The 66340-nt window shown below is 43.0% G+C and overlaps 1 protein-coding gene across 1 annotated transcript; it reads left to right on the plus strand.

Moving 5' to 3' along the window:
- The first annotated feature begins 772 nt into the window (after positions 1-772).
- TCAIM (T cell activation inhibitor, mitochondrial) lies at positions 773-22560 on the plus strand. Its single transcript, XM_082045179.1, has 11 exons — positions 773-920; positions 3511-3578; positions 6830-6965; positions 7526-7679; positions 8882-9128; positions 10817-10939; positions 13641-13738; positions 15349-15440; positions 17726-17958; positions 18469-18600; positions 22028-22560. The coding sequence occupies exons 2-11, from the start codon at positions 3550-3552 to the stop codon at positions 22251-22253; spliced, it is 1470 nt and encodes a 489-aa protein (XP_081901305.1). The 5' UTR covers positions 773-920; positions 3511-3549; the 3' UTR covers positions 22254-22560.
- Positions 22561-66340: the final 43780 nt, after the last annotated feature.

Here is a 66340-nt window from a genome sequence, read left to right on the forward strand (position 1 = left end):
GCTGGAGAGAGTCCAGCGCAGGGCAACAAAGATGACTGAGTGGAGCATCTCCCTTTTGAGGAAAGGCTGAGGGAGCTGGGGCTCTTTAGCTTGGAGGAGACTGAGGGGTAACCTCATTAACATTTACAGATATGTAAAGGGTGAGTGTCACGAGGATGGATCCAGGCTCTTCTCGGTGACAACCAATGATAGGACAAGGGACAATGGGTATAAACTGGAACACAGGAGGTTCCACTTATATATTATAAAAAACTTATTCACAGTGAGGGTGACAAAGCACTGGAACAGGCTGCCCGGGGAGGTTGTGGAGTCTCCTTCTCTGGAGACATTCAAAACCCGCCTGGACACATTCCTGTGTAACCTCATCCAGGTGTTCCTGCTCTGGCAGGGGGATTGGACTAGATGATCTTTCGAGGTCCCTTCCAATCCCGAACATTCTGTGATTCTGTGATGAGGTGCAGTCTGTAACCAAGGACAGCAGCAACACCTAAAGCGTGCCATCAACGTGTTTGTTTCGCCTGACCCTCCGCCCCCCGACGCGTAACACTTTGCAAAAGCGCTGGTCAGGGCCGGGGGTCCCCACCGCGGCCCGGGGCGCCCCTGCACTCCGGAGCCCCCGGCGGCCCTGAAGGACGGGCTGCGCGCGGCTGACGGCGGCCGCCTGCGCCTGCGCGGGGGAGGGCACGCGGACGCCACGTGAGCGCGAAGGGGCGGGGTGTAGGGCGAGGCCGGTGAGAGCGGCCGCTCACGGAGAAGCTGCGGGGCAGGGTGCGCAGGCGCGCGCTGGCCCCACCCTCCCCGGCCACGCCCCCGGCGGGAATCCCCTCGCCCGCTGCCGTGCTGCCCCGCCCCCTCCCACCGGGGCCGTCTGCGCCGGGCGATGGGGGCTGAACCCCGGCGGGCGCTGTCCGGCCCTGGCGGTAAGCGGGGGCTGGGCTAGGGACCTGCGGTTCCTCTGCGAGGGGGGACACCGCGAAAAGGGGAGGGAAGGAGGGGAGCGGGGAGAGGCAGCGCGACCCCGCGGGCGGCTGGCTCGGCCGTTCTCGGTGCGAGGCCGGACCCGGGCGGGGGAGGAGCGGGGGACTGCGCTGCGTTGAAAGCGGGCCGGGCTGTGTCGCTGCCCCCCGCCGGCGGGGTGGGTGCCGGGGGTTAGAGGGGGCAGCTCCCCGCCGCCGCCCTGGCGGAGCCTGCCCGCCGCGGGGCTCTGTGCGCCAGGCGGCCGTTGGCGGTGCGGGCCCGGCAGGTGAGCGGGGGGGTCGCCTCGCCGGGCTCCTCCGGTGGGGGAGTCTCCGTGGGCTGCCTTGGAAAAGCGGTGTGGCAGGCACCGCCCCCTCCCTCGGTGCCGCTGTTCTCCGGTAGCAGGGTCCCGGGGCACCTGTCCGGGCGCAGCGTGTGGCCCGGGACGGGGCAGGGGGGTCAACATCGAGGTGCCCGAGAGCTGCCGCCGTCAGGAGGGCGGGCGAGATCGCTGGGTGTTCGGTGCCTTTTTTAACGGCGGGGGGAGGGGCCCGTGACAGACATCCCGAACATATGTACCGTTAAATAGCTATAGGGAAGACCGACGGCCTTACCTTTCGTGAACTTTAAACAACATTCCATCAAGGATCTTTTTTAAATAGTTAAAACTTTTCAGGGTTGCGTCCAACTGCACTCAGCACTGATGAGGCTGCACCTTGAATCCTGTGTTCAGTTTTGGGTCCCTCACAAGAAGAAAGATATTGAGGTGCTGGAGAGAGTTCAGAGGAGGGTGACAAGCCTGGTGAGGGGTCTGGAGCACGAGTCTGATGAGGAGCAGCTGAGGGAACTGGGGCTGTGTAGCCTGAAGAAAAGGAGGCTGAGGGGAGACCTTATCGCTGTCTACAACTACCTGAAAGGAGGTTGTAGCATGGGGGGTGTTGGTCTCTTCTCCCAAGTAACAAGTGAGAGGACAAGAGGAAATGGACTCAAGTTGCACCAGGGAAGGTTCAGATTGGATATGAGGAAGAATTTCTCCACCAAAAGAAAGGGTTGTCAGGCATTGGAACAGGCTGCCCAGAGAAGTGGTGGAGTCACCATCCCTGGAGCTGTTTAAAAGGCGTTTAGATGAGGTTCTTAGGGACATCGTTTACTGCCGGTGTTGGGTTAATAGTTGGGCTCGATGATCTTGAGGGTCTCTTCCAACCAAAATGATTCTGTGATTACAGTCTATTTTCTTTCAAGCAGTGAGTCAATTAGTTTCACCAGCGCATATTTTCTAAACGCTGTCATCTTATTTTCATACTGTTTTTCCTCATACTGCCTTAAGGGTCAAGCACAGGTGAACAGCTGAACCAGACAGCATGCGGTGTCGTGTTTCCAAAGGCTTTTTGCAAAATGACTGCAACATCATTAATGCTTCAGTTTGTGATAGCAAGCTGATCTTTGAGGTGACGTGCAGGTGAAACTTGAAACCAGGAGTTTTTATTTTTTAACTAAGCAGTGTCACAATTTCTCAGCAGTTAACAGAGCGTTTGAAACAAGAAACAATGATGCTTTTGTCTGGTTATATAAAGTGTCACTACAGATTAGTGAGATTCTTGTTTTTTTCCATCCAGTGTCCAAATCCCTGAAGCTAAAATTACAGAGAGAGAAAACTGTTTTATTACCAGAGAGCTGGTCAGTGTATTTAAGTTAATTTATGATTAGGACTGTTTTTAGGGACATGAGAAATGAAATTATTATTCTTTTGCCTACCTGGTTGAAAATCAGAAGACAAAAATTATGCAGTATTCAGGAGGTATCTTAGCTCACATACTTTTTTTTTCTCAGTCTGGTCACCTCAAGGGAGCTTCCCTTATAATCCCTTATAATTAGCATGTCAGAGTGCAAACATATACCCAAGTGGTTTATCTCGTGTTGGAAAATGCACAATTACAGTTGCATTGTGCAGAAGTTACTGGTAAAAATTGCCGATTAATTTTTACGAATGCCAGCAAATTTTTGATAAAGATTTCCAGGTGGTGTTGTATGACAGTCTTTCCCTTTGGTTTTATGTTGTGCTCCCATAAAATAGTTGGCGTATACATTTTAAAGTATTATCATTTGTTTGGAAGTTTTGGACAGAATAAAAATGTATGTGGAATTCTACAAGGTGGTATGTATTAGTGCTTAAAGCTTCTGGGTTTGTTGTTTTTATACTTAAGACAAAAATTGAACATAAGGAAGGGTGGGAAACATTTTCAATAAGATTTGTTTCGTTTTTGGGGGTTTTTCTAAATTATTTTCCTGAGTGGAACATCTTTAAATATTCCTCCTCGAATCACAATATGGTAACACCTCTTAATATTTGTAAGACTCCCTGTTAGTACAGGAAACTGAAAACATTCTTACGCAAAACTTCAGGTTTTATGTGTGATTTCTCAATTTGATATTACTATTGTGACTTTAAAAGTTGTCACCTGGGATTTAGAGAATGGTCTGATAAGTAACAGGGGAAAATACTCATGTCTGTTACTAAACAAGATTTTTTTCTCCCCTTTTTTTTTGAGTTAGTGGGTGGCTGAAAGTTGGCTTGACCATTGAGTTGCTGAAATGTTTTGCTGCTTGAGAGCCGTGAGAAGGTATGTTATGGTGCTGACCTAATTTACTTTTAGCATATGTTTAAATGTTTGCTTAAGACCTACATATATGTAAAGCTGGTTTGGTATTTTTGTTTAATGCTTATTTCTTTGGCTTTCTCTTCTTTACAGCTTGCAGCAGAGAATCCACAGTTGAAAATACCCAAAAGCCATATGCTTGTGCTCGAGTGAGATATTAGAAAGGCTCTTGACAAAACAAGGGTTTTAAAATAGCTTAATTATGAGAAAGTGGTAGTCTAAATCTGAATACGATATCCAATATATTACTGCATTCTTGAGTTATTAAAGCTCAGTGTTTCAAAATGAGTGAATATATCTGTAATAATGAGCTTAATTTAACAAAGCTTTTCAGTGCCAAAGCTATAAGCCAAAAAGTTAAACTTCAGAGAGATGTGAAGAAAAAGGAAAAAGGAAGCTGAAGGGAATTATTTAATCAGTAAATTAAATCTGTCCTCGAGTACTATTGCATAACGTGTTCTAGTGGAGATTGTGTTTCATATCTTTCATGAAGTGCAGGCGACTGTCCTCGAAGTGGTTGTGACCTTGATTTTAACATGAAGCCTTTCTCTGCTCTTCAAATCTGAATGAAGCTCTTGGAACAATCTTTGTTCCTTGTGAGTGAAACCATAAGTATCTTTCTTGCATTTTTCTCTCTCTAAATTCATTTCGAGTCATGTATTTTGTCACTTGAAGGATGCCTCAGAGTTCTGTCTTTCACCTTCAGTGAATTAATTCTTCCTTCTGTCATGCAGACTAATTTTGGCCCTAGAGCGTTTCTCTTTTAAGCAAGTTCAAAATAGACTTTTGGCTGGAATCCTGAGCCTTCCTACTAGCATGACAGTGTTGTTTAGATACAAAACAAGGGAACTAAAGTTAACCATACTTGGCCGTTTTTCTTGTAGAATACCAGATGGAAGTTTATGCTTAATAAACTTGGAAGTATGATTAATAGTTTCCAGGTATGTTGGAACTTTCTTTCCTAACTACTGGAAAATGGCATGCGATATAGCTCAGGAGTGGATGTGGGAAACGGTGTACGAATAAAGTGAAGAGAGAACTGAGCTCCTTATTTCCTTCTAGCAGCTCAGTCTAGGAGAATGTGGGTTTCTTGCATGGCTGATAGTCAAAACTTCTATCATATAGGTAACTGGTTAATTTACTTTTTTTTTTTTCTTTTTTTTGTAAATAACTTATTTTTTACTGCTTTGTGTCCACTTGATACAGGAAAAAAAATATCGATTTCTGCTGTTTTTTTTCTCAGACAATTATTTTGGTGTTTCTAGATCCAAAAATGCTAAAGCATATGACCAAGTGGACTTTTATCCCGTGTGCTTTGCCTTCCTTTCTTGACAGGTCAGGTAGAGGGGTTTTTTTGCTGTGTTACTGAGCAACTCTGGCATGTTCTTGTCATTGAGAGCTTTTGTTCTCCATAAAAATACAATATTGCTGTGGTACTTCACCATCTCCTGCTATTGTGAGTAGGTTCATGGGCTGTAGTGATGACTAGTCTTAGAGTCTTCCTCAGATGTAGCCAGCAAGGAGGTGGAAGTGTTTGCCAGTAATACATTTTATCTTTTTATTTTTTTAATCTGTCATTTAGTCCATGCACATAAAAGTTGGTTTTAGGCATAACAGTTTGAAAATTCATCAGTCACATTACAGGTTTTCCATCCCACTTTTCTACAAAAGCTTCCGTTTTCAGCAAGCTGGCTTTTAAGACGTACAAATTAAATATTTGCTCACCTCTTAGACAGAAAACATTAGCTTTAACTGCTTTCATGTTTCTAATTGAAGAGCTGGAAAGGTTGACAGAAAAAAGGTAAAGTAAGGGTCAGTACATCTGCTTGACAACTCAACTGTTGTCATTTACTCTGCCATTTTTGAGAGGGTTGTTGGTTTGGATTTATTTGTTTGTTTTCGGTAATGAAAGCAGTCAGGAAATAGTCTTAAATGTTTCTGTGTCCAGGACAATTATTTGGTCTGGGATGCTGAACAAATAGCTCTTTGTAAAATAGTCTTGCTTACTATTATTCATAAAATTATTAGTTTTATGTGAATTGGAAGCAGCTTTGCCTCCTGTCTGCCACGTATTTTCCTATTTGGGGCTTGCAGTTTGAATGATACTGTGAGGAGTGAAACAGCATTGTATTGCTTAAGAGAGCACAATCCCTACCATTCTGAGTTGCAAACTAATATGAACATTAATTACACAGAAAATTGTTGGTCTGTTGACTTTGTTAACCTATAAAATCAGCTGAAGGAGAAGTCCAATATTAAATATTTACCAATTCACATTTTCTTGCTGCTTTTTTATAAACTCTCTCTTAGTAATTGGTTTACTAACCTGAATATCCGCTTTGAGCGATGCCAGGAAATGTTGGTGCTCTTTAATTCAGAACTTGTCTCTCTTGCATTTTCAGTCTTCTGTTACAGACGTGTGCTTGTTGCAGAACTGTTGTTTAATTTATGCCTAATTGGAGGTATTCAATCTTTTGCACTTTCTGAACTTCTACAACTTCTTCAGCTTAACTTTTGCTTCTGATCTTAGGTGGAACAATCTTCTTTTCCTACCACTGAAATGTCTTTTAGCCCTTGTTTTCTTCTATTACAGTGAAGATCAAAGGGCAAAGAAGTACTGTCTTTTTACTCAATGTCTTCTATAAAAGAATATGTTTGGGAAAGTAGATTATTTTTTTAAGTGGACACAAGAGTGTGGACCTCAGAAACTAATGCATAACTTCTTTTGATTGAATTGTGATTATTATTCCTGGGTAAAATTTAATATTATTTTGGCACTGCTTGAAAAATATGGGATTTGGCTTTTTAACTTGGAGGTTCAAAAGTATGTAAAGGTTGGCTTTTAAGAGCAGTTTCAGCAATAGCTACAAAAATACCACTCTAGCCGCTCTTCATCATTCAAAATGCTTGACTGGGGAATTTTTATTTGAGCCTGCTTTGAGAAAGTAGATGGAAAAGGGACTGTACTTACTTACATGTCTTTAATCAGACATTAATATCCACCACCTCTCGAAACTGTTAGATTTGCTCTGTATAAATACAGCTTTGTGAGTCCCATGTGGAAAAATCCAGAACTCAGACTTCTAATACCAGTTTTAAATTATTATACTTGCAACCGTGAATGTTTGCTCCATTCTGTCACATCCTAATGTAATTTATATCAGTTTGTCACTTGATTGGTTGCATCATATATAAATATTTTATTACTTTATTAGGTTATGTCTGGAGAAGATATTGCTGCAGTGCATTCTTCAGTCAAGAAGTTTGTCAGGAGCTGATGCCATCAATGCTCTCAGACCTTTCTATTTTGCTGTCCATCCAGATTTTTTTGGCCAACATCCCAAAGAGAGGGTAAAAATCTTTAGTATGCTTTCTTTGTCAATGTGTCATGTATCAAGGATGGAAATTTTCTAGTTTTCCTGCTGTCAGAGAAACAAAAGTAGTGTTAGAATTTAATACAGTTGTTACCAGAGAACAAAAAGGTGCGCTTTCTTTATTTTTAACAAGGATAAGTCCGTTAAGCATCCATTAGTCGTATTTTCTGTTTAATTGTTATAAAGAAAATACTCAGTCCTTCCAGATTAATTTATAATACATATTACTTGCTTTATCACTTTGAAATGCTGTGTATTATATTTGAATCAATGGATCTCTTTAATCTTGAAAGCCTTTAGAGTGGTGTTTTGGAATGTACAAGAATATACAAGAGTGTACATCATACAGTTTGTTCATGCAAAATAATTATTCATTTATGCAGAGAATATGATCTGTAACACTACTTGTTAAGAGCAGCTGGCATTTTGTAAAAACTAATTCTGCCTGTATGATTTTAAAAGTTTAGATCAAAAATGGCGAAATTCATAAATTCATCATCTATGATTTTTTTTTTTTTCTTTATTTTTTTTGGACAGGAAGTAAATGAAAACTCACTGAAGAGGTTAAATGGCTACTTGGAGAATCTACAGAAACCAGGATTTCGCTCCTTTAAGCCAACTCAGCTTACTTTTTATGTAAGAGAAAGAGATCCAAACTCTTCTAGTGTTCAAGAGTCCTTCAGTGCTTCAGGTGCTTTTATATTGTGCAGAATGAATCTTGCTGTATTTAAATTCTTCCAGACCATTACTGTAGCGTTGTACAGTCATAATGACTTTTTGACTGAATAAAATCCTGTCAAACCATGGAAATATGTATTAGATCAGCCAGCAAGGACCATCCCAATTAAGTAAACATCTTACACTTTAAAAAGCATAGAAAGAATGAGAAATTATGAAGTTGAGGTCAAGTTACAGTATGAGGAGATAAAATACATAGGTTAATGTAAATAATAATTTTTCTGCTTTTAATAACATTGTCATGTTGAACTGAAAGAACAGTTGTGTCCTTGTTTTTGTTACAGATAATGTGTAGAACACAATGTTAAGGTGCTTGCAGAATCAGTAGGGACTTATTCTGTAAACAGAAGTTGTGTAATATCTGAAGCTTTAATTCACCACATTGTCTCTTTCCTTTGAGACTACAGAATATATTGTTGAGTTTGGAATATTGGTTTTGATTAATTTTATTCTGCCTGCTTGTCTGTGATACACCAATATGCCTTATCTAACAGATGAGTTTTATGTTCTATACGCTGCTAGACAAAATACTTGAGCAAATTGTGAGGGACCCTTGTGCTAGAAAACAAAATCATGCTGTTTTCCAAGAAAATAGTAGTGTTATTTCCAGTCTACTTAAAATGATAGTTGAACTGGCAGCAGTGTTCTTGAGTCTAACGCTTGCTTTCTAATGGGGCTATTAGGTCCAATAGCTAAAGTGATGGGACTTGATTTTAGCCAGTGTGCAAGTGTAATATTTTGTTCTGAAGCTTCTGTTCGTAGCCTGTGAAGAGCTGTTGTAGTACTATGCTTCTACAGTAAGTTATATCCAGGGCAATGATCAGTAATGATGTGAATTGTGTAGACCTGTTAGATGAAACTGCCAGTACTAAAGCAAAAGCATCCTTTTTTGGGTTATGCTGCATCTGTAGCTAGGTTTTCATTTTGCCTGATCATCCAGATAGTTAAAACAGCTCTATTTATATTTTTTGACACATAACAGTTTTAAAGGTTAAACTGCACATGAATTTTGCAATGAGTATTGCATTAACAATATCATAATATTTTTCAGCTACGTACACCTTGTTCGGGTTTTTGTAAGATGAGAGAAATATGAGTGCATTTTAAATAATCTTCATTAAATAATACTAATTTTGTGGGACTTGTATTTTACAGGATTTCGGGCAGTCAGTTTTACATTACATACTAGGGATCTCCTGAGCACAGTATTGGATATTCTCAACTCCTGCAGTTTATCTACAGAGCATATTCAAAGATTGAATGTGAACTCTCAGCCCCACAAGGAAGCAAAAAGCACACTGAACAGACCTATCAAATGGGACAAGACTTACTATTCATTTACTGGATTCAAGGATCCTGAGGAGGAACTAGAACAAGCCCAGAGAGTGGAAACAACTTTAATGTATGTAAGGTTTTTATTTAACTGATGTTTTCTAATCTAAATTGATCTTATTCTAATGCTGAGTTTTTTAAAAGGCAATCAATAAACATTCTGAACCATACAAAAATTTGTTGTCCACCATGGAATTCTGTCATGCTTTTTATAAATAAAAAGAGTTCGAATGAGCTCCTGGGATAACTGTAATGCCAGCTAAGCCGAGGCATTCTTGTCTCTTTGCCCAGCATTCATGCTTGGCCAATCTAGTTTTGGTTGATCTACTTTTTCAGTTTTGTGGAATATTGGTGGCAATACAGAAGGAGGCAGATGTACCACTTGGCTCCAAATATCTCCTTACCTCTCACAGGACTTCCGTAGCATAAAACTATAAGGCCATTGACTTTATTAGTAGTAATTCGTTATCACATTCTGTGTGGAGGCTGTGTGAAGAACAAGGTAAAATGTTTTAGTTTTCCAGATATCTTAGTGTTGTGCTTCTGATTTGTTGTTCAGCATACCAACCATAATATTTAAATTGAGGCAATTGTAAATACTGAACTTTCATGAAATGCAGGGTGTAGTCTATTAGAAGCTGGTTTTTTATAAACTCTGGGTGTGCTCATTTTGGGGAAGGGTGAAACATACTACCTTGAAAAACTTTTTGTAACTAGGAGACTTAGGTGCCATTTGAAATAAATGCAGAACTGTGGTGGTTGTATCTTCAGAGCAAAGGGTACTCCTCATCCTGCCTGGCATCTCACAAATAAAACCACTATAATATATGGTACTGTAGAAAACTTAACTGAGATTTAACATTATGGAGAATATTTTAACTAATTTTTATACATTTACAAGAAATGCCACAAACAGTTACATATTAACAGTCTGGTTTTAATACCTAGCCATTTGGCATCGGGCATCTCTTTTTTCTTCTGAGTTTGAAGTTTTTCGCTTAGAATACAGTATAAGAATGGAAGTATCAGTTTGTAAAAAATAGTATGAAAATAATTTTATGCTATGAACAAAGGCTAAACCTCTTAAAGAATAGCTTTTCCCTAGAAATAGAATGGTGTAATTATTGAAAGTTTTAGATGTACTCCATGAGTCATGTTTGCCTAGTTGTGATTATTGACGAAAGAACTGTAAAACTTTGACCTGTTTAATCTATGTTCATCTCAGCTCTGCAAGAGTTACCTAACTTGGTCCTTTAGTACCATCTCCCTTATTTGATAGTCTGTTATTATCACTTCATTTGGTTTTCGGTTTTGTTCTTTGGGGGTTTTTGTTTGGTTGTTTTGGTTGTGTGGTTGTTTGTGTTGGCTGTTGTTTGTTTGTTTTAAGACAGACATGTGGGAATTTCTTGCATTGAAGCACTAAGTTCTGAAGTTCCCCCCCTAAATCACACTAATCTGCTCCTCTACACTTTTCACACCTTTCAAAATCTTACAATTGCGTAATAACACTGTCAGTGTCTTTTAGTTCAATTTGATTCCCTAGTCCCCCTGAAGACATACAAGTGCCAGGTTTTCCTTTTTCAATATCTTAAGGTGAAGCATTTAGCAAGTTCAGTTTCTATCTTCTACTTTTAAAGAAACCCTTTGTCTGGTAACTTAAAATAAAACAGGAATGTTAACAGTAAGAACTGAGTTAGTTGTACTGTTTGCATGAAAGATAATACAGTGTGCCTCTACTTTTGTTCTTTTTCCTCTCAGATCCTGGTTAGATGATAATGAAGCAAGTGCTGTAAAAAAGCTGAAAAAGAGTTTGCCACTTAGAAAAGAACTAGAACGTTTAAAATTTGAACTCTCTCATCAACTCCAGCTCTCAGATATCAGGTAATAAAGTAGATTCAGTTGGACTTGAATTAAGACGGTCAAAGCAGGGAAGTGTTGTGTTCTACTATGCCGTGAGCTTTAAAGGCTTATTCCAATACAGCTATATTTCATATATGTAAATGTGTTATTGCACTGAATAATATTTTTCCAGAAGAATTCTGTTGGGACAAAAATTCCCTGTTAAAATCTGCTCCAAAAACCTGGTGTTTGTAACTAATAATGTAGACTCCAGTTGAGGCAAGCACATAAGCAGTTGAATTAGGACGTCTGCATATGTATTTGTTTGGGTGTTTTGCTTCCTGAATTCACGTGAATATCTACAAAGGTAACTAGATTGGCAGTGAAATGCAACTTTGCACGTGGTACATATTGACATCCTGTGAAGGCTTTCTGAAAATGTTATTCTTTCTAGTGTCTTGTTTCCCACACTCCAAAAGAGGAGGCAGTGTACCGTTGGTGACCTTGATTCCTCAGAATATTTTTCAGAAAATAACTTACAGTCCTTTTTTAAGTTTTGTCCCTTCAAATGAGAATGTTCTGGAGTAGGATATTCAGGATGGAAGGATGGCAGTGAGGGTATTCAACAACAGGAAAATAAACTTTGGGGGATTATTTCAAGGGCTAAGTCTGTTAAATTCTCCTTTTAACCACAAAAGGGAGAGCTAGAGCTTCTGAAATCATGCTTTTGTTCCATTCATCCTGTAAAAGACCCTGGCTTCCTTTAAGCTGAAGCCAGTTTTTGTGAACAGTTTCTAATCCTTTGTAACTGCTGTAGTGGGTTTTTTTTAAGTTTCTGGAACAGTCTTCACTATTAAATGCATAGATTTCGTTTTATTGATGCCTTTATTTTTTTTATAGTTTGTGTTTTTAAAATACACTGAAGCTATTTTGTTCCATGAAGAGTTATTAACCTTCCAAGAATTATATTACCATAATTCAGAAAAGAATGTGTTAGGAATCTGACAACAGGTGTCTTAATAGGAAACTGCTGCTTGTGATACTGCAGCCTAACACTAGTGTTCAGAGGTTTGCAAAATAATGAAGTCATTTGCTTTATTCCCTGTACAAGTTTAGAACAACTGAAGAGAAGGTAGGATCCCTGAGCAACCTTTTTTCCATTCCTGCCTGGTGCTTCTGAAAGCAAAGTGATAAATGTGCTAGGTAACAGTTGTTAGAATTACTTGCATTATAATGGATTGAAGTGCTGTGGCAGAGTCCCATTCTCTGCATCCCACAGTGGCTTTTTGCCTGTTAGATTTCCCTAAATGAGGCGATGTGGGCTGACCCCAGCTAGCAGCACAGCACCCACACAACCTCTGGCTCATACACCCCCAGCAGGATGGGAGGGAGAGAGCAGGAAAAGCAGAAGCAGGAAAACTTATATATCAAGGTAGAAGTTTAATAGGTGAAGTGAAGCAAAGCAAAACTGTGTGTTCAAGCAAACCAAAAGGAGGAATTCATTCACCGCTCCCTGTCAGCAGGCAGATGTTCAGCCGCTTCTGGAAAGCGGGGCCTCAGCATGGGTGATGGTTACTTGGGAAGACAAGTGCCATAACCACGAAGGTCTCCCTCATCCTTTGGCTGAACATTTATTGCTGAGCACAATGTTGTGTGGTCTGGAATATACCTTTGGTCTGTTGGGGTCACCTGTCCCGGCTGTGTCCTGTCCCAGCTTCTTGCCCACCCCAGCCTACTTGCCAATGGGGACAGAATGGGGGTAAAAGGCAAAACCTGGACACTATGTCAGCACTGTGTGATAGGTAAGAGATTAGCAAGTTAGCAACACTGTTTTACTAAAAAATCCAAACTACAGGGGTGATACGAAGAAAATTAAATCCATCCCAGCCAGACCAGTACAATAAGGGAATGGTAATTTCCCATTATGAGACAATTTTATGTCAGCTAGAAGTTTGCACAAGGATGTAATTTTTCAGCACACCGACAACTTTATGATTTAAATGCTTTTTGAAATTTAATTAGTAGTTTGTCTGATCTGTGATACAAGAGATGTCAAAACTATGTATATTGAAGTCAACAATGTAATACATGGCTCTTGTATGGTTTAACATATATTAATATAAATACAAAAAATATTCCACTGTAAAATATGATTTTATATTTTTTATATATGTGTGTATATATATGTGCGTGTATATATATATATGTGTGTGTGTGTATATATATATATAGATATAGATATATAGCAACTTACCATGGCAATCACAGTAATGTTTTGGATGAGAAACTGAAAGGGGGGCAGGAGAGGTCAATGTCCTCATATACAGTATTTGCTCCTCTAGACAAACATTACACGGTGTACAAACAAACTGCATGCTGCATGACTGAAACAAATACTGGTTGTCTCTTGCTATTTACTTGCTAACCCCCTTCTTATTGGGGGAGAGATTTGCAAGTTCTGTCTGTCTACTAGGTTTTATATTTATTTTTCCTAAATCTGGTTTTATTACCTTTTTTTGTGGCTCTCACTTTCACAGAGATTTTGAAATCTTATTTAGGCTTTCATGTATGAAAATAGCAAGTGACACAGACAGCTTTTCAGCAGGCCTTTGCTTTTATTACTGTTAAAGAAGTGTTATTTTGTTTGAGTTGGTTTGGGGGTTTGTTTTGGTTTGTTTGGTGGGTTGTTTTTGTTTTTTAGTAATGCTGAGAATTAAGTGCTTTCAATTGTATTTTTATTTAGGTGGCAGAGAAGTTGGGGTATTGCTCATCGCTGTAGCCAGCTACACAGTCTAGGTCGCTTAGTCCAACAGAGACCTGAAGTATTAAAGAATGTGAAAGGTATTTCTCTTGCTTGTTTCATACATCCTGTAATATATTGATTCAAAGATAAGCACAGGTCTTCTGTGAGAAGAGAGCTCCAGTGCTTTTCATGAATGCTTTTGATAACTGCAAAAATCCTGCCAGGCTTACTGAAAAGCTGGTGGGAACTTACGTTCTAATCTACTGGATATTTTTAAAGTGACCTTTCCTTACAGTGTATTCACTCTACTCAGCTTCTATTTTACTTCTTAATAAATACAGACTGAGTGAGTTGAAGGCACTGGACTTACTACCAACAATGAAAGTAAAAAATCCAGACTCAATCTCGGAAAGGGTTGGAGGTAGCACTGGATTGTTACCCATGGGAGATTCACGACAAAAGTACTCATAGCTCTTTAAAGAGCCAGTATAAGGATGACTAAGTAGAATACCTTTAAAATCGTATTGTATTCTCTTATTGTGCATGTCCCCTAAAACACCTATACTAAAGTCTGTATCTTCTCAGGAAAAACTAAAATGTTCTGTATACCTGACCTACCATTGTTCTCATACAGCTGTTTGACCTGTGATAGTAGCTGTTCGCTGTTATCGTAACTCTACATTTTATGCCTGTCTGCAGATACTCAGCATTGAGTGGCTTTCATTTGAGGGTTCACCTAATCCTTTGTCAAAAGACAGAGTGGGTAGGACAATAAGTAGTAGTTTTAAATTGTGTCAGGTTTCAAATCAGTTTCTTTGCCTAAGCATGTTAAGGATTAAAATGCCAGTGAAGTCTGTCTTGTGAACCTGTTGTAGTCTCCAACTTTGAAGATCTTTAATAATATACTGGACAAATACCTGGCAGTAATTATGCAGGTACAGATGATCTTGCCTTGGTGTACAAGGATGAACTAGATGCCTTAAAGTCAGTGTTGCTCTTTCTTAAGGATTTTGGAAAACTGATTTCTGAGAGCAGGAACTTCTCTTTAAGCTTCATTTTGTCGGTTTATACATCCCACTGAAGACTTTTGTGGAAGCTTCTTTTGAGAAATAATTGTCTGTGCTTTTACCTTACAGAATTCTTGAGAATCTTTGTACTTCACTTTAAATAAAAATAAATAAAAGCACCAAACCCACACTAACACTCAAAATGGTTTTTTTTTTTCTTTACTGTGAAGGTGATTCTCACAGCTTTCATATTGCAGAGAGTTCTGTGGAAGTAGTGTTGAATGGCTGTGCTAATACTTCTTTGGTTAACCCTTACCTTCTGGATAGATACTTTAAGCATATAGCATATATTTCCTGCTGTATACCTGATTTGTACAGATTCTTTTGATGTGCTGTCTGCTGAGATTTTCTCTTATTTTAAAAGCAATCTTTGTAAGAAAAAATTCCAGTTAACCAAAATCTGTCAAGTTTAAACAGAGAGAAAGCAAACACTACATAAGGTTTGTATGAAAAAAAAAAAAAACCTAGAATTTTCAAGAGCCACTCTTTTCAGATTTTGAGAATAACTAAAGCACCTACTTGTGTGTTTGTGCTGCAGATATGTGTTGTTTGTGGCACGTTAGTGGCATATTTAAGCCTTAAATAATTGTGGGGATAATTGCAATAACCCAAATTAGTAAAGAGCTTTGTTCAATCTTTAGGACGCACGGTGATATTTACAGACCGTTCAGGGATGAGTGCAGCAGGCCACATAATGCTGGGGACCATGGATGTTCACCATCACTGGACCAAAGTAAGAAGATTTCAAAGTAAATGATAATGCCTCTTGTTATGACATCTTTTTTCAAACCATAATCAAAATATTACTAGGTGCAAATAACTGATGAGTCATTTAAAGCAAACACATAGCTATTATGTTTAGCATAACTGTGTACCTTGCATTCTAAATTTAATCCTGTGAAGTAGTGTTACTAGAAACAGTCTTTGTCAGATCTTTACTGCTGCTTTCACTAGTAAATCAGTCCTATCCCTGATTAGATATAAAGAAAATGAATTTGTTACGTAGTTTTCTAGTCTATGCAATGAGCATTGGCAGAATATTTCATTACCATAAAGAGCTTATTCCCATGAAGATTTTAGGAATTTTATTTAGATTTTTTTTTTTTTTTAATGGAATGGAAATTATTGTTTCAGTCAATGGCTGCTAACCACCCATCGCTCCACTTTGTTCTTTTAGGTGGATAATGTTGATGTTGTGGAAATTTATCTGTGGTGACTGTGCGAATTTTGCTGCTGCTTGTGTGAAGTTCAGAGTTGAAAAGATTTCTGGCATCCTAAATGATAAATTATAGTATGCGAAGGGCCACAAATACATAGCGATGTTATATTCTTACTTACAGAGATATTCTTGAATCTTGGTTGCTGAAATATTTTTGATAGTTCTATCAAAAAAATATTTGTTTGTAAATGAGATAATTGGTGGAATTTCATTGTTTGGAATTTCACCCAGCTAGAATATCAGAATATTCTATTTCTGTGTTCCAGTCAATGAATAATATGAAAATTTAGCCCCCGCTCCAAAGCTTTCTCTGGTGGTGGTGGTTTGAGTTTTTGCCTATTTATGTCTCACTGAGGAAGAAAACAAACCATGGTTTGTTAATGTGAATGATTTACAAAGAACTGAAATGGATAAACTAGAATTTAATGCAAAACTGTCTACTCTTGAGATTTGCTAGTGTTGGTAGTCATTGGAATAAAAATGTTCTATTGATTAATACTAAAAACACCAAAACAAAACAACTCTCTTCCTTGTAAAAGAGGAATGCTTCCTCTTTCTAACTTCCACCAAGGGGTTTTCTGAAGGAGTTACATGTCTGCACAAGGTTTTGTGCAGATTGGACAATGTGTAGAGTTGATTGTGGTGATGGTATTTGCTTTGGAAGGCAGAGGAGAGGTGTGTGTTTGAACCTGAAATCAAGGGCTTTTTATTTTAAAATGCACTGAGGATCATGTTAAGTGATACACAAGAAAGTCAGTGGAGATCTTTGCGAGGCTGGTTAGCCACTTGGTTTTTAGAGAGCAGAATTTTCTGTCCTGTTCTAGCCCATTTTAGAAAGCAGTCCTAAGTGCTAGTACTTTTGTTACTAACGATCAGAAAAAGGAAGCAGTAGGATGGTGTCCATGTCGGTCTGCCGAATGGTCAGGTGCATGGTATTTAGAGAATTTTTGCAGGTTTTCTCTGTAACAAATGGAGATGCTGAACCAATGGATTTTATTGTGCCAAAAGCTGCTCTGATTCCACTACCATCTTAGATTTCTAACGAGATTGTTCTGAAATCACTTGACTTATTCCAGCAACAGTATTTACGTGTGCATGTGTGTGTAGAACTGTGTTCTAGCAGTAACTGGGTAGACAGTAAGTAGTGACTATTACTACAGACTTTCCTTTTTCTCTTGTTGCCCTGTTCCAGCCTTCTCCCTTTCACACCTTCGATGCCTCAACTTAAAAGTCTGATCACTTCTTTTTCTGGTATAGGTTTTTTAAAATTAGAGATCTCGTACCGTTTTCTTTTCTGCTCTCCCCTCAGACTCGAGATGGACTAGGTTATCACCCAAACCCTTGCAAAGAACTAGTTCCAGCAGCCAAGACTCTTTTCTTTCTTGAGAATTGGTATAAATTATGCTGGCAAAAACACTTTTGATGGTACGTGGAATAGCTATACCCCTACAGCTGTGGTGATAAAAATTTTATGTAGGCCTCAGACTGTTGTGGTTTTTTTTTTTAATAAGGTACTATTAATTTCTATATCTATAGAGACAAAGAACATCCATCAGTCTTGTTATCACCTTTTGGTGCCTTTATAGTACAAATACTGAAAACACTTACAAACTTATTCCATTATATTTTGCCTGAAAATATATATTTCTGATTTTTCTGATTTTTGGTATTCTTTGATTCCCCCCTGGTTCCATGCGTGCACTGTTAAATGCCTGTTCTTCCACAGTTTCTTGTTATTTTTTTCATTTCTTAAAATTAAGTTAATATGCTTATAACAAAGGAAATGTTTGTGTGCACAGATTTTTGAGAGATTGCCAAATTATTATAAACTTCAAAAAAGGCTGCTGTTCTTGGAAGATCGGATAAGCCAACTTCTGGGAGGCATACAAGTCGTATATATTGAGGAACTGCAACCCCTGTTGACTCTAGAAGAGTACTACAAGACTCTGGACTCTTTCTATAATAAATTACGTGACAGTAGGCTACCTTTTCACCCTCGCAGTCTGCGAGGCTTGCAAATGATTCTGGAAAGGTAGGTACTTGCAGGAAAGGTTTCTTCCTTTTTAGAGCTTTTACTCTTTTTTGTTGTTATTCTGATTATTGTTCTCACTAAGAAGAACACTAATATCACCTCAGATTTTGGTTATGTCAAAGTCTTTTTGTTTCTCAATGTTTTAAGTGCCTTTTTGTGGGATTAGAAGGAATCTGATTGAAGAAAGTCCTGCATATTTCTTTCAAGTTGGAATCAAAGTTCTGTCTTCCAGTATTGTGAAGGGTTAAATCACAGGGTTTATGCTGTCAGGTCAACACTCAGCTGCTGTTATTTATATTTTTTTGAGTATTGTTGACAGTTGGGTTTGAAATGTAATTTTTAAAAATCTGTATGTATTATGCCTCTGTATTCTCATGAACCAAACTTTATTAATTTCTTTAGTATTCTGATTGTGTTTTATCAATATTATTTTCTTTTCATTCTGAAAGTAATTCATGTAAATACTTGCGTAAAAAATGATCCCTGTTTATTTCCATCATGTTTCATTAGTGACAGATACGCACCAAGCTTACATGAATTTGGACACTTTATGATCCCAACAGTCTGTGATCCAGCGACCCTTCAATGGTTTATTTTTGCCAAAGCACAGGAAGCAAGAGAGAACCTGAAAAGAAAGGAAGAGTAAGTATTTATGTGACTAAATACATTTACCTCATTAAAATCTTCGCATATCATATGTTTTATTTGGAGGAGGAGAACTTTGAAGAAGGTATTCATGCTTTTGTGGTGGAAAAAAACTTGTGTTTATAAAATAGAAATTTACCTACCAGCTTTACTAAGTTAAAAATGTCAATGTTCAGCAAACACAAGGGGTTGTTAGAAAATATCCACCCTTCACCTTGTAGAAACAGTAATACTTTATTCTGAAAGAAAAGATCTTTGTTTAGAAGATAGGTAGTTTTACAGTTACTTCCCCAAAGGAGAGATGCCTTTATTTTTTTTTTTTTTTTTTAAAGGAAGAGACCTTTTTACTAAATAAGAAAAGCAACAAAGTTCTAAAGTTCTAATAATGTTACTAACATTGTGACAGCAAAACAGTGAAATCTAAACTAAAAATAACTGGGGCCAACTAGTGGATTATTATATCTAGTTGTTTGTCAGTTAGGTGAGGAAAAGATCAGTTAGCACCTAACAAGGGGAAGAAAAACACTGGGGTAGAACAATGAGATAAATGCTTCCTTGGTGTTCTTTCAGAGGTGGAAGTGAGATGAGAGAGATGATCACTGTTACTCAGTATTAAGTACCGTGCTTAATATTAGGTCTGTGATGTGTAATATCCATCAGGACTGTAAATTTTGTTCTTGACGTTGTATGTTTTATGTGTCTTTGAGGATTAAGAGCATGAAGTAGAGATGCTAGTTTTATTTTGCATAAAATACTGTGGTAGGTAACTGAGTATTAAGTGCCCTTCCAGACATTGTTAATACAATTTTGTTTTTCTGCTTTGGAAAGCTTTTAGTGAATTGTGGAAATATCACACTGTCACAAGTATATGCATGCTCTACAGATCCAGATGGGGATTTGTGAAGGTTATTTTGGGCATGAGTCTTACTGAAGGTTTTGTGGTTTTAGCTCTGTTAAGATGTGGTCACTTGGGAGTGTATATTTTGGATGATGGGCTTTGATAGAACATGGAGGTTTGCCGGAATTTTTCCATAACCCTCATCCAGCTTTGAAGTTATTTTTGCCATTTAATAACTGCTGAATAACCCTCTGCTTAGCTGCCCATATATGACAGCTGGGAAAGTGTTGTCTGTAGAAGTTGGGAGGGATGTTGTAGCAAATGCATGCATTTGCATCTGAGTGACTCACTCTCCAAAAAACTTGATGCTACCCCACATTATGAAGACACTAATCCAGGAAAAATGTCATCTTTAGGCTAGCAGTGACATAACTGTGGTGCTCCCCTCAGAGTATGAGCAGCTGTATTGCGCGAATGCAAGAGCCAAGCTGAGTATCTTAGCTCTTCTCTTGTGTGTCAGATGATTGTTGGTTTGCATAAAATAGTAAAGAACAGCTATTCTAGGTCATGTTGAAGGTCTGTCCACATCATCTGTTAGGTTACGGAAAGACTGCACGAGTGGGGCAAAAGACGTGGTGGTTTTTTTACTCTGTACTCCTTCCCATTTTCTGACTGACTGCACTTCAGAAAACACTTGAAGCTGGAAACATTATATTGTGTTAAGAGTGTTCAATAGATCTTCTTTTTTTCCCTTTTAATTGTCTATTTTTTAGCCAGTTTGCACTTTGTGGCTCCAGAATATTCTGTGGCAGCAAATTGCACGGTTGAATTTCATGTAACATATGTATACCAAGGAGGGAAGTTGTGTTCTTTGTTTTATAGATCCATGGCCATTTGGCATTCTATTGTTCTTCTGCTGTAGGAAATACAAAACAGTCATTCTGTATTTATCACCTCTACTTTTTTTTTTTGTTGCTATATCATATTTCCCCTTAGTTGTCTTTTTATTGAAGCTGAAAACTCCTTTTCTACTTAATGCTTCCTTGCACAGAACCCACTCTGTACTTCTGATTTTCCTTAGCCTCCTGTGGTTGATAAAGGAAATATTTGGAGATGTACTGAATTTACTTTGTACAAGCAGATGAATGTTTTACATCCAGTAAATGGCATAGTGTAGCTGGAATTCTGTATGACCTGGTGCACCGGAGAGTTCAAATGCTGCTGTTCTAGAAAATGGTCTGTCTGGGTGGGTAACATCAGTCTTCTAGTAATGCAGAATTTTAGTAGGAACCTAGTTCTCCTTCCCTTGCTTTTGTAAAGTATCAGTTTTGTATTGTTGTAGATGTGTAAACCTCCTTGTGGAAGTGACTGAAAATAAACCTGCAGCTCTCTTTATATCCTTCAAGGGAGCCTGAGATTTCACAGGCCAGGAAAGCTTGGTGCTCAAGCATTATAGGCCGTGCTCAGGAGGGCGGTGTGGATACAGTGAGTAGTAGGGACAGGCCTGCTCCAAGTTAACTCACTGGCTTGGTTTTCAGCCCTGACTGACAGGGCTGTGCTCTTGTAGAGCAATCCGAGTGCCCCAGCACAATGTAGTGCTGCACAAGTACGTGGAGATCCCAAACTGAGCTCTGGAGAGGGTGGTGTTAAACCCCTTCAGTAGTGATGTTATGTGAGTCAAGTAGTGTCGATAGCTGTGTCCATGCTTAGCGTGGGCAGATTCACATCCCAGCGGGTCTGCGAACGTGCTGCTGGTTTGTAGCTCTTCTCACCCAGTCAGGTTGGAGTTGTGGAGCCATGTTAGCTCAGGCTTTGTGTTGCAGGGCAGCGATGGTGCTGTTTCTATAACCAAGCTGGCTCTAGAAGAAGTGTATCTATGTTAATGTGGCACAGTGCCTGAGCTAGTAAGTCTTGCTGAACTTGAACTGTCTCTGCATCAGACGATCCACAGTTCCAGTGACTATTAATTAATGCTGCACACAAACTTTATTTCTGAGTAGCTTGAGTTGCCATGTGGTGTCTTGCCACTTTGGGGTGAAAGGAAAAAATATGAATTCAATATTCCATATACTTCCAGCAATTAGTAAGTTATTAACACATTTAATATGCAGCGGGTGGCTGTACCTGTCGCCTGTTGTTTTTGATGACATGCAGAGTACTGGTCTTAGTTAAGGCAGAATAGTTACTAACGTGATTTTATTCTTAAATCTTACTCTTTCAAAGTTATTTAAGTACTTCCATCTCTTAAGTTAAAAATGGAGCCCCATAGGATTTCTGTTTTGGTATTTTTCCCTGTTACCTGGTGAGAAAAAAAGTGTCGTCATGCAAGCTTTCAAATGTAACTGTAGGCAGGCTCTTGCCCGTAGTCATGGAAGCATGTTCAGTCTGGCCTCTGAGGTAGACATGGCTATCAACCTGCACAAAAATCTGAGCTCTACCATAGCTGTACATGAAGTGACACACCATAGCTGTACATGAAGTGACACCTTGTTTACATGCATATAACCTACAAATATACCTATCTCAAGGTGGGGTTTAGGTTGTTAAGTTCTAATTTTGTCATTTTATGTTGTCTTCTTTTGCTAGGATGATGGTTACAGAAAAAGAGCTAATTGATACTTCCACTGAAAAATTTTCTTTGGATCGGCTGTATAAGGAACCCAGTGTTTCCAGTGCACAGATGATAGATTGTTGTAAGCGGCTGCTAGAAGAATCGTTGCCCTACCTACAAGGCATGCACCTTTGCATTTCACATTTCTACTCTGTGCTGCAGGATGGAGACCTGTGTATACCTTGGAACTGGAAAAACTGAGGACATATCTGATAATCAGATGAATTGTTTATTTTCTGTAAGAGGCTATAAATATGAATGTTTTTAAGAGTAAATTATTTAAATCTGTATTTTGATATCAGTATTCAGCCTGCAGATTTTCTTCTAACTGCTGCTCGAAAAGGATTTGAGTCCTAGACAATTTGCACAATGCGCGGCATTGCCAGTTCTGGGAAAGACACCTGTACATTCTCCATACTTCTGTAGGAGTCCCAGTGTATGGTAGCAGTTGTGAAACCACATTTTGTAGTGAATTATGAAAATATATTAAAGTGCAAGTCTGCAAAAATGTGCATGTGTATTTTTAATATACATTAATATTGCCGGATGAACCTCCTTAAATAGTGTATGACTCAAACCCGACATTACATGTCATCTTAAGGGATTCGCTGAATGCAGTAGTTACCTGGTGGCAATATTGGCATTAGTGTCACGAGGATGGAGCCAGGCTCTTCTCGCTGACAGCCAATGATAGGACAAGGGGTAGTTGGCTCAAACTGGAACACAAGAGGTTCCACTTAAATTTGAGAAGAAACTTCTTCTCAGTGAGGGTGACAGAGCACTGGAACAGGCTGCCCGGGGAGGTTGTGGAGTCTCCTGCTCTGGAGACATTCAAAACCCACCTGGACACACTCCTGTGTAACCTCATGTAGGTGTTCCTGCTCCAGCAGGGGGATTGGACTAGATGATCTTCTGAGGTCCCTTCCAATCCCTAACATTCTGTGATTCTGTGTGATTTTGTATTGCCACCTGTTACTCAATTAAAATTAGAAAAAAAAAAAAAAAAACACACATGGAAAAAATATCAGAGTATTTCTACTTTGCAGAAGCAAGCAGTACATTAACTTGGTCTCTACAGTAGAATTTCGTATGTTCGTCCAATATTGTTTGTTGCCTTTGAATTTCAAAAGATGCTGGTTGTACTGTCTGCAGTGACTTTAAAGGAGATGTCATTCTCTCTTTGTTTTCCGGCATTTGCTCCACAAACACAGACAATCCTCTTTACTTACACTATAACAGATTGCAAATCCCATTCACAACACTTAAAACCCGAGTAGTTTAATGTGACATCTAAGGAAAGGAAGCATTGATTTGTGTGCGGCTGTCTGCAAGAGTAAGTACTTCTCAGTGAAAGCTGGGGGTTTGCTGTGAGGCAAACGTGTGGATCTTTACTGGTACTTTATTCCTTGAAAAAAATGAATTGAAGTGTGAATGTATGTCAACACATTTTCAGTGTAATACATGCCAAGATACATTTTATATTTGGGCTACTACTTTGCAAAATATCATTTGAGAAGAACCAACTGCTTCACGTTTCTGGACTTGAATTCACTTATAACAACTGGCCAAAAAAACCCCCAAAACAATGGAATTATTAAATGCTTACTTGCTTTGTATTTATATTTGTATTTACCAGGGAATTTGTTGTGCTTCTCTGTTTTGCCCCCGGCTGGGTGTCAAGTTCTTTATTATGTTGTCAACCTTTAAACAAAACCCCCACTGTGATCTCAAACACATCCGTTTTAAAACATTGAGACAGACGCTGCGACTTTGTCAGGCCTTTATTAGCAATTGCTGTATAGATTCTGAAGATCAGTTGATAAGAGTGGTGTGGCAGCCTGCTCTTGTGCCCCTTACATCGTAGAATCATTTTGATTGGAAGAGACCCTTAAGGTCATTGAGTCCAACCATTAACCTAACTCTGGGACTAAACCATGTCCTTAAGAACCTCATCTATATGTCTTTGAAACACCTCCAGGCTGGGGGCTCAGCTCTGTGCAATAAACCAAAGAATTCCAGTCCTGCTGCTATACCACCAGAGGGGCGATCAGCTCAGGTGCCATGTGGGGGCCCCTTCCCTTTTCAGTTCACTTTTGGGGCTTGTTTTCCTGAGATGCACATCAAAATCTCTAAAACTGCTCAAAAGTCGAGCAATATAAAAATTAGGGTTGTGTATAGTTTAGTAATTCAACATGATAAAGTCTGTGTCTTAATAGAGCTACTTTGCAGCGCACATTCTATAAATCTGTTTTACTGCAGAATGGTTGAGTTCACTTTACAAAAATACTGACCTCTCAATATTTTTTAGCATATGTAGAAAAGTAGTGGAAAAACAAATGAATAAATTTAGTGTGCATGTTATAGGTATTTGTTTTGACACGTTTGACTTATTTTGAACAGTCTCCAAAGTAACAGAGAGTTGTCCATTTAGGTAGCTGTGGATGGGTTAAGTCTGTCAGAATTATATTTTGCTTTCTGACATTTTAATGAGGTGGAGGAAAACAAAAGTTTAGAACTCTCAGTGCCTTTTATCACAATGGCAGGGTAGAAACGGAGAAGAATTTTAAATGTTTGTCTGTTTCTAAATTGGGCAGAACACCTCAGATTCCGCTCAGTAGACTCTGTGCTATCAGCTCATTGTGGTAATAGGTTTAATTTAATATTAACATCTAGTGTAGTTTTATTCAGTACAGAATTCCTGCTTGCTCTGTGGCCAGCAGCCAAAAACATGCTCGCTATGAAGTTTCAGAAAGTGTTCTCTTTAAAAACAAATCCTAATATTAAATTAGGTGGAGTTGATGTCTTGGTGTTTTAATCATTATTGTTTGGCTTAGACTGGAGTTTAGAAATTTGCAATAAACATCTGGAAGGTAAGTAAGAATATTTACCAGTGATCAAAGACTTGAAACATGTGCTGATTATCCATCATGAGTCAACTGGATGCGGAGATCATGTCGTTCAGCCTCTGGGAATGGTTTAGTATTTTAGTGCAGCTGCCAGGAGGAAATTCAAGGCTAGATTCGATACTAGAATAAAAGAGATGGGGACTTAAGACAAAACTGATCACCTTAATGAGCTCTTTTGATGCTGTTTAATACTGTGACCTTGCCATGCACACATTGGCAAACAGCAATTTCCATTTTGTCAGGTGTTAGCATAACATTTTACAGTATCGGTTATCTATGAATTCCGGCACTATGGGCTCCTGCCTGTGTTTTAACAGCTCAAGATGTGATTTTTATTCTTGAAGCTGTATATGAAAATTGTACGAAATCATGTGAAATAATACCCATTTTGTCACTGTTTTTTGGCTGTTATCTGCTGTGATACAGTCTCAGGGACTAAAATGCTTGTATTCATGTTTTGTAAGGGACTAAATGTTGATAATGAATCTTAAGAAAGACTTAAAAAGGGAAAATCTACCTGAAGATTAGAGCTGATGTATCAAAGCGTGTCCAAAATCCATCAAAACTTTTCTTGGAGAGCATAAATCTCATCTAGTCTGTGTACATTACAAATAAAAAAAAAATAAGCTTTTTGAGGAAACTGACATTTGAAAGCTTATTAATTTAAATCTGTGATTCTGAGAATATAGTATTTGTCTGAAGAGGGTTATCCCTGTGATTCCTTGGACATATGCAGGTACTGTATGTGCGTAGTACATTTATCCAAAGATGAGACTTTCCTAATCTTTTTATAAACTTAACAGTATATGGATTTGTAAGAGAGCAAGGGAGTTTAAAAAATAAAATAAGCACGACCTAGCTAAGAAAGAGAAAACAACTGTAAATACCGTAAAAATGTTATTTTTTAAGTCTAATTTTTCAAACTACAAGATTAAAAGCTGCGATCTTGATTATCTACATGGAAAAAGAAAAAGTTTAGATATCTCCCTGGAAAGCCCTGTTAAATATACAGTGTATATTGAAGTAACAAAAAAATAATATTGTTTTGCAGTTCAGCCTTTACAGCTACATATTCATTACACGACTGCGTAAATGATGAATAATTTAGTGGTTCACTTTTGCTAAATCCTCTGACGGGGTGCTGTATGTCTAAGTAGCCAGACTGATTGATTATTATCTCCATGATGTCTTTAAAACAACAAAAAAAAAAAAGCTTTTGAGGATATTTTATTTAGTAGAGCTGAAATGTAATATTTTTTGCCAGCTTTTATGTTCTGAATGTGTCTTTTTGTGGCCTTCTAGTTCCATACCTTTTGGCTATTGCGTGGCTCCATATTTTAGCAAGTTTGTTGGTTTTTTTTTCTAACTCTTTTGGTTTTCCTAACGTGTTTACCGAAAGAGCACAGGTTTAAATTTGCCCCATCGATGCTGTGAAGTGTGCTAACTACAGACCCCCCAAACACGCCTTAAATTGAGCTACTAACCCTCTTGTAAACTTCCCTTGGATTTTAACAGGGAATAAGACTTCAGAATAGTGAGAGTGGTGAAAGTTTGTGCCCAAGGTAATGGCTGCAATGACAACATTAAATGATGTTTAATGTTGAGGTTATGTGGAAAGAGCAGGATCGTAATTTTCTTAGTTCAATTCCAGCATCCCTGCTAGCTGCTCAAGAGGACAAAAGCCAATTCGATGTAACTTAAGATAACAGTTGGCTTTAATTTCTCTTTTATTATTTCCCTTTAATCATCCGCTTTGTCGTTTGATTTTTATATGTTGCAGCTAATGCCTGTGGTCGCTCCGTGCAGCCTCTGTAACAGGATATTCTGGGACCGTTGACTCAGAGCAGCCATGGGATGAGAACCTGATGTCCTCCCTCCAGACCGCCCTGTGATCTGGCAGCCACAGTTCAAGATCAAGGCGTTTCCTTGATAGCGCTTTGTCCAACCCACACATTATTTTACCCATCCGTTTGTCATGCTCCTGGGAACTTCTGCTCTGGGTTGTGTTTTGTTTTGTTTTGTTTTAATGGGGTGTTTCAAGTTTATTAAGTCAGTGGGTCGTAGTTGCAGACTCAGTGTTTGAATCCTGCTTGTGTTATAATCTGGTAACTCCCGTTTTCAGCTTGCATTGATTTCAGAGTGTCCATCCAGCTACAGGTGTTAACTTCTACAGAATCCCACAATGCTCAAAAAAAAAGGATCAAATGCAAATACCTCAATTTCACACTTAATTACAGTACTAGAAAGTACTTAACAAGGAGCACTACAGCTAACTTTAATTTGATTTCTTCCACTGATCTGCAGCCAGGGCAGCGTTCTACGGAGTCCACATGATTTGAGGCTCACCCACTAGCAGGGATCTGCAGAGGTGATGTTGGCTTGGAGAAGCAGAGCTACCAAGGTTGAGTGAACGCTGTCTTCATCAGAACTGCCCACGCAGCCCCAGGGGAGGGCAGACTCTCTGGCAGGGCGTTCTGAAGAGCCCTGATCATTTTGAAAAAAAACAAACGAACAAAAATACAAAACAAAAAGCCTCCACAAAACCAAACATGAGGAACGGCCTTTCTGAAAATGCTGTTTGGCTTTGTAGCAGTGTGAGCGTAATAGCTTGTGGTGTTACAAGCCAATTCTCTGGTACAGTTTTGCACATTTCAAATACGGGAAGATCCCTGGATGAGGATGGTGCTGTCTTGGAAATGGACAATCCCTTTAGCAAGGTGATATTTAAATACAGGGTCATTGCTGTGTTGTATGATAAGATGCATGTTCCTCTCTGTTTAATCTTTGAGCTCGTGAGACCTTTCTTCAAAGGTCACCAAGCGTTGGTCTAACCAGTTCACAAAGGTTTTACCAACAAGGAATCTTGTCTTGCTCAGGATTTGTATGATGCCTGAAATAGCTGGGTCTCTGTGTTATTTACCAAAGAAACGAGAATTTAAAAGCCTGTAGGGTTGCAAATCTCTTTTCACTGCTCAGATCTTTGCTGTCCTGGTATGACAGGCTTTGGAGGAAAAACAAGCTATGTTGTAAACTGGGTGATGTGCGTGCATTCTGGTTTTAGCCAGAAATCTGTGCTGAAGCCCAAGATTCCCTGTCTCGATTTTGAGATAGTGAAAAGTGTGTGGGACAAAAGGCCCTGCCGGTCTTAAGGTCTGAACCCCTCCTGGCCGAGATCAAGACATTAAAAAAAATACATATATATATTTATTTCACTCCATCTTTGCTAGGTATGGAAACCATAATTAATCTTCTGACAAGAACCACATTTCATCTACAGTTTATGCTCTGGTCTAAAAGTAAGTTGAAGGAACAACAGGGTTTAGGATTGGTGCAACTTGGCTCTTAGAGTTTTTGCCCACATCCTTCCTAATGCAGTTTGTCATGGCCAATACTGAATGGCAAATCTTAAGAGTAGGTTCCAGCTGAGATTTCTAACTATAATTTAGTAGCATATCGGTACCTGGGTCACAGCCCTTTGAAGAGGTACCTTCAGATACCCTTTGCAGGTGTCTTCAGATGTCTTCAACAAGTCCTAGCAGACTTTCTCAGCTCACAGGTCTTTCTTAGAAGCCTTGAAACTTACTTATGTCTTAATTTCAAAAATCACTTGCAAAGAGATATTCTCTCATCCAAGTAAAGCTGTATAAGGCTGTATAGTTAGTGTAGGATGTCTGCATAGCTGGTTGTCACTGGAAGTTTGTTTTGGATAAAAGACTGCTGTTCTGGCTAGGTACATGTGTCCTGAATCTCTCCTTTGTCAGGTTATTCTTGGTAGCTACGAATGATAGACCGGTTTATTCTGGTTCAGTGCTAGAGTTAGGTTATGGTTGGACTCGATGATTCTGAGGGTCTCTTCCAACCAAAATGATTCTATGATTCTAAATGTCTGTGTTCAAAAGTGGTTAAGAAGAGAACGTGAAGAGATTGGGTGTTGAGCACATCTGTCTTCCTCCTTCCTCTCCTCTCCATTTGTCATCTCCAGCATTAGTGCCATTGGGAAAGGCTTCATAGAACATGGACCATTGGCTGCAATGGTGACAAAGGGTTTGTCAAGAAATTGCAAACCAGGGTTTCCAAAACTTCTCTCTGCTTCTGATGAAATAAAAGCTTTGCTGGGTACAAGCTGTCACTCTGTGTCTTAGACCCTCATGTTCTGTCATAGCGTTAAAAATCCTCAACTCTACCTGCATTTAAATACATCCTATCCTGCTAGTCATCTCAGCAGTAGCCTGTAGCAATTCCATAGAAATACTGTTATCTATGGCACAGATATTTGGTAACTCCTCTCTTCTTCTATTGTTTGTGCTGGTTTTGTCATTCTTCATTATTACCACGTTTTATGACATTTGTTTATTCCAAATATAAACGAGCCTTTCTTGAGGACAGAATTAACATTAGCTGAAGCACTATTATGTAGCAATTAGTGGAAGCCTCGGTGCAGTTAGCAATTACTTAAAATGGGCAGGATTTCCCAATGATGACTTTGTTCTGTACGAATCTATTTTGCAGGCAAGTTATTGTATTGAATTCTTCCTGGTTAGTTGTTGGAGCGAATGAAGGACTCAGCATTCCGATTCAATGTGAATCACGCAAAGCCGATTTATTACAGAAACAAGCCTCCTTATATATGCAGTTATTTCCTGATCACACGTCCACACTCCAGGCATGCATTCACTAATTGGATATCATCTATGTTCACGAGTTATCCGTGCACCTGAGTCTCACTGCTGATAGGTCTGTTGGTTTACGTCGTGTTGCTGCCTTGTGGTTGCTGAACTGTTTTACTTCCACAGCAGATCCTGTTTTCAGCTTTCCAAGGTGGCCTTGAAATTCCTTGAGGCCTGGCTAGTTCAATAACAAATCTCCATCTAACAGAAACCCATCCACAGTTAGTGAATTTGTGAAACGTTTTCAACATCACCCCGAGGCACCAGCAGAAATTGCCTCCTCGCCGACCATGTGTGACAAATCACTAAAATGGATAGGATCTTGCATGTATCCTGCACACTTGAAAGGGCTGCACAATTCTGAGCTTCTGGGTGAAAAGAAAAAGAAGATGAAAAAGTGAATGAGGAGAATTGCACTGGGGAATCTGAGTGTTACCGCCATGGTGTACTACTAAAATCATGGAATGTGTCTTTAGGTAAGAGGCATGAAAAAATATGTGAAAAACAAATTGGAGTGTCTGTATGGCTCTCCTAATGTTTCCTCTTCTGCTTCGTTAGTCATTGTAAACCTCCTGCTTACCCATGTTATAACCTTGGGATTATGCTTTATATGATAAGCATAGTTAGAGTGAAATTTTACGTCCCATAACTTTAACCATCGCATACATTATTAAAAATTAATATAATGGTCCTCTAGGATCCAACTCTGGAGGTAGCAAACAAGCATCTCAGTTATATATTGCCTTCAATTATTCATTACGAACTATGGGGATTTTCTGGAACATCTCTCTAGCGAAACTCAAAGCTGTTCTCCTAATGCCAGCAACAAAGCTCTGCTACTTAGTTTAACAGAAATGGACATGATTTCCCTGTTGGGTTTCTCTGTTTGAACTGTGTAATATTTTATTGCATTTAATAAAGTTTATTACAAACATGACGGTATGAGAAAAATCCTGGTGGTGAGGCTAAAGCATCATTTAATTTTGAATGGACATTTTGCCAACAAGAATTTTAATATATCACTGTGTGTGAGAGCGTAATGAATTGTTTAACACACAATAGTTTAACAGAAAAATTACACAGCATCAGTATGAATTATTTTCTTGTACACTACAGCCATTTTCCTAGCTCTTTGCAGTCACAATTACATTTCTTCCATCTTCCATGTTATTTCTGGTTTGGACTGCATAGTTGCCACCAGTTCTTTTTCTTTAAAGCAAACCTGTTTTCTTCTAACTGCTTAATTATGGAACGGCCGGTGCTGTGTTCTCACAATGGGAAAGGGTCTTATTCCACCTCCTGCACCAGATGTACAAATGCATATGGGTCTGTGGGAAGGTTATATCTGGGAAAGGTTGTATCTGGGAAAATGTCACCAGTTTGAGAGCTAGAGTTGAATTTAGAGCAGTTAAACCAGTGTAACTTCTTGCGTGGATACTTGTTCAAGTATTTAATTTTCTTTTGTTGTTTTATTTCCTTAAACATATACTCTTAGCCATAACTAAACTAAAGAAATATATTAACTGTTCCAGAAGTAAGTTCCCAGTGGAGAATTATACCAGAGTTACTGTAAGTTAAATGTATGCTTATAATGCCATCACTTTTATGATGACAAGCCCTTGCGTGGCTTCAGTGAAGCTGTTCCTGATTTACACTGCAGCTGATGTATTTGAAAATATTTCCCCATTCCTAAAGAGCAGCACTGGAGTTCAGTGTTTCTCTAATCCCTGTTGGATGCTCTGCATCCAGCAATCGCTGTTCAAACAGTGCACCAAATATCCTGGATTTCTTTCTGTACATTTTTAATTCTTGCTATGAGCAGGTCAAATGCACAGATTTTGTGATTTTTTTTTTCCTCTTTTTTCTTTTTTAACCTCTTATTTTGAAGGGCAGAGCTTGCTTTCTCCTATGATTTTACTACTCTAACAGGAGGGCAGAGCACAGGGAGAGGTATGTAGGGAAGAGATAGATTGGTGCGATTTTCAACAGAATTGTAACTGAACTTCCAACAAAAGCACTGTGACTTTTTCCTCCCACTGTAAGAAGGTTCAGAAGAGAATACTATACCACAAACTTCATGCTGGCAAACTCCCTCTGTGAAGACAGTCACAAGTGTTGGAAATCTTGGCAGTCGCTTGACTTTACATTTTTGTCATGCAGAGATGAGGCTTTCCTGCAGGATTCCTCTTGGAGAGAGGTCCTGGCCACTCGCCTTCCCAATGATGTGTTGCTTCCATGACACAAGAGTTCACAGTAGCCAAACACTGAACCCAGCCCTTTCCTTTTGTGTCTGTTCTGTGTATTTGCTCACTGATCTTTCCAAAACACAGAATCACAGAATGGTTGGGGTTGGAAGGGACCTCTGGAGATCATCTAATCCAACCCACCTGCTAAAGCAGGTTCACCCATCGCAGATCACAGAGGAATGTGTCTAAGCAGGTTTTTAATGTCTCCAGAGGAGACTCCACAACCTCTCTGGGCAGCCTGTTCCAGTGCTCTGGCACCCTCAAAGTAAAGAAGTTTCTCCTCATATTCAGATGGAACCTCCTGTGCTTCAGTCTGTGCCCATTGCCCCTCATCCTGTCATTGGGCACCACTGAAAAGAGTCTGGTCCCATCCTCTCGACACCCACCCTTGAGATATTTATAAGCATTGATGAGATCCCTCTCAGCCTTCTCTTCTCCAGGATAAGCAGACCCAGCTCTCTCAGTCTCTCTTCATAAAATGCTGCAAGATCATAGCCCTCTGCTGGACTCTCTCCAGTAATTCCTTGCCCTTCTTCAACTGGGGAGTCCAGAATTGGAGACAGTACTCCAGATGCGGCCTCACCAGAGCAGAGCAGAGGGAGAGGACCACCTCCTTGGACTTCCCGATCACACTCTTCCTAATGCACCCCAGGATATTATTGGCCTTTTTGGCCACAAGAGCACATTGTTGGCTCATGGTAAACCTGTTGTTAACCAGAACTCCCAAGTCCTTCTCTGCAGTGCTTCTTTCCAGTAGGTCAACCTCCAACCTGTACTGTGGATGAGGTTATTCCTCCCCAGATGCAGGACTCTACATTTGCCCTTGTTGAGTTTCATCAGGTTCTTCTCTGCCCAGTCCTCCAGCCTGTCCAGGTCTTGCTGAATGGCTGCACAGCCTTCTGCTGTATCAACCACTCCTTCCAGTTTGGTACCATCAACAAACTTGTTGAGGGTCCACTCAGTCTCTTCATCCACGTCACTGATGAACAGGTTGAACAAGACTGGACCCAGTACTGACCTCTGGGGAACACCACTAGCTACAGGCCTCCAACTAGACTGTGCACCGTTGATCACAACCCTAAAACCACCTGAGCTGCAGCCCAGCTGGTACGTGCCAGTGCCAGCTCCTTTCCCAGTGGCACATGTGTGACCTGGAGGGTGAGCAACTGGTGACACTGTGTTACAGGCTTGAAGGGAGCTGATCAACCACTGTTTTCACAGATGTACAGGCAGGAGGGCTGGGTCTATGACAGGGTGCAGTCTCCCCCACAAGCTGGGAGGGACCTTGAGCCACTAGAGATAATGCTGGTTCCATTCATCATTAATTTGCTTAGGCAGATTTGCTGGGAGAAGCTCTGGATTTCCAGACCTGTATTTTCTTTGATAAGCCAGATTCACATTTGACATTGGTATGATGCAAGACAACCCCCACCGCTCCCTCCCACATGCAACTTTTTAAATTGGGAAGTTTTTAATTTTCCTGGGTAAACTCTGTTCCTCCCAGCTTTGGAAACGCTCTGCCCTTAGGGTGGGGCATTTATCACCTCCTGGGATGGTAAATGTCCTGTTAATAATAGTTCCTGTACTTGCCTTTCTTGTGACTAATCCGTTAACTCATTTTGAGACAAAACCATATTTTTTTAGACCAACAGGTTCATCTGAAGTGCTGCTTCTCCACGCATGCGTTTTCCAGATGTGCCTTTATATTCCAAGCCTGCATTAATAGGTTTGTATTTGTTTGCTAGCCATGCCTTACAAAGCCATGCAATGGGGGCAATGCATGCATGCAGCATGCTGCTGCCACTCGAGGTGAGGAAAGCTGATGGGTTAAGTGAACACCTAAGTGGGTCCCTTGTATGCCTCCAGACCTTCTGGTTTTTAAATAGCTGGACCCTCTGCTATATTTCCAGAAAGTTGAAGATGAGTGATGGTATTACGTGATACAGCAGCTCAGAACAGTTCAGCAGGCTCCAGCCCAGAGCTGGAGGGAAAGGCTGTGAGTTCACAGGCTGCTCTGGGACTTTGGGGACCTTCAGTCCTCCTTTCCTGGCACCACCTCCGTTCTTGCTGCAAGGGGAAGGTTTTTGATGATCCTTCAATCTGCTCTTTGTGGGAGAAGAGTCATGCATATTATTGGATTTCCCAGTCTCCATCACCTCTACCACCTCTGGGAACAGTATGAACCAGTGTCTGAAGGACTGCACAGAAAGATCAAGAAAGCAGAGGCATTGCTGGTGGTTTCTGACCATCATTCAGGTAGTGAACTCTGGGGAGAAACAGAGCTTGGTCCTGTGATATGTACATGTGGTGGACACCAGGTAAGGATCAGAGTCTGTCTGCAGGACTTGTGGAGACCTCAGTGAGAGGAGAGTGTTTCAGTTGTCCCTGCAGCAGTTTGTGGGTCACCTTCAGGCAGCCTGGCTGTGAGGGACACTTCTCTTTCCTGGCCACCTTGGGCATCTGCAGTTAGGATGCTATATCTGATGTTACACTTGCTGCTGAGGGTCATGGGCCAGTGGTGCCAGGGGAGATGGGGAGCCCAAGGACCTGCAGTGAGCAGGTATGTCCTGGTGGGATGAGGGGCTGGTTGGTGTGAAACCTCTTGCCCAGAGATGGGGCTCACACATGGGGAAAATGCTCATCCTCTGTGGGGAGTCCAGCCAGGAGAGCTGGAGGCTTCCTGGAGATGGGGTAAGGGCCACCACAGGCAGGGAAGAGAGTATGGCCATGGGCAGCTGATGGAGGTGGCTGTTCTCCATCATACTGTGTGAATGGGATAGCTGTGGACCAGCACCAGTGCTGCCAGTCCCATGCTGGGGTGATCCAGGGCACGCAGGGTGGCCAGGCTCCTCCTGCTTGCCTCTTGTAGAAACCATGGGTCAGTCTCCTGGAAACACTCCTTACAATGGAAATGCTTAGATTTGGTACAGGGTAACTATGAGAACTGTAGTCCTCTCGGTATGGAGGGGTGATACCAGAAAAGACCACACAGTCCCCACCAACCTGAGGATGGCCCAAAATCTGGAGGCAGGCCTGCTTATGGGGCAGAGGGAGGTGAGCAGGCTCCCTCCATTCACTCACACTTTATCTCCAGAGGTTTGCCTTATCTCCAGGCCTGGCAGGTTGCTTTTCCTTCCTGAGTAACAACAGTGACAGTCAGCAAACAGCATCCGTAAGGTGCTACCAGTGAAGAACAAAAGGGTTTCTGAGACAGTGTGCCCTAGCACCAAAGCTGGCTGTACAGATCTTGCCACGCTTGTCCGCTGCCCATCAGGCACCTCTCGGAATGGGCTGAACATCCCACCTCTCCATCATTGTGGTGTGCTGCCCTCCTCAAACGTGAGGCAGCAGCTCCCCAGCACTCACTGGTGCACAGCACCATGCTCCCAGCACCTTTGGGCATTGCCACATACCCCCAGGAGCACAGCCAGGCCCCTCGGGTCCAGTCCCTTACATAGCAGTGCAGGATGTGCTGTTTATGGTTCCATTAGCCACTAAAATTAATTCTATTGTCTTTGTTTTTTATAGCACATAGACAGAAATATCCAGGTTATTCATGTATCTTGAGGTTTGCATTCAAATTGTCTGTCCAGGACAACTCTTTGGGTTTTCTTTGTAACATAAAATAGAACATGTCTATTTTTAACTTATCTATTTTAAAGATAAATCTGATGCGAGGTGTGGTCTAATGCAGAATGAATCTCTAAAATGTTTTAACAAAGGGGAAGGGGGTGTTTGAGACCTGGAGCTCTGTCCTGCCAGAGGAGCAGCCTGCTAGTGTGATGAAAGATATTGCACCAGGGGATTTCTGACACGCGCTGCCCCTACATTTCTGGTATTTATTATAGAGGGAAGGGAAGACAAAAGCTCAAGGGAAAACAAAAATCTAGGTCTGCCTCAGGTTATTATAAACCAAGAATTGATAGGCAGTCTCAATTGCCTGTTGCTAAGCAGCCAAGAGAATTGGTTGACCATACCCTGGGCCTTTCAAAAAAAAAAGGCAGAAAGCTGTGTGTGTGTGTGTGTGTGTGTGTTAGGGGTATATGAAATAACATGTAAATATTGTATTAACATGCAGAGCCTCAAAATTTTTTTTGTTCAATCTGTTTGTGAGGCACTACTGCATGGGTGGTGCGAAAAGAAGTTAGGTGGACAGGGTAACCTTTGCTTTAAAATAAAAAGAAAGAGAGGGAGAAAGAGAGCGATTCTGCCATGTCAGCAAGGTCAAGGAGCACTTTCCTGGGTTTTGAATTGTCCCTTTAGGGTGTGATCTTGCATCCCCTGAAAAGCTGCATGTTGATGGGTCACAGCAACAGACTCCCAGGGAGCTAAATCCTTCCTCTCCCAGAGACTGTCACCAAAGTGCCCTTCAGCATTATTTTTTTCAAAATACTGATATATAAAACAGTGCAAAGCACTGGAGACCCCTCACCTTTCAATCCCACTGGCGCTGGTCCCAGCTTGCTTTTGGTCAGAGGTGTGGGAAAGGCAGGATGCAAAACTCACACTGGGTAAGACCCACTGACGGGCTCCCAACAGCCCTGGGGAAGGATGGGAGAGCCCAGCCCCATGTGGGGACACCCCCCATCCTGACAGGTCCTGCTCAGCTCCCCACTCTCCCCCTTTGCGCTCCTGGCAGTCGGGTAGCTGGAGTGGGAGAAAACTAGTATGTCTGGCAAAATAACATGCCAGAAAGTTATGGGGTTTGTTTGGTGCTTTCTTGTTGCCCAGCTAAGTTACAATGGTAAAATTAAATAGATACTATGCTTGGTGAAGTTACTGCTGTCTTGGGAGCCACCTTTGCTATCACCACCCATGATTATTTCATCCCCTTTTCCCTGTTTCTGCAAGCATGATTTTGCCTGTTTTAAATTGAAAAAAAAAAAAAACAAACAACCAGAGCCCACATTGGTTTGTGTTAATCAGTCTCTAAACCGATGATCCCTGTGTTCTGCCTCTGACAACCCCAAGTCCCTCCTCCGCTTCGGTACCTTCCCAGCAGTCCCTCGCTCAGCAACAGCTCACAGAGAGTTATCCCAATATGGAACAAGCACCTGGGAACTGCCACGCTCCTTTGCACCAAACCTTGTATTTCCCCCCGCCACCCAGAGCGAAGCTGCTGGTGATGGAGCGCTGCTCCCTGTCCCAACCGCCTGAGGCACATCCTCCTCCTCCTCCTCCTCCTCCTTGCACACACCGAGCAGATGGGGCAGATGTCAGTCTGAGGAGGATTTGGGATGGTGAAGCCACCCTGGGTTCCAAACCCAGCTTGCTCAGTGTAATGGGGTGCGTGCAGGCACATGGGGCCATTGCTGCGCTGTGCAAACAGGGGCACACACCGGGAAGGGAAAGCGGCAGAGCCACGCTGTCAGGCAGTGTCAGGCCACCCCTGCCCCCCTCTCCTTCCTCAAGCATGGGCCTAAAAATAGATGTAATCAGGTTTCAAAGAGGAAAAGAAATGAAAAGGTTGAGTGTCACGACCTTAGCCTTGCTCTGAGGCTGCTTTTCCACCCGCATGGCTCGCCTTTGCTGGGCCTCCTGCTGGCGTTTCCGGACAAGAAGCAGCCAGAGCGCGTGCCCTGGGCACGGCCATCAGCCATGGTCTCTGGTCGGGCGGTTCTTCCTTTTTATCCATCCCAGTCCGCCTTCCTGCTGCCTGTGACTGGCTCCTTCCTTGCCCGGGGAAAAGCACCGACAGGCACCTGGGGCTCTATCCCCAGCTTCTTGCTGCAGTCACCTCATAAGCCTGTAAGAAAGATAGGGACAGACTTTTTAGCAGGGCTTGTTGCAACAGGACAAGGGGTAATGGTTTTAAACTGAAGGAGGGGAGATTGAGGCTAGACATGAGGAAGAAATTTTTTACAATGAGGGTGGTGAAACACTGGCCCATGTTGCCCAGAGAGGTGGTAGATGCCCCATCCCTGGAGACATTCAAGGCCAGGCTGGATGGGGCTCTGAGCAACCTGATCTAGTTGAAGATGTCCCTGCTCACGGCAGGGGGGTTGGACCAGATGACCTTTGAAGGTCCCTTCCAACCTAAAATATTCCTGCTCTGCTGGAGCTCCCGCCAGAGTCACATTGATTTTGGGGTGCTTGAGCCCCACTCTGTGCTCAGTGGGTGCAGACAGGCACCCAGTGTTTCCCTTCACAAGCCCACAAGTGTTGGGTTTCCATGGCCAGTCCACATGGCCACACTGCTCGCTCTGATTTTGTTCTAATCATACTATAATATATTGGCGCATTTCATGCTGGGAACTCAAGACCCAGAGCAGGGAAGGCATAGGATATGCCTTTGCAATTATGGTCTTGGTTTTCCCATCTGGTGAGAAATCCCTCCATCCTCCTTTGCTTTTCCCCTGCTCAAATAACTTCTGAAAATATTGGGTAATTGTATTGAATGTGTGTGTGCTCTGTGCAGGCATGAGTCAGGACTCACACTTCAGCTTGTCTTTCCTTTTTGTGCAGTGAGAAGCACATCTGCCCTCTGGGTCCAACCAAAGAGCCACTTAGAGCATCCTCTGCCAGCAGCAAGTCTTCCCAGGCAGTCTGCATTTATGAAAGCTGCAGCAGAAGACACCACATTTCACCATTTATCTGTGGGTACTGGGCTGGCATGGTAACGCTCTTTGTTCTCCATTTGCAGATCTTCATGTTTCCCATCGGGAGCATTTTACTCAAGGGTTTGATTTTCTTGCAGCAGAAGGATGTAATAGTTCAGCAAAAACAATCCTTGGGTGTTTTCAGCTCAGCGCAACCTGGGGGCAGAAAAAAATCTGCCCCACGTCCTGGCCAGTGCCTGTGGATGCAGGAGATGGTGAAGTGTGATCGCCAGAGGCAAAGCTCCAATAACACATTTATTCTGCAGAGAACAGAGGGGTTGGACTTTCTGGGGATGCCACACAGCATCAGTGTGGGGGGAGGAGAGCCCCTCACCGTCTGCCAGGTATGCAAAGCACTACAGGTCTCTCCTCTCCAGGGCTGGGGGCAAGAGGGAAAATTAAAAAAACCCCAACGTATTAAATAAACCTCAACATTTCTGAGGTGTGAATGGTTATTCTAACCAACTGAAATATTCAGCACTGTAGCACTTTGTCTTCAGTGCTTTGCTGTCCCCTCACTTTGTCCTTGCCCCCTGCTTTTATCCTAAAAAGCTCCAGACACTGCACCACCAGTGCTTGCCTGTGCCTCAGCCTTCCTCCTGCATCCTGCATACCTGTGATCCTTTTAAAGCACAGCGGAGGATTTCAAAGCCAGTCAACTCCATACCAGTCCACCCATCCTTGCCCAAAATAACCATGGCACACAGGGAGGTGGTGGCTTTCATACAGAAAATAACTGTTCTCCAGGAGCAGCGAGTAGCTGTGCACACACTTTGCACAAGCATCCTGCCAGCAAGAGTCCCAGATGGATGCACGAGGCTCTGGCCAAATTTCCCCTTTTGCTTGTTCCTGCCAGGGCTCAGCTCCCTGCAGAGACCTCTTTCCCCCCTGCCAAAACCTTGGCTCCTCTTTTGCATCCACAGGTGACCAACTCCATCCTACACAGCTGCCCCCATCCTCTCCCACCATTTTACTAAAGCTGAATGAAGTTCCGCCTAAGTTTATAATGAAAGTAAGTAAATAAAACAGTTATCTCACATAAGAAGAGGCAGTGGAAAATAAGAATTAAAAACAGTGAAGAAGCTGGCAAGTTAGAACTGAATTTGCAGCTGATGAACAAAGGATTGGCTCATTCTGCTTTTCAACTAGATATTTTAATTGTATTGATACAATAGGTCAATATATCAGTATACAGATCACATATTATATATCAACAATATAGCTGATACTTGTTTAAAATCCAATATGTTAATACTAGAAAATAACTCTGAAAGGTCTATTCAGAATAAGACCCCCTTTTTCTTTACACAAGGAAAATATCTACTAAACAGGCATATTCTCTGCTTTAAAATGTTCATTATTTCTGCATTTTTCTGCTTCTGTACATTTTCAATCTATTCTGGCCACATGCCTTCCTCTGTACCAATGTGTGGAAAACCTGGTGCCTGTCAATGTATTGGTTATTTGCTTCATCTGTGATAGCAGGATCCTTCATCCGAGGTGGGATTTGCCTCAGGGTCCTTAAAAAAAACTTCAGCTTGGCAAATAAATCAAAGAGCTGCTTAAAAAAAATTAAACCCAAGCACTTAAAGTAAGAAATTTCCCTGGTCCCGATGGGATCTGTCATGCAAACTGATGACAGTATTTCTGTGGGAGGCTGTCTCAGCCCCACTGGTCATGCCAAGTGGTACCTGGAGACATTGAGTGTTGCACAAGCTCTTGCCAGTCCCAGTTAAGCACAAGACAGTTCATGGTCATGGGCATCTTCAGACCTGTAAGCTGTCTCCAGGCAGCAGGTACCCCCGCTTGGGGTCCAAAATGATGTGTGTGTGCCATCATCTCCGAAACATTGTATGTGACCTGCTGGAGCAAAGGCAAGGCAGTGTTACAAGACCAGAGGTTTAATGCACTCACACTCTATTGACCCAAGTTTTGTAAAACGGGATCCATTGATTGTTTTTGTTATTATTCATATCAATCAATTCTTGCTAGAACTATAGATGCCAACACACCTCCTCTTTGCTTCCCCAGATCTACCTCTGGGACAACAGAAATAAAACTGCTCAGTGCCAGACCACATTCAGCCCCAGGGAAGGACATGGAGGATTGGGGGGTGTCATTCCCCCAGGCCTCCCACAGACTGTGCCCCAGCTGATGGAGACATTGGCAGCAAGACCCCTGCGGGCACCCAGGACCCCCCCAGGGACAGCAGCACCCTGAAGACTTTGATGACTGGTTTTATAGTCTTGAGCACACCCTGGCATAGCAGCCCCATGTTGCTGGTGAACAGGGAATGCTGTTTTGGGGATCAAAATCTTGCTATAACCAAGCTGGGGGGGCTGTCCCAGGCTCACTCTTCCCACTAGTGCCAGGGAGCGTTGTCTACCAAACTGCATCTTGTCGGCCACATGATTGCTGAAGTGCATGGGGCTGTGTCAGCGCTCGTGTTTGGTCCAAAAAAAATCTATGGATTTGTATGAGCACAGATCACAATTTCTCCTGAAAGACGATGAAAACTTTTCCCAAAAGCTGACTTACCTGTGCAAGGAGAACTTCCCTCTATGTCTGTCTTAGCTGAGCATCTTGAGCAGCTTGAGCATGGGCACTGAGCCTACCCGAGGAGGCTGGATCCAAACCTCATGATGCGCAGCATGACCCCTCCAGGCAGACAAAGAGTCGCACTGGCAAGCCAAGCTCCAGATGTTTTTCTTGAGGTTTTTTTCCACAACGTTGGCTGACCTTGGCCAGACCCTCAGGCATTTACCCACAAGCAGCAGCACTGCAGAGCATGTGGCAAGGGAACGAGAACATGGCAGCATGAGGTGCAGTGGGTTCTGGTACACGGAGCATGTGCCCATGGCATGCAGTGGTGCAAATCCTGTGTCAGGGTTTCTGGCACATCAACAGAAGCCCAATGCACATGTACCCCATCTGCTTCAAATTTCTGCTCCCAGTGGTGCAATTACATGCAGACAGGATCTGTGGCCTGAGCTGTGAATTGACTCTGTGAAGACTGTAGTTCAGCCCAACGTCTATACCATGAGACTGTCCCACCTCCTCTTACTCGTCCTACAAAGAGAAATGTGTGTTGGAAATGAAAACTTCCTGAGACAAGCCTGGTTTGACATGACTAAAAATACCGAGGCATAAATCACACTAGCTAAAGGAGAATTGGACTCATTTTGAAATATTTCTTGCAAAAAACAGTGATTCCTTGTGGCATTTTGGCATGAACTCCTTGAGCTTCACCAGCTTCCCAAGCTGTGAGGTTTGCATCAACTGTCCTTGAGAAACTTCATATCCCAGCAGCCAAGTGGTGCTGCACAGCATGTGCCTGTTGCTGTGACAGATGGAATTCAATTAGTTGATGTGTTGCAACTATGATTTTTGGGCTCCTGCTGCCTTCTACCTCAAGCAGGAGGGTCACGAGCCATCAGCCTGGGTGCAGTTTCCCTACTCAACACTTGGCAGTGGTAGAGCAGCAAAATAAAACCAAATTTCCAGGGCCAGAGGTTTGTCTTCCAAGGCTGTGTCCACACAAAGAATGGTTGCCAGTTGAATTCCTCTTGGCTTGTCAATCATGCTGCTAATCCCTCTATGCCTGGTTTTACCCTTGGCAAATATAAGATATTGTTCTTCCCAGTCCCTGACTAGATTGGTTTTCTCACTAGGGGATGTATGTGACATGTCCATGGGCAGTTATCAAGCAGTGATAAATTGCTCAGGTTGTTTGGCCGTGTTTTCATGCCCTCCTGAAGAAGATTCAGCTTTCTCATGTGCCTAGACCCTTGCTCAGCAAATGAAAATCTGACTTGGTGTACTTAGTTCCTCATGTTGGACAACTGGTTCGAGGCTGGAAAGGATCTAGTAGTGAAATGTGCTTAAGAGAGGAACCAGAGCCAAACATCTATTTTGCATGGGTAGCTTTTCCCAATGCTTGATGGGAGGAGTGTGATACCTCTGAAATATGGAACTCACATTTCTTTCTGCTGTTTTACCGTTTGGCTTAGATACAAGGGGACTTTCTTCCAGTCTGTAGAAGTGGGATCATCTTCTCTGAAATCAGGCACTCAGCACTGCTTACCTGGGAACACAAAACAGTGGAGTAATCTGCTCTTTTGACGTATGATTCCTCAGAAGCTGGCACCTTTGCTAAAACTGAGGGCCAAAGAAGTGTCATCATGCTCTGGCTTTTTGACATGGACACATTTGTAATCCACAATGCAGCAAACTAATGTCTCCAAGGTGTGATCAGTCCAGCAGGACAGGTCTGATATATTATAACAAAAGTTTTTAAATTACCCTTTGGGAAATGATGATGAGGAAAACTTCTCAGCTGAGCATCCTCAGGAGGTCCGGAGCAGCTGCCAGCGAGGGTGGTGGATGAGCCTTGCTGAGCTGTTCAGAGTCAACTGGAGTTAGAAAATGAATGCTATATAGCAGAAAGTAAAAGAATGATGACACTGGGTCAGATCTGGTGTGTCTCCTCATCCCAAACATCCCTCTAGCAACAATGAGTAGCAGATGTTCAAGGAAAAATAAGAAACAGGGTAAATTCAATGTTGTCTTCTTATACATCCTCCCGCCTTCCAGCACACAGTGGTTTCAACTAATCCGTAAATCCCAGGGGAAAATCATATCTGAGATATTTTTTAAGTCTTACTTATGCCATGCGTGACTATGGGATTTTTGTCCTGAATCCATGTGAGCTCATTCAGCCATTCAACAGGCTTTTCAAAAAGACAGCATTATCGCAATAGCCAGATCTTCTGTGTGGCTTTCCACATGACTGCTGTGAAAGGGCAGCCTGCCAGGCTATCTAAATCCAGCCAGGAAGCCTACCAAATACCACTCAGCAAGTCACATCAACTCTAGTTTCCTAGTGGTTACATTAATGGTTGCAGCTCTGACCACAGGGGGAATGGTGTATATTCCTCTGCGGCATTAAAGCAAGGCCACAACGTTGTGTTGCTCAGTCCTCTAGCACTAAAGGGCCATTAAGATCTGCCGGGATGGCTGCAGATTTCTCTATGGCTTGGCTGACCATCCCAAAGGTTTTGTGGAGAAGGGAAACACCTAAAAACACAGGGAAGAACATTTTGTCTGTGTAGGAGGCTCTACTCATGGTCTAGTGAACAGGTTTTGAATAAGACAGGCTCCTGGGAGCCAGTCAATGTCCACCCTGCACATGGAACACAGAGGATGCCTTTGCAAAATGCTCCATTTCAGCCCCGGTTGTTCACATGGCAGAGAACAGGGTGGGCTGTGAGTCACAAGTCCCAGGAGCTCCCATCCCCATGCTGTCGGGGTGTCTGGGGGTGCACCCTGAGACAATCAACCACTTTGAGACGCTTGTAGAGGCAGCAAGGCTGCAGGTCAAGGAGAGGATATGGCCACCCCAAGGGGCAGTCCCAGGCTGTAACCCACACCGGAGACCGCCCGCTTCCATGGGCTGAGCTGGTGGTAGGAGAAAAAGAGAAAACTTAAGGCAGCTTAATCCAGCATTAAAGTCTTCAGTAATTCTCTCCTTCCTGAGGACACCTGAGCTGCAGGGCTGGTGTGTGGGGGCTGTCGGCTGCCATCCCAGTTGGCTCAAGCAGCTGCAGCCATCAGCAGTACTTGTCTCCAGCAAGGTACAGTTTCTGCAGGTAGGATGCCCTAGGGTGGGATTTTTGCTCCTCAGGGGTCACCCTAGATCTGGGGAGGGAGTGATGCAGGTTTCTGGACAAAAGGAGGGGGGATATGTCACATAAACATCTCTGTTGCCAAGTGGGAAATGCTAAACTTCTGTGTCTCTCCAGTAGCATTGCTTGAGAAGAGACGTGGTTGCAGGAAGCAAAGCTCTCACCTTACCAGTGCTGTATTGAAAATTCTGCAAAGGGCAGGCAGACACAAGGCAAGAAAGTCCTGTCTCATTGGGGCAATAGTGCAGGTCATGTTTGGAACAGTTCATGTAGAGATTTTATCCTCCGTTGCTGCTGACAACAAGTGAAATTGTTGAGTCTGTGAAAAGGTGAGATGAAAAAATTCAAAATGGTTCTAAAATGTATGCTTATAAAGTAGCTATAACCTGTGAATTGTGGTTTTCCAGCTTTGGATCTTTATAATGTGGTGATGCACACACCCGGATCGGAAGTAATATAAACTGACATGAAAAAATTAGATTGATGCAACATCTAAAAAGGAAAAAAAGATACAAGAACAATATACTTCACATTTCCCTGTCCTCTTGAGTTGTTAAGACCCACTGAGGCTGAAGCAACTTTCAAAAATCAAAGAACTAAAAATAACAAAAAGTTATTAACTCATCCAGATGTATATTCACAAGTGATGCTTACTTTTAAAATAAAAGTACCAAGATTGGATTTTTTTAAAATCCTTGCTACGTTATTTAAGTACACCATAGACTGCAGTGAGTATACATACCTATATCTTCATTGACTTTGCTTTCTGCAATTCACACTGATTTTTTTTTTCCTCCTTATCTTTATTTTCTACTGCTCGGTGAATGAAATCAGATGATTCCTGGTTCTTCTGCCCTTGCACAAAGCAGCTGGGCCAGTTTTCACCAGGGCATAAGCATCCACCACAGGGCTCTTATCAGCCCAAGGGGCAGGGGTTGAGCTCCAGCCTGGAGGATGCTGGCACAGGGCAAAGAAGGTGAGCAGTGCATGAGAGTGAGTATCACGAGTTTCGGTACTGGCTCAACCGTAGGATGGCTGAGTGCCCTCAGGGAGGTCCTGGGCCAAGTCCTGAGCCACAGTTCTACATCTATAAAATGGGGATGATGTTTTCAAAGCTTACATGGCTTTCAGGATGGTCATGACTATTAATGGTCATGAAAAGCTCCACCATGGCAGGGATGTGGCCCTTATAAGGGCTGCTTTTTTCTCTGGAGAGAAAACACTAATTCAAATCAGCTGTCCCCACTGGTATTAAAATTGCTATCATTGTTTGCCTTTTGGCTGTCTTGGTGCAATCTTTCTCATTTTAGAACTAAATCTGCATTTTAAAGCTTTAAACTGGAATTTGACCTCCAGAGCTTGGCCAGATTCCTTGAAAATAAGGGTTGGAGCTTGCTTTTGATTTTCATCTCACACTCCTGGCCACAACTAGGCATGAAAGCATAAATACTAGCCATCAGCATTCAAATAAAAATGACTCTGGAGTCCGAGGAAAAATGGTACTATTATCTGGAAGCCATACTACAAACTGCCAGCTACCCTCCTTCAGAGCAATAAAACACAGATAGTTTTAGTGAAGAAGTAAAATTAGTTCCTGAGTTTCTGTCCTGAGTTTCCTACCCCTGACTGCTATTCCAGACTGCAGTTTAATTCAGCTGTTTATGTGAAGATGCCCTATTGGGATAAGGCAGTGAATCTAGCCAATGTTGCGGAGATGAATGCCTTTATTCTTCCTGAAATAAAAATGGTGTCATGGGATCTTTCATGCCTCCCCACAGACAGAAGCTTGATTTAAAATGTCATCTGAGAGATCGCATCACTAGAAGCACATATTGCTTCCCAGCTCAGTGCTAGGGTGTTGACAGAAAGCAATAAAGTGTCCTCAGCCATGACATGCAGTTAGACGTTGTGCTCCGAAGTGCAGCTCAGCACCCAGACACCTGCACTGTGGCAAGGGACAACCAGACTCTTTGGTCTCTGGACCACGATGGCAGGATTGCACCCCTTCACTGGAGATATTTTCCTATGCGATTCGGTGTAAGTATGGCTTTGTAAAGAGGTAATGAACTTGAAACATCCCAGCTGCAGCATTTACTCAGCTCGGCTTTTGACAGTGTAATTTACTTTTCCCCATCCACACCGCTATTTTCAGACATAGTTAGTAGTAGTATTTCAAGTGTAAAGATCCTTGCTAAGCAGAAACTTCCCCACAGTTTATCTATTATTTAAACCATCCCTTGTGATGTGTTTGCTTAATGGTGTCAGCAAACTCCAGCTGACATCACTGGACCTCATGGACCCCCATCATCCCCCTGAGGAGGGCTGGAGCCTGGGTCACCAGGAAGCAAAGGTGGCTGCTCCTGCCATCAACCAGGAAAGATGGAGCAGTAGACAACACCTCAGCTTCATCCACCCACCATTGCAGGACTATCTCTCAGTCCAAGCCTCCTGACTCAGCAAAGAGCTACAAAATCTCCAGAGATCATTTGTTTTTGCCATGGTCCCCAAAGAGTTTCTTGACTGAGGGAGAGAAGGAAAGAGTTTTGTGGTTAAGAAGGTAAAAGAGGGAGTGTGCAAAGGAATGATGCTTCATTGGCTGGAGTGGGATTGCCCTGAGGAAAGCAGGCATCCAGACCGTGCCTGGAGAAAAGGGCAGCCCAGACATGGCCCGCTTGGAGAAGCACTTTGAGATGAAAAGTGCTGCTGTTAGCAGCTTGTGGCTCCTCAGGCTTCAGAAAACAGGCAGCCTGGGGGAATGGAGTGCATTCCGTGTCCAAATATGCTTGCAGAAGGAGTGAAATTTTCACTGAAGTTGCTAAAACATGACTTTTAAGCCTGGCTTGACATCCTGCCCATCCCATTGCGCAGTATGTTTAGGAGAGGCAGGCAACAAGCAGTCAGGGTATCGCTTAACCAACACTTGGCCATGAGAAAAAGGCTACTTTAGCCACAACATGGAAATCTCGACTGCAATGAGGTTACTACTAGAAGTAGAGCTGTGTCCCCACTTCCACCACACAGCATGCCTGGCTTTCTGTCCTGGTAGCCCATGTCCTCTGGAGCAAACCCTTTCTCACCCATCTCCAATATTTTTGTGGGAATTTGCTGTATTGAAGACCAGCTTGGGGCTACCTATTTTGGCATGGGGTCTCTGGGTCAGCTCTGCTCTATAATGGCTTCCTCAGGTGTCCTCCAGAGAGGTTTCCAAGACAGTAAGTGAGCCAAATATGTAAATTATCCTGGGAAAAAAACAAAAAAGTGTTCTTCGATGATCTGCTGTCTTTACAATGAAGGCAAGAAGTAAATAATATAAGCAAATAAGCATATCTGTGAGGCCACTAATCTGAGAGGGAAGAAGTTGAGCTGACGGGGGAATGACGACTTCACAAGTCAAAGGGTTTAATGGCATGGCACTGGCTCCTCAGCATGCGAAATCTGGTTCAGTTCTTGCACTGCTCAAATCACTGTGTTGATAGGTGCTGGCCTGCATCACTGCTGACCACCTCTGCAAACAGGGAAAACTTGCTTGTTTGTCTGCAGCCAAGCTAAGGGACTCATCTTGTGCTTCTGCCTGCCCCTGTGCAAAATTGCTTGCGCCGCAGAAGCAAAGGACAGCTTTTCCTCCATGTCCACTCCCGGAAACAGCTTCTGAGACTGGTCACAGAAACAACTCTGTGTGAAGCGTGCCAGCAGAGGCCAAGGCAGCAGGCTCCCCTCTTGCACTCCTACAAATGCTGCCGCTGAAACACAACCCTCGTTTTAAATCAGCTGCAGTGAAACGGAAGGCTTTGAGAAAACAAACTCCCTCCAACATATCCTTAACTTCATTTCCTCTGGTGGCCCTCCTTCTTTCTTGGCTAGGTTTCATGGGTCCCTTTGTATTTTTTTTTTTCCTCCTTCTAATTTTAATTCGCATCCCACCAGGAGCTGTTCTTTCATAGGATCCCAACTATGAAGTCTCAGATGGCAATGAGAGCTGAGACAGGGACTTGCCTGTGTTCTCTCTGCTTTTTTCTTTTCTCCTTTTTCTAGGTTTGAAGCTGAGCTCTAACATACTCCATATTTTATCCATTACAGAGGATTATTTTACACCACAAGAAAAGTAGATTGCCTGCCCAGTCTGCAATCATACTAAAAAGATTAAAACCAATAATAAATACAGCGGTTTTTCTTAAAATACTTTTTTCCCCCCAAACTCCACTTCTATTGAAATGCAGCCATTTGAGCATTATTTATTTATCACATTTCTAAAACCACAGTTGGATCATCCTTATCAACAGTCTCTTCTTACAAAGACAGCAATTTTCAGCACCCTAAACAAGGGTAGGGTTAAGATCTGCTCACCCTAGCAGTTCAGCCAGAGTAGAACTGGCAGAGCCTGGCACCATTTCTGTTGGAACTGTCTTCTGAATCAGACCCAGAGAAGGAAGGTGAGTGATGGGCTGGCTCCTGCTTCCCGATTTGCTCTTCCGTGGGTGGCCTGTGGGCTCCTATGGCTGCATTGCAGCATACAGCACCCATGCTTGCTGTGGTCTCTGGGGCTGGTTCACACAAGCATGCAAACCATTACTTGCTAGGCACGATTAATGCAGTCTTTGTTACTTTAAGGCAGTGGATTAAATTATTTTTGCCAAAAATCTGATCTTAAATGCAGTACTCCCAACCCAGGCACTATGGTGGGCTCCACAACTCCACCGAAATGCCACTGACTGGGATTGGGGTTTACATCTGACAGATTTTCTTCTCTTCCAATTGTCTTGTTGGCAGAGAAAGTTGAGGTTTGCCTCATGCAATTCAGCCCTGGAGCACAACTGTCTGCATCTTTGGAGGGCTTCCTCAGGACAAAACTGGTGGGCGGGGAAATCCTTCTCTCTGATGTTCCTAATAGCAAGAGAAAGGTCCCAAAGCACATAGCTCCCTTTTTCCTCTCTTAGCACAGCAGCAGCAAGCCCAGACCTTCCCTCCAGCTTCCTCAGGCCTCTGCCACTCCTTCGTGTGTGTATTCATATATATATATATGTGTGTGTGTGTGTGTATTTTTATATATATTATATAAAAATATTTTTATATATATTTTAAAAATATATATAAAAGCCGGTTGCAAGTCCTTCCCGAGGCTGGGAGCCCCGGGCTGTAGACTGACCTCCAGCCTGGCCGGTGTCCCCGCCGGCGTTCCGCTCCCCTCGGAGCCAAGCCCGGGCAGCGCTCGACTCCGGCCCCTCTCCGCAGCCCGGGGACCGGGGCGAGGGGAGCATCCCTGTGATGGAGTCACCAGCCGCTGGGTGACACTCTTGTCCCGCCAAACCCCGCCGAAAATGCTGCCGAGGAGCGAGCCGCCAGAAGCCGCGGCCGGGGACGCCCTGGCCGACGGGTGCAGACCTCAGCCAGCCCGCACTTCGGTTCCCCGCCCGCCTCCACCTCAGCAAGCAAACCCGCGAAACTGGGCACAAAAGGAGCCCCTCTCCTCAAGAGGGTGCACAGGCAGCACTTGCGATGTGGGGAGGTGTTCCCGATCGCTGCCCGGCAACGGGCAACCATTTGATTGGTATAAGGGGTAATGGTTTTAAACTAAAGGAGGGGAGATTCAGGCTAGACGTGAGGAAGAAATTTTTTACAATGAGGATGGTAAAACACTGGCACAAGTTGCCCATAGAGGTGGTAGATGCCCCATCCCTGGAGACATTCAAGGCCAGGCAGGACAGGGCTCTGAGCAACCTGATCTAGTTGAAGATAACCCTGCTTATGGCAGGGGGGTTGGACCAGATGGTCTTTGAAGGTCCCTTCCAACCCAGACTGTTGAAAACACCACCGAGTTCACACTTTGTGTTTTCTGTTTGTCTGGCTGATTTCTTCCTCCTAAACAAGTCTGAGCACTCCGCAATCACTGACCTGCACTGTGGTGGAGTCCATGATCTCCCAGTCCCACTGTTCAGAAAAGGCACAGGAGGCTCTGCCCAAAGACCTATGGCAGTGGTCCCCGTTTTTCCCATTGTTTCCCAATCAAAAATGCAGGCTATGGCACTGGGCAGTGCTGATTAGACATAAACCTGGACATCCAAACTATGTGACAAAGTCCGATCAGGGTTATGCACAATGCAAAGCTGGAGACCCTCAGACCAAGCCTTTGTAACAGTATTTAGGTATTTTACTCCCATTGGATTCAATAAGAGTTTGACACATATATCTTTGTGTTCAATTACACTAATAAAAGGTAAGTGCAAGAGAAGTAGGTTAACACAGATTTTGAAGTTCATAATTTGGCAGCAACATTTTACAGCATATTTTCATAAACTGAGTTCATTTTGTCACTCTGGTAACACTAGTCACTTCATTTTTTCATGTTTTTTATTAAATGGAATGAACTTCTAGATGTAAAACACTAAATCATGTAGCATTGGGATAATATTTTAAATTTACATATTTTCATATTACTTGTGTATGTTTATTTTTAAGCTGGCAAAGAGCAGATGGGCAACTACCAACAAACACAGGATAGTGGCAAGAGCAGTTGGACAATGCATCAGCTCATCACTATTTAAAAGTACATAATTGGGACAAATATCAGAAGTCTCTTAAAAATGGGAACCAAGTTCTTACTGCAAACATCAAACAAATTTTCCCATGTTCATCACTGGTGAAGTTCAGCAACCAGGTGTACTTATGGGCATTTCAGTCTATTTAGAGTATTTACACTGATGTTTTCCAAATAAAAGAAGAAATAGGACATGGGAACAACTCGGTAAATACAGATTTCAGATGTAACATCTACTGAAAAAATCATTAAGTACCTACCTATCTGTTTGACCTCAGGTCCATTAATTCCAGCGTGAAATCTCTGACAACTGCCTCTTGGTGTGGGCTTTTGGAGATGTCTTTCTTCTTGGTCCACATGGTTCCCCCACAAAGGAAGCCCCCATCCTGCATGTGCACAGCAGCAATGTGCCCCTGTGACTTCTATATCCACTGGAGACTGATGAACCCAGATCTCCACTGAAGCTCTGAGACATCATTCCAAGCGGCTGCCAGCTATGCCCAGTCAGAGGAATTCCTCCTGGAAATGCATATATTGAGGGAGCGCAGATTTGATGGGATTTTATATGCTGTAGGATTAACCTTTACTCAGCCTATATGCTGGGGAGGAGGATTTAAGTGATGTGCTGCAAAATGTCCTCTGAATATATTGATATTTTTCCCTTCTTTCTTATTTCACTTTAAGCCTTATTCAGGAAATTGCTTGTGGTTTAAAGTGAGATCTCTGATCTACCAGCAAATACATCTCCCAGGGGCCCAAATGTGCATTTCACACACAAAAAACACTTTAGCCAGCTCAGGTGTCTGTCAAAGCACCAGTGTGTAAACTAGCGTAAAGTGGAGATGCAGAGAACGGAGAAGTGTGCTCCTGGAACCACAGCAAATGAAACAGCCCATCTCTGGAACTCAGCAGGACCTCTGAAAAAAACAGGATACGGCACTAGGAAAACAGTTTGCATGGCCAAAGAAACAATTATTTGCCTGAATAAAAAATGGTTGAAGGTTAGATATGCCTTTTCTTGAGCAAAACTGTATGTTACTGTTTGGGTGGTTCAAATTTCTGAAGGTTGGATTTCCAATATAATCCAAATAGAGCCTGAGTGGGAGTTCAGCCATTTATCGCCCTGGGAATATAAAGCACATCATGGACTACCCCCAAACTGCTCGTTCTTGTAGGGTAATCATAAACATGAAACAGGTTTATGTGCTTCAAAACTGAGCGGCCAGTACTTAGCACGGCAGGCCAAAGAACATTTATTATCCCAAACCCTGCAACAAGCTGTAAAGATTTCAGTTGTATCCAAAACATATCATTAGGTCTTCTTTTGATTTTCGGAAATTAGAATCTTCCCAAATATCTCTGAGTGTTTTCATTACATCGTAAATTTTCCCCAAATAGTTTAGACAAATGATTTTCAGCAGATGGCTTGTTATGAATAGCTTGTGAATTTTTCACTTTGACATCTGTACTGTGTTTACTGGGTGGTTTAATCAGTTCCTGGGCTGAAAGACTGAAATGTTTGCAAGGGAGGAAAAACGAACACAGGATACTAAATAAAAAACAGTGCATTTCAAGGACAAACATATTCAGCTGACTGGACTCAAACACTTTGAGAGATTTCCAGCCATCGCTGACTACCTTGTGGATGCTGGATTCCATGATGTACGTGTACCCGCAAATCAAACTCATCTTGCTCAGCCAAATGTGCAATTGTGAACCTCTTCTTTTTGGCAGCCATGTTATATAGTCAGAACTCATTAGCAGAATTTTTGCTCCAACGAGTTATATTTTAACCACATGCCCAATCCTGACTGTCTCGACACTGATGTGGAGGTATTGTTAAGCAGAGCTGCATGTCCAAACGGGGCTACTTTTATCTCCTTGCTTTGTCTTTCTCAAAATAACATTGGAAGATAAGGTACACTCTTTCTTTGATCACTAATCTCCGACTCTTGAATGGTGACCACAAAGGATAAGTATGCATTGAACAGAAGTCCTAATGACCAGCACATGATTACAGTTTCAAGGAATGGGAAAATTAAAAGAGAAAGGAAAAACCCCAAACATGGGGCGAGGCTGGAAAGGAGGGAAAAAGGGTTGGTATAAAAAAACCTCAAATATCATCAACAGAGCAAAACCATTAAAAAAGCCTATGCATTTACTGATGAGAATTAGCATATTCTTGCTTTAGTGGTGTCCTCTCTTACATGAAGATAGTTTAATTAATAAGAAAATCACAGTAATAGGGAGCAAGCCATTAGGACAAGGATTGTCTCTGTGGTACGTTCATTTGGTGCATGGTACCAAGGGGTCCTGGCTCCTAGCACTGCCATAATGCAAATATTAAATAAAAACAGTGTGGGAGGGAGTGGCAGGAGGTTGTGAGACTGCAGTGGCAAAGCCATCTGCAGCAGTGTGGGCTGCAACACGCTCCAGGCCCCAGCCGTGCCTTTTCTCACGCCAGATGCTGCTGCACCCACCGCCTCGGCTCACCCCCGTGTCCCCAGCATGTCTGGTAAGCCATGGCCGGCCTCGGGTTTCTTGAAGGCTTGTGATTCTCTGCGCTGAGTTGCCATCCAAATGGTAAGTAATAAACCCTTTAATAATTCATAACCAGTCAGTAATATCTTAAATAATTCAACAAACAATTTGTCATCTTTCCTTGTGATAGAAGATGCTGGCTGAAGAGCGGCTGAGCAAGGTTTGGTGTCACCCCTTCCCAGGAAGGGCTTTGCCCCAGCCCAAGTTCAACCAGGTGGGTGCAGCCTTCAGGTAGCCCACCCTCACCTAAGGTTGCAAGTGCAGACCTGCCAGTCAGAGGAACACAGTGAGCCACATTCAGCAATCCTCTCCTGTAAATGATGGGTATGCTCAGAGACCTATTTCTGGAGACATTCCCCTACCCACTGCCCACAATTACGAGACACTGAATTCCTATCTCACTTGTCCCTGCTTTCCTCTTGCAGAGCGGTGCAAGCCCTGGAAGCCACAGCTCCTGCTTTGGAGGACCGCAGCAGGTCTAAGGCAGCCTGGTGAGTCAAATGGCCCTTTATTCCCATGTGGTTTAAGCAGCAAGTCCCAACAAGAGGGATGTTATCTTCCAAAGGCACGGAGAAGACCTTGGAGCAATGATTAGTTCAGAGAGCCATCCCAGAAGATAAAGCTCCAAGAGAAATAAGACACCAAACATACTTCAGTAAAAAACAGTAATCTTACCTGGTTAGACTGTAGCGTATGTCTGCATTGTAACCCTGACATCACATTTGGCACAAACAGCATCCAGAAAAGTCAGTTGAGCTCTTCAGGTGCTTAAAATCATACAAGTGCTTAAGATTGTAATTCAGCAAAGCATGTAAGGAATACAAGTGCTGTTGGCTTATGCATAAGGAATGTGTAATAAGTTACAGAGAAGCACATTTTTTATTATGTTTTAAAAGAAGTCTGTGCTCTTATTTCCAAGTAGTTCCAATCCTGCTGATGGATACGATCCCCTGCACACAATCTTTTTTAGGAGAAGATGTTGCATTGGCTCCAGAGAAGTTATGCTGGCAGAAAATGTGGTTCCCTGCAACTTAGCCATTCCCCTAAAGGCCCTTTAGCTGAGGCATTTGCCATGTCTAAATAATTATTCTCATTTAAGAGATGCATTTTAATTTAATAGCGTCCACCCCGCTATTAAAAGCAGTTAAGATGACCTCAACCTTGTTGCGAGCACCGGGCTGGAGCAAACAGGCAGACAGCACACTGGAGCACTGGCGAACACCAAGAAGGATGGCAAAGGGAGCAGGACAGCATTAAAGAGCTGCACTGCCCAAAAACCACACCAGAAGGAAGCATGGGCCGTTTCTGCCACCACGACATACACACTGCGCTTTGAGGGCAAGAGCTGGGGCGCTTTGCAGGGCTTGCTCACAGGAGATGGTCTAGCCCAGAAAAGCAAGGGAAAATCAAGCAGCGTCATTCTTACCCTGCAAGCATGTGTGTGGCTAATTGGTGCGACACAGCATTTTCAAAAGCTCCAAAGCAAGGCTTGGGTGCTTTACCTGTCCCCAAACAGGTGTAAACCTCTACACATTAAATCACTTCAAAAATTCCCTCTGGGCTTGAAAGTCACTTTAGTGACTCAGGACAGGGAACAACAGCTGTTTTAATTGGCAACCCCAGGGGATGGGGGAGCAGAGGCAGACAAGCCTTTCCCTGCACAGGAGGGTGCTGGTCCACAGCCTGCCCGGAGTCCCCTTGCGCAGAGACGTTTTTGCTGATCCCAGGGATCCCTGAAATCCTGGAGACAGCCCCAGCCCAGTGGGAAATGGCTGGAGATTGCAGGCAGCTAGGCTGAGGCAGCCCTGAAGCTTTCTTTGAACCAAAGGATTTGGACTTTATCCCGTAATGCCTTTTCTGTAACAAGTAACATCTAAATTATCTCTCATAGGAGCTAGTATGTGTGTCAGTGCTGGCTCAATGCTGTCATTTGCCAATGAAGAAAGCTTCTTTGGGAGCTTCTAAATAATCTCATAAATATATGTCCTTGCTCACAGGTCTGCTCACCTGCTAACACCAACACAACACTAATTAACTCCTCAGAAGTGTTCTCCTAGCCCTCAGTTTCTGCTGTCTCTCTCCAGCCCTGCTGATGTTTCTGCTTCAATAGATTTTATCGTGCTCATGAGAATCCCAACATTGCAGGTGCTGTGTGACAGCAGGGTTGTCCCACGGCTCACTCCCATTTGATGGTTGCAATAGTTTTTTACTTCATTTCGAAGCAGTCCTTCCTCCGCTTTACAGGTTTTTCCTCTCAATAACCCCAGAACCTTTTTCGAAAAGATACAAGCTGACACAGTTGGTTGATGTCAGGAAAACTGTCAGCTACTGTATGGGCAGAAATCAGCCTTCTGGGAGATGCAATGCATTATTCATCATCTTCCGAAGATCATCTAAAGGTCAGGCTCTTCTGGCCTCGAGGTACATAAGATATGCGCTCAGCCTTATGGGCTGGCTACAGTTCCTATACCTGGAAGCCTGAGGTATTACGCAAGGAGCTTGCATCAGAAACTTGAAAAGCAGAGATGGCTTCATAGCTTTGCAGATCACTGTTGCTGGGATCAGATATAGCTATTTATGGGTTTTTGGAGACACCCTCAGTCTACCATGTCAGGAGAGAATCAGCACTTCAGGCTTTGTGAAAAGGTAGCGCTTTTTCTGTTTCACTGCTGAGAAACTACAGTTTTTACTAGTTTTTCTCCTAACTTTTGGATCTGCACAGTCAGAGAATAAAAGCCTAAAAAACTTCATCTTAAATGACAAATAAATTAATTCAGTTTCAGGGCCAGCATGGCAAGGTGCCCAGGGCACTCAAGGCAGGGCAGATGCTGCCTCAACTCTCAGCTCCTGCTGTCTGGGTTGGGTGTTTTAATTTTTCTGAGATGTCCAGTTTCCTAGGGGTACCCACCGCTCTGGGAGTTCTGTTTTGACAGTCACGTAGTCAATCTCAATCATCCCCCAGCCATGCTTTTGGCCAATATTCAAAGCATCTTTGGGAGGCATTTAACATAATGAGAAATTTAAAACACTTCCATCTTAGAAACAAAATATAATTACCCAGTTAGGTGGAAGATTTTAGGGTGCTGTATCAAGCTATATCAAGAAAAGTTACATAATCAATTTAAACATTCAGGTTTTCAATATCTGGGATTTAAAAAGACAATGATTGAAAAATTATCAGTTCTAGCATAGCTATTGCCAAGCAGAAATACTGTTTGTATCCTGGAAGTACAAAGCATTCCCTCATACCTCCAGAAATACCACAGTATTTTCTGTTTGCTCTGATGCTGCCTTTGTTTCTACTGATGAAGACAGACACATCAGAAAGGCTTAAACTGGACCAGATTCACATATCCAAATTTGTGCTGGTCATTCACATTGCAATATGCATGCAATTAAAAGGACTAACAAGTACAAACAGAAACAGAAACACATCAGGCTACTAATTGTAGCAATGGTGTAGGATAATGTGTCTTCTTCTTCCACTTGAGGAACATCTGTAAACCAAATACAGTGTTTTTTTTTCAATTGCTTGAAAAAATAGACTGTAATGCCACGGATTGATCACCGGTCAAACTGCAAAAGTTCTGCAATTTTAATTGCAGTCATTAACTGTCACTGTCCTGTGTTGTCCCCCCTAAGTACTACCTGGGGCTTTGCAGGGTTGCTGTTTTCCAGGCTGCACAACACTCGCTGTGACGCTGTGAGCGGTGGCTTCTGCGGTCGTAGCTATCACACTGCACAGGGATCTTCACTTGCTCGTTTTATCTCACTTGAAGGCTGATTTGTACATCCGTCAGCTTTAACCAGGTCTGTGTTTGATCTGCCGGTCAATGCCTGACTTGAGGTCTGCTGTTAGCATCAGCCCACGTACTATCCTGTTTGGATTTGGTTGGTGAGACATAAAACATGATACTGTTTTGCCTCACTGCTTGGGTAAGTGCAGAGCACACCTGACTGTGATGGAAAATGCAATATGCATGCACACACATCATTGCTGGTGAAGGGCATTAATCTGTCCCAAATCCAGACTTAGAAATACACCGGATAACCTCAGAGTTATTCTGGGGACCACTCTACTGTGTCCCCCACCACCAGATGTACACAGAAAGAGGAGTCTGGGTGTTGGGGGGAGACCCATGTAGTGAATTACCTGGTGCAGAGTGCAGCTGCTCAGGCAAGAACTATAATAAGCTGCCCTCTGCCTAAATGACATCTAATTTCCTGGCTTGCAGATGGGACGTGCACCCCACTAAGCTGTGATGTGCCTTGGCCCACAGCTTCCTACCTAGCTGGCACCTGACAATGGACTTGGAGAAACCTCATTCAGTGCCTTTCTTTGCCTCAATTCGATTGGCGAGGTGTCAGCCCAGTTCCACAGACTGGGGGAGAGAGACACTCTTCACCCTACAAGAGGATCTTGCTGGAGACCACAGAGGTAAGCTGCATACACACAAGTCCATGGGACCAGAGGAGGTGCACCTGAAGGTGCTAGGGGTGATGGCAAATGTTGCTGCAAGGCCAAGCTCTGTCATCTCTGCAAGGCCATAGCAACAAGGAGTGGTCCCTGATGACTGGAGAAAAATTCCTGCCTTCAATAAAAAAAGAGGAATCTGGGGAAGGACCAGCTGGTCAGACTCAACCTAGTGCCAGGGAAAATTACGAGGTGAGTCCTGAGGGACTCTGTGTCCACATCATGAAGGACAGGAGGGCGACTAGGAATAGCCAGCATGAGTTCTCCAAGGGCAGTGTGTCTCTGACCAGCCTGCCTGCCCTTCTGATGGAATAAGTGACTTGCTCTGCAAGGGTGAGGAGGGCAGTGGATGTCACTTTCCTTGGCTTTAGCAAGGCTTTCACCATGGTCTCCCACAACATCCTGGTTGCCAAACTGAGGTGGTATGGGCTGCATGAATGGACTAGAACGTGGGTGTCACACTGTCTGGATGCTTAGGCTCAAGAGGGAGTGGTCATGGATTCAAAGTCAACCAGGCAGCCAATTATGAGTGGTGAGTTTTGGGTCAATACTGGGGTCAGATCTGGTTTACACCAATATCACCTGAGCAATGCGAGATAACACACCCTCAGCAAGTTCACAGACAATGTCAAAGCAGGAGGAGCTCTTTATCCTTAAGGGCAGGGCCGCTGTTCAGAGTGACTTGGGCAAGCTAAAGAAATGGAGCAAGGGGGACCTCATGAAGTCGAACAAGGGCAAATGCAAAGGTCTTTCACCTTGCATGGGATAGCATCTTGCAACAGTGGGGACCTATTGCCTGGTGAGCAGCTCTGCAGAAAAGGACTTGAGGGTCCCAGTGAGCAACAGGTTGAACATGAGCCAACAGTGTGCTCTGGCAGGGATGAAGGCTAACTCCAGACTGGGTTGGTTCTTCAAGTGTGTAACCAGTAGGTCTACAGAACAGATCCTTCCCCTGTTTTCAGCAGTAGTGAGACTGCACCTGGGGTATTGTGTCCAATTTGGGGTTCCCAGTGCGAGAAAGATATGGATATGCTACACCAAGTACAGCAAAGCATCACTAAGTTGGTTAGAGAACTGGCACATGATGTGTGAAGAAAAGCTAAGGGAACTGGGTTCATTTAGCCTGAGAAGGCTGGAAGGACAAGAGGCAGCAGTCACGAGTTGCAGGAAGGGAAATCCTACCTGAATGTAAGGAAAAACCTCTTTGTCGTGAGACGCAGGTCAGACACAGGAGTGGGAGCACAGAGAGGTTGGGGAACCTCCCTCCATAAAGATTTTCAAAACCCCCCCGGCAGCATTTTTGCTGCCTGCTAGCAATGCAACAGCCACTCTTCCAGGGACTACAAGAAATAAACTTCTTTTACTTGGCGTATTCTTAAATGCCTAGCAGGAGCCAGAACAACAAAAACTACCATTTACTGAGTGAAGACCTGAACACTTCTTGGGAATAGAGAGACTGTGACTGGCTCAAGGGCAGCGTAAGGGCAGGAAGGTGAGTGCCTGGAGCTGTGGCAACACTTGGTCTCATCACCTTGGTATGGGACTTCATGGAATTATTGAGAAAGCTGCTAGTGGTCACAGTTTAGTTGGAATTTGGCCTGGAGTGAAGTCAACAAGAACAAAAAAAAGCCTCTGACATCAAAGCTTTCCTTTCAGGGTCAATTTACACCCTTGAATTGCCTGTTGTCTGAGTCAATCTAACAGCTCCCTGCTGAACAGGAAGGGTTTGCTTACCTCCAAGGACCCCAGCCCTCTCCTGCTCACCCAGCTCCCTGGTCCCACCACCTCCTCTGCTTGAGAACTCATCAGCCCCTGCTGTCAGCTGCCCAGGGTGTCCATAGACAAGCAGCAAAGAGCAGAAGCTAGAGGGAAGGAGAAGGACTTGCCCCTTTCTGAAGTGTTGAGCTGTTAGATTGGCTCAGACACCTCCTGTCACCTCCTTGCAAAGGGCTGGGTGGGAGGAAGGGAAGGAGGAGCTAATGGAGCTGTCTCACTGCAAAAGAAAATCCTGCCATTAGAAAGGCAGAAGACAAAATTTCCCTAACCTAGTCCTGACAACATCACTTGGACGGTCTCAGATTCCCTGGTACATGGTGGCCACAGATGCAGCAGCAGTCCTCCCTCTCACATTGCTGGCAGTGCCAAGACTAGCTGCTCTGCTCAGTCTCTGCACAGCATATTGCAGGGTGCATTTACTGCCCACAGAGGGGAGGCCACTGACTTTGTCCCCTCAGGTGTCCAGAAGAGCACAACCACAATTCCCAGATGGATGTTTCTCTTCCATTTACCTATGGACAAGGAAGCAGGATCTCCAGCTATCTAACATCACCTAGTATAGAATCTGGCAAGGAGAGATTACAGATTTACCTTTTATTTTTACATAAAAGAAGCTAGCAACATGCATGGGTCAAATCGTCTTTCTGCTTCATGCATCACAGCCTAGAAGGCTGCCTTTCCTACCACTGCTGCAAATCAATCCTTCGAAAGTTTCCTGGCTCAATCTCCAAATCACTTATCTTTGATTGTTTCTAGTTCCACTGTATAGTCTATCATGTCTCAAGGCCACAGGACAAAAGCCAGGAGTCCTACAGTGCAACTGCTCACTTAATTCCTTGGGTGTCTTCCCTGCTGATACATAGCAGAGATTGGCAACTAATCTATATATAGTACAGCACCACAGTCGAGACACAATGGCTGCATTCAGCGTGCATACATGATGATGTCAGCAATGGATGTTTAATTGCATCACGGGAAGTAAGGGGAGAGAAGAATTGGAAGAAAAAAAAAAAAAAAGAAAAGGGGGCCCTTGGCCCCTCCACTTTACCTAATTTCCTTCACCGCCAGATGGGAACGCATGGGAATGCCGGCCCCGCATCTCGGGACCTCCCTCCCCAAAGCCTGGCATGGCCACATCTGTTTCCCTGATTTCCTACGCTTCTGATCTTCTTCACCTGCCCTGCACCCCACCAGCTTGGGCGAGCTTCCTGAGATGCTGCTACCGCCATTTGATTTGGCTTCCTGAGGCTCGCTCCCTCCTTCCTTATTTTTACTTCTCCAGCTTGCAGTAGCATCCAAAGGCCGGTAGCTGTGAAACACGGAGGAAGGGTAGGGTCTGCACTGTGGAGACCACACAAGCCCCTTCGCTGCTTTTATTTAAACAAATGAGTATCTGTACTGCCAGGCAGTGGTTCACAAAAGAGGCTGTCAGGCTCAACAAAACTTCACTGCTCTGCAGCTAGCAAACAGAAGGTATACAAACTTCTCTTCCCAGCAGCCATCCATCACCATAAATGTACGTGGGTTTTATTTGAAAGAAGGAACAACACCCTGCTTTAGTAAAGCAAAAAAGGGAAAAGATCCTCAGAGTGACAGTATTACCCTCTCTGAGACCTATGGCATCAGCCAAATCAACAGCTTTCCAATTTCCCCAAAGCCCTGCCTTCCCTTTGCAGTTCCCACTCCTGCAAACAGTACCGGTGGTATCCTCCATTTTAAGAAAGTTTCCCTTTGTCTTATCCCCCAGCCTATTTATAGCTTCTGTGGCGGAGGTGTATGGGGAAGGATTTACATCAGCAGACGCAGGGCCCTTCAGGGCACAGGGAGGAGACGCCACAAAGGACATTTAATAGCCTCCAAGAAATGCACAGCTCCTTGGGGCACATTTTCTGGAAGGAGGCTCTCACCCAGAGGGTTTCAGCCACATGTTTTCTCATCAGCACGTGAGAGAGGCTGTGACGTGAGTGATGGGCTGCTCATGTAAGCCCACTTTTATGAAGGACCATAGGGATGCCTTTGGGGTCCCACAGAGGAGAAGAGACAGCCGTCAGCTCCCACTCCCAGGGAAAGCTGCCCAGGCAAGAGCTTCTCCCTCTTTGACTCCCTTGTGGAGCACCAAGGAGGGGAAAAGCCTCTTCACGGGCCACTTCACGTTCCCAGAGACTTCGCAGAGAAGCTGGATTGGAGACTCCAATGGCTTGCGTATTTCATGAGCACACAACAACCTCATCCTGTAACCTGAATTTGGAGGAATCGCATGATGCAAGGCAGCAAAAGTTTCCTCAGAGTCCATCTTACAGCTGTCCCTTCAGGAAATGCAATTATAACCAGAATAAATACTCACATGAACCAGAAACTTTGATTATCATCCTGCATGGCTGCTGGCTTGTTCATTTGCTCTTGTAAAGGAGCATATTCCCTTTGCATATATGTCACTGACCAGAGTTGGTTTCAACATATAAAACCTTAACCATTTCAGGTCCAGACTAGCTCAAAGCCTATTTCCCGCTAAGGACAATGCAGAAATACGTCTGTTTTTCTCTCTCAGCATTCAACTTATGTCTCTGGAACTGACCTGTCTTGGTCAGAGCAGAGGTGGGAGAAAGCAGCACCTGAATGAAGGTCAGGATTGGTGCTGCATGTAACACAAAATCATTTGAGGGCACCTGCCACTTTCCAAGGGTCATGGTTTGACATGGCAAATGATATTACATGGCCCTGAAGGAGAAGTGGTCTGTCCAGGTCCCCCAGGGAAAGATGATGAGGCAGAAATGGATTATAGAATCATAGAATAGTTTGGGTTGGAAGGGACCTTCAAAGGTCATCTGGTCCAACCCCCCTGCAATGAGCAGAGATATCTTCAACTAGATCAGGTTGCTCAGAGCCCCATCCAACCTGGCCTTGAATGTCTCCAGGGATGGCGCATCCACCACCTCTCTGGCCAACCTGGGCCAGTGTTTCACCGCCCTCATTGTAAAACATTTCTTCCTCATGTCTAGGCTGAAAGGGATGGGCAACACGTGGACGCAGATAGCCTTAAGATGTAGACGATATGTCTTTGCAAACAAGCAAAGAGATGGAAGATACTAGTGTCCCTCTGAAGAGGCTAAACAAGCACCTCACTCTTCCCCACACAAGGGCAGCCATCACGGTGCTGCAGCATGTTAGGGGACACTCACACATCCTGTTTTAGGGGCTGAACTGGGGGCTGGTAATGAATAGCTGAAGGTGCCAGGCTTCTCAGCTCCCGCAGTCAGATCTGGAGGGGAACAGCTGCCCGCGCCTGGAGTTTACACAGCTGTGGGGAAGCGTTAGCAGCTGACAAGCTACTCTCCCTTGAACGGTAGCATATACCACCTCTTGCGGTTAGAAGCACTCCCCCAGCTGAGCAAAAGTATCTTGCGGATGTGAATAAGAACGAAGGTAGAGCAGACTTTTGAGTTACAGCCGAGTTAACTGTCTGGAGAGGATAAATGTGAAGTGAGGTATCAGAGCAGCAGTAGTGTCAGGAAACGGGAGGCTAATAGCAAAACATTTGCAATTATTAACCCATAATGTTGGCACCTGCTTCCTACCTCCAGCTGCTCTGAGCTTGCATTTCTTGACCTACAGAACATGTTTACAAGACATGGCTATTTTGACAAGCTTTTCCCTGAAGGGAAAAGTGATCTGATGGGACATTTCATTGAAGATGAGTTTGAGAGCTTCTAATTTTACTCCAGCATCAGTTTTTGCAGAAGTCCAACATGAAAACAGTGAAATCACTTGAGGGCCAAAGCCTGGATTTTTAGACCATTCCAAATGGTAGGCATCACATCTGAAAGCTGTGACAGGGTTAGAGCAGAATCAGGGTAACAAGAACAGACATTTACATTTTCTGGCTTTGAGCCCATCCTGGGGGGCAATAGTTGCACTGTCATCATCAAAGATTAAAGCCAACACAGGTACTTAGTCTAACAAGAAATCTGATTGAACAGATGGTGAATAGAGAGAGATTTGAGAAGTCTGGAAGGGGAAACTGGTTTTAGAGACGCAGCCATTGGGAGGTAAAGGTGCTAAAAGTCCTTGTGATGCTAAATCCCATTATGTGGTTAGAAATGGTTGATTTTCAGCTGTAATTTCTGAAACGAAGAAGGATGAATCAGAAGGCACAGTAAAAAAAAAAAAAAAAAAAAAAAAGAAAAAAAGAAAAAACAAGAAAAGAAGAAAGATGACTTAGTTTCCTCTCAGAGGCATACCAGGTAGTAGGAGAGTTAGAGCAAGGCTTAAGCATAAAGGTGCTCAGGGAGACTCTATCAGCAGAAGTGAAAAAAACTTTCTTTAACATCCAAAAATGACACCTTCGCATCAGCTGACTGCAGAGCTCCGTGCTGTAACGCAAGACAGTAGGTGTTTACTTCTCTCTGGGAATGGAGAGTAGAGGATCAACCCCTAAACCTGGTTGTGTCTCTGGGGCTAAAAGTAATGTCAGCTGTTTGAGTGCAAGATGCCCACTTCCCAAAGCCAGACCTTGAAGGGTGTAGAGATGCAAAAATGCACACCAACAAAATGTCTAGATTTCACTTGCACAGGTGTATAGAGAAGGCTATCTCTGTTCCCCTCTGGATCCCATCACACCCTAACAAGCACATCTTTAAACTCAAGGTGACCCTGCTGTAGGGTAGATGGATAGATGGAGGAGGGGGTGTCAAGAACTTGAATTAATATGCTGAGCAAGCCAGTTCCCAATGATTTATACCATGGGGACAACACTTATTGCTTCTTTGCCCCCCAACCCTCCACCCTGCTCAAAATCCAGCACACCGTACAGGAAGCTCAGCAACACATGCAGAAAGCTGAACTTACTACTGTACTTACTAATGGATCCAATGACAGATATATGGTTGAGCGAGAGTCAGTATGCAAGAGCAGGCATGGCAAATTTGGAATCTGAGGCAAATTTAGAAGTTTGTGTTCACAAGAGGAAAAATGAGGGAAAAAAAATAGCACAAATCAGTGCTAAAGTAGCTGGACTTACATGTCACAGTTGTCCATGAAAGGTAGTCATGGTGAAAGCCAAAAAACAAGACGGATATTCCTCTGAGTGTAATGAATAAGTTGCTAACAGCAAGCTAAAATATGACAGCAAAACCTTCCTCTTTCACTTATCTGGGACTATTTGACAAATGTGAAAACCCCAAAGATTACACCAGCACCATGGTTTTACCGACGCCTCTCCCTGGGGATAGACCTGCGGGAAGTACTTCCTTTGTACATTGATTTACTAGTCAAATTCTTGAGTATGGGAGGCAAAGATCCAAGCAAGAGGCAATGATGAGTCTCCTGCCTCTTTCCTGATGAATGAAGAAGGATGGGGATTCTTGGGTGCACAAAAGAAGTTCAGTGCTGTGTGTTTATTATTACTTGTGCATGTTCAGGGACTTGGACCAGCTACTCGGCTACTTCTGTTCACAAGCCCTGCTGAGCTCTGAGCTTGCACAGTGAGTTAGTGCTCAACATAGCAGGGCAAACAGTATCTGGCTGCTGGACCACTTCACGCAGGTGGTATAGGGGAGAGCTCCTTATGTGAATGTTTGCCTCTAAAATTACAGTAAAATATCCCCAAGCCCACAATTACTGTACCTGGTTCTATTTAACAAAGCTTTTAACCTCCAGACCTCTGGCTTTTCCAGCTGTATTGCTTTTGGCAGGAACACCGTTCTGTTTGTTCTGTAGTGCTGCTGGCAGAAAGCAGATGCTTTCCTTCAAGCAAACGAAGCTTCCAAGTACGGACAGTGGAAAGCACATCCTGACATTGGAAGCAGATGCTAGCAACTGACTCAGGTGCAGTCTTCTGCCCCAATGTCCTATTTTCCACTAAAATATAAAGGGTAAAAGGAAAAAAATATGTATTTTTAATGAGTACTATAGCTGCAGTGGCTGGACACTTAGTCAAGGACAGACAAATGTTGCCAAATAGAGATTTTCCAACCAGGTGGAAGCTGGACAATATCCTCAGAGCTATTTTGATACTGTCTTTGAAGATCCGGACAGTCATGCCCAGATTTTAGCATTGTTAGAATGTCTTAACAGCTAATGTTTTAACACAGCCCTGATTTCAACACAGTTTAAATTATGGGCTTGCCTTTAGTACAAATGACAATGTTTCAAATTCAGACCAGCAACAGCATATGAATGGAGGACAAAAGAAAGATGAGAGGGATGGATGTGAAAAATACTGGAGAGAAGAGAATAAATGTGAGAAATCTCAGCATAGCGACACAAAGGAGAACAAGCAGAATGCAGAGAAATGCCTCAGACACTCACGTAAGCTGTGAGATTTCATTTATTTGGCACAGAGGGACAATAGCCCCGCTAACCAGGATAGCTATTGTTCTTTTGTTTTTAAGAAACAAAAAGGGTAAATGCGAAGCACTAGCTTCCCAGGGAAAAATCATATAAATAAGTTCTCATCCTGCTGTCTACCAAGGAACCAGAAGCCTCTCGTGCTTCACCCATCGCCCTTGTGCTGTTATTCACCCATGTGTTTGTCAGCTTAGAAAACAAATGAAATATATTGAGGCCTTGCTCTGTCTGAGGAGAGCTGAGGCTTTTTTTTAATAGCAGAACAAGTTAATTGGATCGAAACCATCAAGTCAATGTACTAAGCAGAAAAACACAGTGCTATCTGCTGTGTAGTTGAGCACACACATGCTCCAGCACCTAATGTTTCAGAACAGTGTATAATATTATACTCTCTTTAGCTTTATTCCAGCGTTTTTCATTACAAAGGCGGAAAGCTATCTATAATCAGAGGAAGCCTTAAAACTCTGCATTCCTTCGGCAGTGTTGGAGGGAGAAGAAAAGGAGGACTTTGACCTAGA

Source organism: Streptopelia decaocto (genome assembly GCF_964273445.1).
Source record: "Streptopelia decaocto genome assembly, chromosome: 2".
NCBI classification, from domain to species: Eukaryota; Metazoa; Chordata; class Aves; order Columbiformes; family Columbidae; genus Streptopelia; species Streptopelia decaocto.

Bases quoted from the DNA above. Each gene is read 5' to 3' on its own strand.
- TCAIM (XM_082045179.1), top strand. From the start codon at position 3,550: ATGTTTTGCTGCTTGAGAGCCGTGAGAAG. The intron at 3,579-6,829 runs GTATGTTATGGT...TTACTTTATTAG, and splicing joins TGCTTGAGAGCCGTGAGAAG to GTTATGTCTGGAGAAGATAT. The intron at 15,441-17,725 runs GTAAGAAGATTT...TTGTGTGCACAG, and splicing joins TTCACCATCACTGGACCAAA to ATTTTTGAGAGATTGCCAAA.